The sequence below is a fragment of the Pinus tabuliformis genome, chromosome 5_2 (genome assembly GCF_031772625.1).
Source record: "Pinus tabuliformis cultivar Carrire ecotype Pingquan chromosome 5_2, CPIR1, whole genome shotgun sequence".
NCBI lineage: Eukaryota > Viridiplantae > Streptophyta > Pinopsida > Pinales > Pinaceae > Pinus > Pinus tabuliformis.
In genome coordinates, this window is record NC_142306.1 from 157,791,992 (window position 1) to 157,864,080 (window position 72,089).

General features: G+C 37.6%; 1 pseudogene across 1 annotated transcript; it reads right to left on the bottom strand.

The window, feature by feature from the left end:
* Nucleotides 1–10,728: 10,728 nt before the first annotated feature.
* LOC149158004 (uncharacterized) lies at nucleotides 10,729–44,549 on the bottom strand (annotated as a pseudogene). Its single transcript, XR_016261226.1, has 3 exons — nucleotides 44,465–44,549; nucleotides 12,309–14,718; nucleotides 10,729–12,196 (listed from the first exon to the last, which is right to left on the bottom strand). The product of XR_016261226.1 is annotated as an uncharacterized LOC149158004 (transcript).
* Between the last annotated feature and the right edge of the window lie 27,540 nt (nucleotides 44,550–72,089).

Here is a 72,089-nt window from a genome sequence, read left to right on the forward strand (position 1 = left end):
CTCGCAAGTCCTCTCTCCCCCTTTCTCTCCTACCTTCCTCTCTCTTCCCCCATCTCTCTCTCTCCCTCTCTGCCTCCTAATCCTCTTAGTGTCTCCCTCCTTCTCTCCTTCTACCCCTCCATCTTTGTTTCTCCCTCTCCCTCTCTTACCCTTCTCTACCTCTCTGACTCCTCTCCCTCTCTCTCGCTTCATTCCTTCTCTACCCTCTCCTTGAGTTTACCTCCAGCTCTCCCTTATTACTCCCCCTATCTCTCCACCTGTATCACTTTATGTCTTTGTTCTTCCCTCCCATATATATCTAGAGGTAATATATATCATGATATATTAATATATATTATAATATAACAACTTTAATATTGTATTAATCCAAAGTTATTAAATTTAATAATATTAATATTATAATATATTAATATGAATATTAAATTTTATAATAATAATAATAGTAGTAGTATTCTTTTAATATTAATATTAGGGTTAATAATGTTGTTTTGCATGGTATTAATAATAATTTGGCCCATAGGCTTCACCTGAATAAAACCTCTTTTTTTAGTGTTAGTAAGTATAAATAGGTTTATGGAGTAAATACAAAAAATGTTTTATTTATTGACCATACCTATGGTTTATTTATACTTTTATTTATTTATCATATTTCTTTTGTTTACCATGGTATTTGGCCCATAGGCTTGGTATATAATTAGATGTTGGTTTATAATCCTATGTGATATATTTTTATTTATTTACCATATCTCTTTATGCCTCTTTTATATGTATTTATTTACCATCCCTCTTTTATAAATATGGTATTTGGCCCATGGTATTAATAATTATTTATCCCATGGTATTTGGCCCATAGCCTTCACCTAAATAAAACCTCTTTTTTGAGTTTTCGTAGATATAAAGAGGTTTATGGAGTAGATATAAAAAGAGGTTTTATTTATTTACCATACTTCTAGTTTATTTATATTTTTATTTATTTACCATAGCTCTTTTTTTAATTTTCTTAAACCTCTTTATATTTTAAATTTATATTGTGTTTATACATAATAATAATTAGATTGATTTTTAAATAGGGGACATTAAATTAAAAATGTTAAATGTTAAACATTAGATGTTGATTTCTAATCTTGTTTGATATATTTTTATTTATTTAACATATCTCTTTATACCTCTTTTATATTTAGTATTTGGCACATACGTTTCGCCTAAATAAAACCTATTTTTTGAGTTTTCGTAAATATAAATAGGTTTATGGAGTAAACATAAAAATATGTTTTATTTATTTACCATATCTCTAGTTTATTTATATTTTTATTTATTTACCATGCCTCTTGTTTATTTATATTTTTATTTCTTTACCATACCTCTTTTTTGAGTGTTCATAAACCTCTTTTATTTTAAATTTATATAATGATTTTTAAATAGAGTCCACATTAGATTAAAAATATTAAATGTTAAACGTTAGGTTTAGGTTTAGGTTTACTTTACATTTACAATTAAGTTTTTACATGACATCTACCCCATACTCGATTGTAGAGCGTCGCGCAAACATTTACAATTACGTTTTTATGTGAGATCTACCCCATACTGGGATGTAGAGCGCGCAATTAAGATAATTATTTTTTTATTCAAGCTTTTGTGATCCATAATCTGGTCATGATGATGAACCACACTTGTTGGTTCGAATCGGTCCGCCAAAAAATTCTCTTATGTGATTTCTACCGAAAGACTTTGCTTAAATTAATTATTCTTAACCATGTTTAGATTTAATTAATAAGCACATAAAAACTTTAATACTTACAATAAACTTACCATATAACAATATTTTAATCATGGATATTCACGTCAGTTTTATCATAGATATTATTAGTTGTAAATTGGTTTTGTTAGAATACCATGGGCCAATACCACAACTTTCTTAACCATGTTTAGCTTTAATTAATAAGCACATAAAAACTTTAATACTTACAATAAATTTACCATATGACAATATTTTTAACCATGGATATTCACGTCAACTTTATCATAGATATTATTAGTTGTAAATTGGCTTTGTTAGAATACCATGGGCCAATACCACGGCTTATCAATACCACATGTCGAAAAACCATGTCTCACTTCACAATCAAAATATTTTATTTGAATTTAATTTATAATACTTTTTAAATTAAATTTAAGAACAAAAAAATTATAATTATTTTTGAGATATATATAAACCCTTTATCACATTAATATATATAAGATATAAATAGTAGCTATAAATTATAATTGGTTTTACCATAGAAATTAAAATAATATTTTTTTAACCACGTTTAAATTTCATTAATAAACACATGAAAACTTAACACTTACAATATAAAAAGACTTTTAAGCATGGATATTTGCCCCCACTTTACCAGAGATATTATTAACTGTTACAATATCATGGCTTATCAATACTATGTGCTCAAAAATATGTTATAACTAGCATTTGCACCTTATGTTGCAAAGGAAACGCCGTAAGGCATAGAGTGGTGAAGAATGGCATAGAGTGGGGAAGAATAAGGACATGTATAGAGTGGGGAAGAATAACATAGAGTGGGGAAGGATAGGGACATGTGAATGGACATTGTTGAAAGCAAGGGTGGATGATAATGAGTTACAATTGTAATAGTTAGTTATGTGTATTCTAAAAATGGATATTTTGTAAATAATAATAGTTTGTGAAAGAATAGCGACATGTAAATGGACATTGTTGAAAGAAAGGGTGGATGATAATGAGTTAGAGTTGAAAGTATTAGTTATGTGTATTTTGAATATGGATATTTTGTAAATAATAGTAGTGTGTGGAAAAATAGCAACATGTGAATGGACATTGTTGAAAGGTAGGGTGGATGATAATGAGTTATACTTGAAATGATTAGTTATGTGTATTCGAATATTGCTATTTGGTAAATAATAGTAATGTCATGTAGAGGTTATCTATTAACCATGTAGTTGTTTTTGTTTATGTGAACATGTTTTTGTACATTATTATTATTATTATTTTTGTTTGTCTTCCGAGATGTAATTTTTCCATATGCTACCTATTTATGGTGTTATTAGAAAATAATATTTTATTGTAATGGAAGAGGTGAAAGAAACGATACGACATTGTGAACAACATCATAGTCGTCGTTCCATATTTGAAAATGCATGAAAAATTGTTGGAGCCATCATGATAATAATAAAAATTCTAGCATGATTTTGAAAAAATTTAGCTAAATTTTTTGAAAAAGTGGATTATAGTTGTAAGTTTTAGAATTTTGAGTGCATTAATTTTGCATAGAAAATGATAGAAATTACAACATGATTTTGAAAAAATCCAGCTAATTTTTTTGAAAATGTCAACTACAGCGGTCAAGCTTCAATATTTTGGGTACCCACGCATTCAGTATTTTGGGTACTCTAGCCTTAGTCCATTGAAGGCCATCTTCTCAGCTCTGAATAAATCTCGCTACACTGATCTTCAAATTTGAACCTCTGAGAAACGACTTCGGATTTGTTGTTTTAATGTGAAGCCTGCTCTGATACCATGTAGAAATTAGGTTGTATATTTGCAATTTCTCATAAAGTTTTAATCAAAATCACAAGACACAAACCTACTCTACTGCTTTGAGGACATTAATTTAAAATTTATAGCAAAAATCTCAGACATACAAGAAGAAATAACACACATGCAACAAGTATTTTTATCTGGGGAAATAAATTTGCTAAAAAACCCAATGCTTGCTTGCATTAATCAAATGAATAGAGATGTATTACAATTGCTTTGCACAACTGATCTCACCCTGCAAGTGCACAATTTATTTCATTCTTCATTGAAGCCATCTAACCCAGACTAGGTCACATTTTGCCTCGTCTTGAGCTCATACTTCCTTGTGTTGTTCCTTGAGGAATTAAGCCCCATTATTTAGGAAATTCCTCTAATTAAATTGTGCAATTCCTTAGGTTGATAATTTGACTGCATGCAACACCTGTACACTCAAGACTAGTCTACTACTGATGTTACATTGCCTTGGAATCTCCACCTCAACTAGGTAACTCGAATTCTCTGGATGCACTAGATATTTTGGGATGATTGATCAGTTACTGGATGATCATTAAGTTTGACTGAAGTCCCACTGCTTAACTTGACCCTCCACTAGTTCGTCCAACAGTTGGAACTAGTTTAATTGGAAATGAGATAAATGGCCTTGATTGCTACAAATTAGAAATCACACATGAAAAATTGAACTCTAACTCCTCCAACTCGAATTTAGTGAGTAAACTAGGTGACATAAGCCATGTCACACAATTTAACATCATTCAAGTTGTTTGTTGATGTGGAAATTCAAATTTTATCAATTTAATCAAGGAAAAATCAAATTGAGAATTTCTTGTTGCAATTTTCAACACCTAATTGTTATAGTACATTGAGAACAATGTTTGGTGAGGCCAATCTTTAGTGTGTAGGTAGTTGAGTAGTACAACTAAGGGCATGATTGAACCAAGCACTACTATTGAACCACACATGTATATCAAACGACTATAACACCTAACACTCCTTTTCCCTCATAACCAATAACTTTCTCCAGTGAGCTCACCATAGTTGTGATAAAGAGATAAAAGAGGAGAATTATTTTTCTCACATGGCTCCAAAGAAACACCCAAGAGTTACTTCACCAATTAAACTTCTAGAAAACTCAATCATGACTGATGAAGAAATAGAAGACGTGCAACATCAAGTATTCAATTTAGATATTCAAATTAAGAAAATAATTGACACTATGTTAAGAAAGGTTGAATTGTCACAAATACAAGAATCAATTAAATAGGATATGGAAAAAACGAAAACAAAAAAACAAAAAAAATGGTGGAATGATTGAAGCAAAAGATGGATGAAAATAAGGAAATGGAGAAAAAGATGGAAAATTGGAACATAAGATCATACAAGCCCTCTATGAAAGGCTCCCTAAAATTGATAATGTTTGAAGTGATTCATGAAAATAAAGGTAATATCCATGTTGTTAAAGTTTCTAAAAATAAGCATTTGTCAAAAAGATTTAACTCTAAATAGTGGAGTTACTTATGGATTGTCTCCAAACAGTATGAAATTTCTCGAGGTTGAATTAAAGAAGTTTGAAGGAACAAATATCTTTACCTAGGTGAAACAAATAAATAAATATTTTGAATTGCATAATATTATAGATGATAAACAAACGATTCACATAACAACTTTGAATTTTGAAATATAACGCTATCAATGGTCTAAATGGGTAGTTAAAAGAAAGCCTTTTTTTATTCTTATACTTTGGGTTTATTTACAATAGACTTAGAAGCACAATATGGAAAAGTTTGGGAACAAGACTACTTTAGTCAATTGACAAGAATCAAGTACTTAGGTGATATCGAAAATTAAAATTCAAAATTTTGAGTATTGGCCACAAGGATGGATAACATAAGTGATGAACATTTGTTGGAAGCTTACATGGCTGGATTAAAATAAGACATTAAACATGAGATTTTCCTAGAACATCATGAAAATATTATGGAAGCTATGCAATTGAATAGTCATATTCAAGCCAAGAATAACGCTACAAACAAGTCTACTGGTGGGACCATATGCATGAAGCAAAGATTGTTTGAGATTCATAAGACAACCCTAACTCAACCTACTTGAATATCACAGAAGAAAATAAAGGAAATAAGAGCAAAATGTATAGCCTTTGGTTGTAACAGCAAAGGATCAAAAGAGCATAAATGCCAAGAAACAAAAGTGTTCACCTTGAAAACTAATGATAGAGAGAAAATGGAAACATCTACACAATGAAATGAAAAAGAACTTGTCAACTTAAAAAAGCAGACATAGAAGTTGAAATTGTGCACAATATTGTTTTATCCATGTGTGAAATATCTATGCATGCATTGGAAAGTTTGTCATCACCTCAAACCTTGAAGATTGTAGGTTACATTGAGAAGCAAAAGGTCATGGCGCCTATTCACTAAGGAAGTAACTATCACTTCATTGAAAAAATATTAGCAAAGTGTCTCAATAGCTTGGTATATCCAAGCTATTAAGTATGGGAAAAATGCCACCACATTAAACTAAGTATGGGAGAATATAATTTGGTAAGCCCAATGTATGCCATTTCCATTGGAGGTGTAGATGTTCTATGGATTCCATGGTTGTGAACATTAGGTAAAATTTCTACAAACTACAATGAATTATTCATGAGATTTGAATTGAGAGGAATTCAATATGAATGACAAAGAGTTAAAATCCAGACCTTCTCAAGCCATCAACTATCATAAAATAGAAAGGGTAGCAAGGGAGTTGTGGTTAAACTTTATTTTATGAAAGTTAAATGAAATGCCAAAGTAGTCTCGTCATTCCATACAAATATTTTTTTTCTTCGAGAGAGATGTAAGTGGGTTTGTAATGTGTGCATAATTTTTAACAAATTTTTAATAATATCTTTCAAGTCCCAAAAATCCCCTAAGACTCTTGATGTTCTTGAGAAAATGTCATTTTGTAATGGATTGGATCTTTTGAGGATCCACTTTAACTCCTTCCTTTGAAACGATATGACCTAAATACTCTACTTCTTGTTTCCCACAAGGACATTTGGATATTTTTACATACATTTAATTGTTCTTGAGAATTTGTAGAACTTTATCCACATGGTTAATGTGGTCGTCCTATTATTTTCTATAGATAAGTATATCATCAAAGAAAACCAACACAATTTTTTCAAGAAGGGGTCAAAAAAAATTGATCATAAGGCTTTGAAAAGTAGAAGCATTAGTCAACCCTAAAGGCATGACCAAGAACTCACAGTATTGTTTGTGTTCTAGAAGTTATTTTTGGAATGGTTTCTTTTCTTAATTTGATATAGTGGTATCTTTTTTTAAGATCAAGTGCATGTCTTCTATACCAGTATTGGAAATGCCTAAGTTTTGTAAAACACTCACAAAAAAACATGATGCATCAGGACAATAAATTAGAGAAATATTGACACAAAAGGAAGACTATTGGTTTTTGAAAGCAAACAATTCAAGGGAAAAGACTTGGTGAAATCAACGTGTAGTAGAAATAGAAGCAATTTTACATGCAATAAAAAATGATGACAGTGTCTCATTAGGAGAACATTAAAGTCAAGACAAACCATGATATCCTAAAGTACTTTTTGGAGCAAATATTGTCATTAGAAGAGTAGCAAAAGCACAAGGGTTTGATTTTGAAATAATATACAGAAAATGGAAGGACAATGTAGTAGCAAATGTTCTTTATAAAATAAAAGAAACCTCAAGTTCATATTCTAATACACATTCTATCCATAAGTGGCTAGCAAAAGCTCACCATAAATGGAAAACTGACAACAGTTCTAAACAAAAAACACAATGAATAAAGGGATGAACTATATGGAGCATTGTGAGTGGAGGGGAGATATACTTTAGTATACAAGGGTAGAATGTTTTCATACCCTTAATCATAGTTGAGGCAACAAATATTAAGAGAATTACATGATCCAAGATCCAAGACATGCAGGGTTTCTTAAAACATATCAAAAGATCATTTTTTTTAATGAATAAAGAAAGATATTCAAAAACTTGTAAAAAAATAAAGGGGAGACAATAAAATCTCCAAGGCTACTTTTGCCATTACACATACTTAATCAAAGATGGAAGAGATATCAATAGACTACATTTCAAGGTTACCAAAATTTAAAGGCAAGGGCGTCATTTTTGTGCTTGTTGATAGACTCACAACATATGCACATTTTTGGAATTCAAAGTACATATATAACAAGCCAAGCAACGAAAGTGTTCATGAAAGAAGTTCATAAACTTCATGGTTTTCCGAAAGTAATAGTAAGTGAAAGAGACCCAAAATTCATTAACTTTTTAAAAGGATTATGAAAAATTAGTGGAATAACACTAGATATGAGTTCAAAGTTTTATTCACAAACAAAGGGTCAAATAAAAATAGTTAACACATGTTTAGAGAGTTATCTACGATGTTATGATTTAGATAAGAAAACTCAATGGATGAAGTAGTTGCTTTTGGCAGAATGGTCATATAATTCCACCTATCACACATCTACTAAAATGTCCCCATTTGAGGTCATTTATAGATATACATCTCCTAGTATCTCATACTTTTTGCAAGATAAGTCCAAAGTACATGCAATAGAGTTACAAATGGAAAAGACTAGAAACTTTAACAATTCTCAAGTAAAACCTTCAAATAGCGCAAAACAAGAAGCAAATCAACATGTAAATGAAGAACAATTTGAGAAAATTGATTGGGTATTTTTGAGACTACAACCTTACAAACAATTTATATTCAAGCAAAAGAAGAAAAAAAAACATAGCTACAAAATTTAATGGAAATCTACAAGATTATTCATAGGATTGGACAAGTGGCATATCAGTTAGATTTGTGTTCCCACATTCATAGGATGTATATTGTCTAAAAAAAGGTTTTGAGATAAACTATGCTAGTGCAAACAAAACTTCTAAAATTGTATGAAGAATGAAAATTGATCTTAGATTAGAAAAAGTTATAGATCAGCATTCTATATCACTTTAGAATAGAATTGAAAAGCTAAAATCAGTGGAAGAACATGCATTTTGAAAAGGCTAAATGGAAAATGAACGGTTCATGAAGACACAATCTCAATTACAAACTTTAAAGGCAAAACATTTTTAAAAGATGAGGGCTATATTAAAACTCTAATAAAGATTTATTATTACTTTATTTATTATGATTAAGTTGAAGACACAATCTCAATTACAAACTCTAAAGGCAAAACATTTTTAAAAGATGAGGACGGTTAAAACTCTAATAAGCATTTATTATTACTTTATTTATTAGGACTAAATTGACCTACTAATAGGTTACATCATGTGGGGCTGTCTCCAATTCTCCTATTTATAATAAAAGAGATTCATTTCTCCTTATTTCGTATTCTCCTATTTATAATAAAAGAGATAGAGATTCATTTATATAAATATCATATTTGTCTTTGCATTAAATTTATTGTAAAAAAAAGATTTCCCATTTGATATTTTCAAAATATTTAGAAAATCAAAATTTGAATTTCCATCTCTTTAAAATATTTAAAAAATAAAAAATATATATATTCTGATATTTTTAAAATATTTAGAAAATCAAAAAAATATATGAATCTTGTCTTATGCCTTCAACAACAAGAACAAAAAAAATTGATTTTAGACAATAAAGTAAACCGGATTCACTTGTATAAAGATCATATTTGACTTTGCATAGAGATCATAAAAGAGATGAGATTCATTTGTAAAGACATCATATTTTTATAATAAAAGAGATGAGATTCATTTGTAAAGACATCATATTTGTCTGTGCATGTCTGTGCATTAAATTCATTGTAAAGTAAAAGATTTCTTTACATCAAAATTTGACTTTTGATATTTTTTAAATATTTAGAAAATCAAAATTTGACTTTTTGATTTTTTTTAAATATTTAAGAAATAAAAAATTAAAAAATTAAAAATATATATCTTTTGATCATTTTTAAAATATTTGGAAAATCAAGAAAATATATGAATCTTATCTTACGCCTTCAACAAAGAATTGATTTTGGACAATAAGATTGTCAAATGATTATGGAGATTATCGGTCGCGTGAACAATATCATGCAACCAGGCAGGTGGTTTAAGCTCTTAAGGAAGGAAGAGATGTAATTTTTTCCTTGCCCTATGAAGCTAGAAATGTTGTGAAATATAATCTCCTAGGCCAAAGTGGGCATTAACAGTGTAGTGAGAGATGGAAGGCGTGTCATCCTCATTGAAGTTCCTTAATAAGGACCAACTATTAATTAGTAAATCTGTTCCATGAATAAATGGTCAAATGTTAAAATAGCTTAGCTTTACTTTCTGCATATGCACAAAGCATTTCAAGAGTATTCCCTGCTAGAATTTTATGCCCGAGTAGGCTCAAGATCTGTCCAAAGAGAGCCTACAGTGTGATCCTAATATTGCTCATAAAAATCACAAATTGTCAAAACAGGTTCAAAAATCTCATCAAAATCACATTAATATCCCCATGATATAACATCCAAAGAAAAGGATAACTTTTGAAAAAGAGAAATCACAACTCTCCCAGCATATGGCATTCATCTTGTAACAAAGGGAATTAAGCTGTCAAACATGAGCCATTAAATAATATCAGGAGCTTTTGCCCACGAGTATATATAACAGAGGATCAGGACCAATTTGGAAGCGACTTCTAGCCACTATGAGTCACAAGACTGAAAGAATGCATTTTGAAATAGCTTGCCCATCCTTAACTTCTAAAACAGACTAGCTATGAAAATCTATAGTCCTGCTTTAGAAAGACATCATTTTCAGAGTGGAGTTTTCTGTAAACATGATTTGTTAAAAAGGAAATGGAGTTAAAAACAGAAATTGACCTTTTAACTTATCAAAGATCAGGATTAAGACCAGATCCCCATTCTAAATTCACCCTTCATCCAAATTATTACCATCAATTGAGTCACCAGAGATTGAATTCAGACCAGATCCCCATTCTAAATTCATCCTTCATCCAATTTATTACCACCAATTGAGTCACCAGAGATCAATTTCAGAGTTGAGTTCTCTGTAGGCATGATGAAAAAAGAAATGGAGTTAGAAATCGACCTTTTAACTCATCAAAAATCAGAATTAAGACCATTTCCCCATCGTAAATTCACCCTTCATCGAATTTATTACCACCAAAAATCTGAAGCTTGAACCCCTTTTTACAAAGTATATTAATAAGCAATTTCAAAGCAAGGAGCTCAGCATAACTGTCAAATTCCTCTCCCAATCTGGCCTTGACCCTGAAAAAGTGGGTGTCTTAAAAAAAAATTATGCCACTTGCTTTATATTTATATTTGGGAGGAGATCCTTGGCTTGCTCCGTCAAAATCGTGAAAAGGCTGCCTCTCAGGCATTGCTTTGGGAAGAGTTATATAACTAGCAAATATAAATCTGTGCTGGGATGCACACTGGAAAGGTGGGATGAATCTCCCTTCAAAAGCGTCAACGTTCCTTGCAAACCAAATTCCCAACTATCAAGAGTAAAGCTTTGAACTCTTTTAAATCTGGCTTCTACTGCCACTGTGTAAAACTTACTACTTTAGTTTCACCTTGCCCAGCACCTCCTACCCGTATCAGGCTATCCATTCCAGCCCACAATGGGGAAGAATATGGGCAAGATGATCTCCTATAGCTTCCTCATCCAGCTTGTATAAAGTACATCGACTTGGCCCATGTCCAATCCTCTTCTGTACCATGTAGTACTTACACAGAGTAGGGCCTTGTTCTATATGGCCAGCCACATGAAGATCCTTGCTTCATGCTTTTAGTGGGGACTTGATTTTCCAAAGTGGTTTCCACTGCCATTAGATTCCATCAGGCCGATCTGTTAACAAACATTGCATTGCATTGAAACCGAGTCTGGGGGTAGAGAATCACCAGACCAGCTCATCCTTGTCTCCTTGAGTCGAACATGACTCACTTTTAGTCCACCTATGTTAGACTCCCACTGCTCCCCTTCATTCCCTCCTAGCTCTAGAAAGTTTGCCCTGCTCCTCTTCATTCGCCTCCAGCTCTAGAGGTTTGCCTTTTTCCACTTTTGCTACCAAAAGGTAGTGTTTTATGGAGAGGCAGCCTGAGCTAGATAGAAGTAAAATTTCCCTCACAGGTTGTAGATCAGATGAAGGCATAATTTTTCTTTTAAAATCCTCTTCATTTGTCAGCAATGCTCCAAGTTCAATGTATTGGATCCACATAGTGATCAAGAATTAGAAAGAACTATCCAGCTTTGTCCATAGAACCATAAATAATGTAAATTTGAATGTACAGAACATAAATGCAAACCATACATGAGCAATATTCCATGTTAGGATGTGGTTCAGTACAGGTAATGCAATTTGTCCCAAAATATATTACTAACTCACTACAGAGGATTCAGTCAGATAATTTAGATGAGAAAGCAAAATTAAATTGCATCAACACAGTTAAAAATCAGAATCTCATATTTTGCGTATTTGCAGACAAATATACATCAGTGAGGAACTGTTGACTGCTCTTATCTCACATTTCTTACTTTCACAGTCCGTGGAGCAACATAAAAGACGGATGGATGATCTGTAAAGCTCGAAATGTTGTTCCTGCACCAATCAACCCCTTCTAAGTAAGGTAAGGTTTCATGGACTAAAGAACAATGCCAATGAACGTTTCTATCTAACCACTGTATCGAATAAAGAAAAGAATCAACCAAACCTGAAGTGTAAACTGTAACAATGGGCACTGCAGAAAGCTACAGAACAAGTCAATGTCTAGATGCATCTTAATACTGGACAAGTTTCCAGGGTAATTCAATTTAACCTTCCAGCCATCAACCATAGGAGTATGATTGCGTTAATGCCCTATTCTTATTTTTCCAGTCTCTGGGGAATGGGTGCATTCATCGGATAGCCGTCCCTCTTTAGATTTTCTGTTTGAGCTGCCACGTTATGTGCATCCGCTGATTCTGAATCTGGAGAAATCGTAATATGAGTTTCCGCTGAAAGAAAGTTAGACAAAGGAAATGTCGACCCTTCCCGCACAAGGGGCATACCCTGTGGAGGAAGAGAGTTTTCAATGGAATAATTCATTGGACTCAAAACTGGCGACACTGAAGCTTGAGCATTCAAGTTTGGTGACATGTCTGATTTGACCCAAGAGGGTGAATTCAAAGCTGGTGATCCTGGTTCGTGACCCAACGGAGCCAAATTCGGTGAAGCATCTCTCAGGTCTTGTGAATCTTGGCCAAGATATTTTTTAGAATAGAGTTTATCCTCACAGACCTCATAGAAATTTCCAGTGCGAACCTCCTGACAGAGAGAACAAACACCGCAGAAAAGCCACTGCATTAGATCTGTCACATTAGGCTGCCCACAACAGCAGCCATTTCCAGGTAAGCCAAACCTCTTCCGCATCTGAATCCTCCAAAACCCACCGTCCAGAAGCCCAAACACGCAAAGAATGATCCCAGTGATACCAAGACCTTCCTGGATATTCTCATTATCAATATTGACAGCAGCCAAGGTGAAGATCCAATAAGGGGCCATGCACAACAAAATGAAGGTCACTAAAAACGCAGAACCCGTCCCTCTTTAGATTTTCTGTTTGAGCTGCCACATTATGTGCATCCGCTAATTCTGAATCTGGAGAAATCGTAATATGAGTTTCTGCTGACAGAAAGTTAGACAAAGGAAATGTCGACCCTTCCCGCACAAGGGGCATACCCTGTGGAGGAAGAGAGTTTTCAATGGAATAATGCACTGGACTCAAAACTGGCGACACTAAAGCTTGAGCATTCAAGTTTGGTGACATGTCTGATTTGACCCAAGAGGGTGAATTCAAAGCTGGTGATCCTGGTTCATGACCCAACGGAGCCAAACTCGGTGAAGCATCTCTCAGGTCTTGTGAATCTTGGCCAAGATATTTTTTAGAATAGAGTTTATCCTCACAGACCTCATAGAAATTTCCAGTGCGAACCTCCTGACAGAGAGAACAAACACCGTAGAAAAGCCACTGCATTAGATTTGTCACATTAGGCTGCACACAACAGCAGCCATTTCCAGATAAGCCAAACCTCTTCCGCATCTGAATCCTCCAAAACTCACCGTACAGAAGCCCAAACACGCAAAGAATGATCCCAATGATACCAAGACCTTCCCGAATATTCTCATTATCAATATTGACAGCAGCCAAGGTGAAGATCCAATAAGGGGCCATGCACAACAAAATGAAGGTCACTATGTGCACATACATGTTCCCAAACCCCAGTCTATCCATATTCCACCCAAAAACGCAGAACCCACAAAATGTTGAAAAAATGCAACAGAAGGATCACTCCAGCAGTCAAATAGACCTCCCTGCCATTCCGGTTTAGGTTCCATTCTTTTACTACCTCTTCTAAGAAGAGAGTATTTCTTCTCAAGCTGCACGTATGTAGATTTGTTTTTCACAGAGTTATCATCTATCCTAATAACATCTGCCTCTGCATCTGCATCAGTGATACTTATAACCGTAGTCTCCAAATCACCTTCGGCTTCGTAATCTTTCCCAAGAGGACTCAGGATAAGATAAAGACCAGCTGCAATAGGGGCGCCTATTGCAACAGAAACGCACAAACCCACTCCAATAGCCGGACGCTGTGATCTCTTATAGCCCCAATTCAGACCATAGAGCACATACTATGCAAAACAATTTATTTGCAGAAGTAGCACAACTACCATCATGTGTGCCCACTCATGAGGTTTGTAAGTCTCATTTTTACAGTAGACCTTTCTAAGATTGACAATGTCCTCTGGTTTCCATCTAATGAGAAGTAAAATATGATAACAATGTTGTGGGTGTAGATAAAGGCACATCATGGTAAAAAGCGCATTTAGAATTTGATTATTGACCTCAAACCAGGCATGCCTCTCACTCTTTTTAGGCACGATCCTGTTAAGAAAGCCAACCAAAACCAAAAAAAGAATAGCTCCAGATACTGCCACAGCAATACCCCATATTAACAGTGCCAAATTCTTCGGATTTCGCAACCATACTTTCACTGCCTCCTTCAAAAATACCCACCCGATTTCGCCAACAAAAGGGACTTTAACGCCATCCTTGAGGCGACGAAAAGGCTTCGCCGGCGCTGGAGTTCATTGCCATAAACTCCACTAAGAATTCAAATGGACTCTCTCTGGAACTCCTCCATAAAAAGCGCACAGATGTCAAGCGGAGAGCATTGTTCATTGGCCTAATAACGCTTTTTAAGGTTTTTTAATGTTTTAAAACATTTTTTTTTATTAAATTAGACCGCCGATTTTTGTTCAATCGTCTAACAAAAGATCTAACGACTACGATTAGGACAGAAAGGCATTTGGGGGAGTCCATTTCAGAGGGAAACGCCTTACGGCGTAAATATATATATTTTTTAATTTAATTTTATGATATTTTTTGGTGAACTTGGTCAAATGATATAAAAATAAAATATATAATATATAATTATAATTAATGATTAAACAAGTCTAGATCTATTTTAATTCTGGATCTATCAAGTTCTGATACGCATAAACATTTTTTTAAATTTTTCATTCAAAAAGAGATTTACACCTCCAAAAATTTAATCTTTTTCAATACTTGATAGATCTGAAATTAAGATGGATCTACCAATATATATATAATTTTATTTTTAATTAAGATATATTAAAAATAAAATTTTGAGTTTTTAAATAAATTTTACTTTTACTACATGACCGATTTAACTACTAATTATGATTTTAAATTAAAATATGTCTAATTAATAATCAAATTCCCACCGATTCAATTTTAAGTTGAAATGTGTTGGAAATAAAGTTTTGATTTTCTAATATAAATTTCACTTCTACCAAGTCAATCGTCAATTTAACAACTAATTGTGATTTAACTTAAAATGTACTCGAGATAAAATTTCTAAGCACTCTCACTTCAAAATCTTGAAAATAGATTCGAGGCAGTAAAATCGATTGAACATTTGGTTTTAAAGAAGTCTCCCTTAAAAGTTTTTAAAATAGATATAATTAAACACTCTAAAAAGTTTCATTCGAAAAGTTATGAAAATAAGTTTTTTTGGCCAAAAAGTTCCATTCGAAAAGTTACGAAAATAAGTTTTTACTTAATCATTCGGAAGTTGTGAAAATAGGTTTGATTTACCATATTCAATTTTTAAGTACATTGTTATTATATTCCTTAAATATATTGTATCACATTTTTAAAACTATATAGATAATTAATTATATGATTAAATATATAGTTTTAAGTTTTTCAATAATTTTTTATATTTTATTCTATATGATATTTTAATAGGTATGAATTATTTATATTTTATTTAATATGATATTTTAATATGTATGAATTATTTTGGATGTTTTTTGTATTTAGGTTTTATGTTACAGGGCTTCAGCCATGAGTCTAAAGTTTTTTTTCTCTATTTTCGTTCATGTGGCCTTTGATATAAGCACACTTTACTTTGATTTGTCCCCTCCTCCCCTTTACTAATTTTTTTCTCGTCAAGTTTTTGTTTTTCATCCTACCCTAGTTAATCACACACGACCTCTAATACACCCCCTTTCTACCTTAACCCAAGAAGGTGGTTATTGTGTTGACCCGACTCTCAATGTTATGTTATGGAAATGGGGTCTAAAATTTCAACCTTTTACGAACTCTTCAAAACCCAAAACAGACGACTCCGACGATATAAAATTCTACCTCAATCGGGTTCTGAAATCAAAAGTTATGGCTTCTAAAATATTTATTTAACAAACTCTACCACTTCACCTTACCTTGCCACGTGGAGCCCACATGGAACACTACCCCATTTCCATATTGTTGCAGCAACACTAAATTACAGCCTTGTGGCATGCCACATCACCCTTTACATATGTGGCTTGTGCCACGACTTGACACATAGGGGCTACATATGGTGAATGGGTCCACCATACCCCATATCAAGGCGCCAACCATAATATAATAAGGTTCTCATATTTAATTTAACGTGGGTCTCGCCCCCACTCAATCCAACGGAGGAGGTGTACACTACAAATCAACGAAGGAGGTGCAATTTATACCCCCCTCTCTGCCACATCATAGGGAAGGGGTCTGCATTCCTGGTTTTGGAACACGATTTCACCGTTTTCATCGAACGACCTCCTTCTTCATGACGTCACACTTACAGATCCGTCGACGGAGGTTTAGTGTGAATACCACCTGCCCTCCCTCCCCACTAACATCAAGGGGGGTGTCCGCATTTCATATGCACCATCCGAACAATGGCACATCACAGTCATTGATCTACGCCAATGCCTAGGGTCCCAGCCCCTAGTCCTGAATCTTGGCCCACTGACCTCCCAACTATCTCAGTCTCTCAAATACCCATCGAGTCCTGATTTTTCGAACTCTCGACCTGGGATGATGTCATTGCAATGACATGGCCTCCTCTGGGGGTGCCACGTGTCATCAATTTTTGGCTATTTGGGCCTACCAAAAGACCAAATTTGGTTGTTAAGTGTCATGCCTACTTGGCACCACATCATTCCCCCATGTAACTTAGGTCCCACTATGGGCTTTGGCCCTATTCTGACTTTCTTCCACGCCCCGACCTTCCTGGCCTAGCTGACTAACTCAATCCCCAACCTACTCGACCACAACTCATAATTGGGCGCAACTCCATGTGAACACTAGCTTTGAGGTCGACTAGCCTGACTCCTAACTACGGCCCCACCCGACTACTCAGCTTGTACTATGTTAGTCATGCTCACACTCATCCTAAGTTTGGCATTTCGATCGACTTTCCTAACCCCAAAACCTAGCAGGTCCCACAGGTGAATTCATCCTATTATGCGAGCCTTTTACACTTGGAAAATTTTTAATTCTCTTGCAATTTGTTCTCAGGTCGATGCCTTCTTAACTCGACTACTAATTGAATATTGACTTGCCTTCAATGAGATTGAGGATGAATATCTAATATCTTTCAATTTCCTTTTCAACGTACTATGGCCATGGAAGCCATGAATCAAGGTGTTTAAAACATCATCTAAACATCGTTTGAATACACAAACATATTACTCCCAAAATTCGTTGTGATGAATATAGAACTATGGTCATTAACTCTTGTTGGGCCTCCAACTTGTCATGATTTTGCTGATGAAACCATCCCTTTTCGCATCATTCCATTCACCCATTGTCATTATTTTTAACCACATTTCTTCATGAATGCGCCAAATTCCCGCATACATGTTTACATGGTTTATTATTATTATTTTCATTATTTTTAATGAATTAAGAAGAATTTTGTATGGTTTTACTAATGACAGTTTAGCAAGTTCAAGTTGTTGCAGGTTTGTCAAGTTTCCATAGCTATCTCCATGGTTGAGGTAGTAGCACCACTCTAGAAGGAAATCCAACACTTGGAATTGGTTTCTATAAGCTCCAATATGGATTTGTATTGGTTAAATTCCACCCAGCTCGCACGTGTGGACCTCCAACATCAAATCAAGGGAAAAGCGCATCAGTTTTGACCAATCAACTTCAAACACATTTTCTGAGAAAATTAAAGCGAATTTCAAGAAGAAAAAAAACAAAAACAAAAAACAAAACAAAAACAAAAAACCAAAACAAAAAAACAAAACAAAAAACAAAAAACAAAAAACAAAAAACAAAAAACAAAAAACAAAAAACAAAAAACAAAAAACAAAAAACAAAAAACAAAAAACAAAAAACAAAAAAACAAAACAAAAACAAAAAAAACAAAACAAAAACAAAAACAAAAACAAAACAAAACAAAAACAAAAAAACATGGGTTTTGTTCCGCACGGGCCCAATTAGGTTGTCAATGAACAATTTTCTCAAATTCGTTACCATTTGAGAGATTTTCAAAGTTCTTTGGAGCCTTATTTTGCAAATTACGTGGATATACGGTTTTTCAATTTTTCATTTAATGCACAATCAACAAAAAGGCCTAAACGAGTTGTTCTTTAGAAAATTCGTGGCATAGAGATAAGTTTGATCAAATCTAGGTTGATATTTGATCCAAAAATCCATGAAATTTTATTTGATTTGATCTCATGACCAAAACTCAAGCAAGAAAATTATGAGTTTGTTAATTGTCTCAAAATTCTATAAATTGCAGTCTCTTTGATGAGAGGAGGGATGATCAGAGATGTCAAAGATGATCAGAGATGTCAAGGATGATCTTAATTTGTAATTGTTGTTGCTTATTGAAGGAGAAGAACTCTATTTTTTTCATTGAATGTAATTTTTTTAATATGGCACAACTCTGAATGAAATTGGTGATTTAAATCTCTTCTCTTGATCTGAGTTTTCAACACCTTGCAGTCCTCAAGAGCGCCCCCTGGAGATCTGTGAGAATAGTATAGATGCTTTCCATTTCTTTCATATTCTCATGAATGGTTTGTTTTACATAGATTAATTGTTTATGCTTATCATAGATTAAAAAATCATGCTTTCCATAGATTAAATGTTTATGCTTTCTTAGATTAAAATGTTCATGATTCCATAGATTAAAGTTTGTAAGTTTTAGAACAAAATCTCCATGCTTTCATAGTGTAAAATGTCATGTTTTCTTAGATCACTAATCTTTATGTTTTTTTTAGTTTAACATTAATTTTCTTTCCAAAAGCTTAGTACTTTCATTAAAGAATCTAATTTCCTTTTGTAGTTTCCAATTCATTTCAGTGATGAATAAATATTGAAAACTAATCTCCTAGCACATACGGTGTAGTGTACTTCACAAGCTCACGTACTCAGATTGACATATAAATGCAAGTAATTTAACAGTCAATTAAATTGCCCAACAACTCTCCCATGAAACACACTGAGAACATGCCTCTAAGTGGACTTCTCAAAGTCACAAAGAAATCAACTAGCTTCCCAACCACAACATAATTGAATTTCTTTCCATGCAACATAGCTTGCATACACAAAGCGAAGAAAGGAATTAATAGCAATACATGCTAGCAAAACATATTCGTCAATTCAGGGAAATAAACAAAGAGATTCACCATCTCCTCATGACTGAGATTCAATTCTCAAGCATATGCAAAAATTCAATCACTCCTCATAAATATATACAGGTAATTGACATCCCTCATCCACACAAGAAACACATTCCTCATTAACAGCATAAGCATGCAACCAGTACGATAAACTTGTACATATCATTCAAATATAAGAAGCACAAGTAAATACTTATCTTATGCAGCCAAATAAACTAGCAACTAAGATTAGGACTTCAACTCTCCACCCAACCTTAGACGAGTTGCAGTTAATCTTTCTTACAGTTGTCAACCTCGATCAAAATTCCAGTGCTTGAGGAGGAGTGCTTAGAGGGGTAAAATTAACACCTCAACTGAAACCGGGTCTTCAAAGGCTACACCACCTTTACCCACGAGCTATTCAAAAATAAAATACAATCATCAGGGAACCACTCCCTAGGCCTTCTCAACAGCTTCCAGTTGTTACACCTTTGAGATTTTATTTCAATCAATATCAATTTAGAGGTTATTTACAACACAGGAAGTCATAGGTTAATCACCAAGAGAAGAATTCCTTTAAAGCATGGGAAGGTTCATCAACAAACAAGCTACCATGGGATTATGGAGATAACCCTTCTAGGTAGTTCTTCAATGAGTGCAAGCACTAGTTTCCCATCCCAAAGCCACACCTAGGGTTTCATTAGCCACAGAAGTGCTTAAGTGTCTACCTCCTGGCAAGTAGGTTCATCAGTTCGCAAACTTCCTAGTGGGTTCATCAGTCCTTAGGCAATCCACTCTTAGTTGTTTCCTCAACCTCAATGAAAGCCACTGCTCTATAAGCTCTTTTATCTCAGCTAGCAAGCCACTCACCGTGGTTTCATCTTCTACGCTGCTATAGAGCAAACTCTCTCTATCATAGCAAATTTCTCTCCATTTTCTTTTCACCATCCTTTCCTTAAATAATTATCTTCCATGTTTTCTAATTCCATTGTTTTCCCCTTTTGGTTGCATGTAGTCATGGCTTTTCTCGATGTGTGGATATACTTACCTCTTTTGTTTGTGCAGATGCAATGCTCCCTTCATTAATTCCTCCCATTAAAAGGCTACATCCATTGTTTCTGGATTTCGTGGGCACATGCTTTTCATTACCTTTGTTTGCCAGCGCAGCCATATTTCATTTAATTTTGATTCTCTCTCTACATATTTTTCCAGAGAATTACGGATGGTTCCCAGCCATTTCTTTTTTGGCTGAATTTATTGTGCCACATGTTCATTCAAAGCACACCGTCCAAAATTAATATCAACTAGGTTTCCTCAAGCAAATTTTCCTTTTCCAAACTTTGGAACTAGTGCCCAATTTCTCAGTGATTTTTAATTTAACAAAATAGAGATAATTTTTACAATAAGAGGAAATTTTCCAGGGCTGTCACAAACCCCTTCCTTTTGGAGGAACATTGTCCTCGGTGTAATATAATTGAACATAAAACGAAACAGGGTTTAAGCCAAAAAACAAAATATATCTAGAGCTTTATATACACATCCCTGTACAATTGTATTTATGTTTTCTTTATTCAGCAAACAAAAAGGGATATGTTGCTCGCATCTGATCAACAATTTCCCATGTCGCTTCCTTGGGCCCAAAGTGCCTCCACTGCACCTTGATTTGTTCTATTACTCTATTCTGGAGAGTGAGTTGCCTCTGGTCTAAGATGCGTAGAGGTTCTAGCTGGAATTATTCCTTTGGTTCTACCTATAGCACATACCAATCAATCACATGATTAGCATCATGTACGTATATTTTAAGCAAGGACACATGGAAAACATCATGAACTTTTACTCAGGTGGAGGAAAGGCCAGTCTATAGGCTATTGGCCCTATTATTTCAAGCACTTTAAATGGCCCACAAAATTGTGGTGACACCTTTGCACATGACTCAATTTTCAAGGAGCTTTTCTTGGGCCTAACTTGCAAGTATACATGCTCCCAACTTCAACCACTTTATGTGTTCTATGTTGATATGAATATCTCTTCTGTCTATCTTGTTCGACCTTTAAATTCCTTCTAATAGTTTATGTTTCCTTCTCCATTTCTTTTAACATATCAGGCACAATGAGGATCCTATTCACTGGATCATTCTAGTTGATAAGAGTATTGCAGTTCCTCCCATAGGGAGCTCTGAATGGGTTCATTTTCAATGATTCTCGGTTACCATTATTATAAGAAAACTCCACAAGTGGAAGGTATTCTTCCCACTTCCTTGGTTGGTGCATTTTATACCTCCTAAGCATATCTTCTACTATTCTATTTGTCCTCTTTTTCTACCCATCCATTTGTGGATGGTATGTTGTGCTAAATGTCAACTTTGTCCCTAGGTCGAGAATTAGCTCTTTCCAAAATTTTAAAGTAAATTTGGCTTCTCTATCTGAGACAATTCTCTTGGGTACTCCATACAACCTCACAACTTATTTTATGAAAAATTCTTCCACCTCCCTTGTTGTGTAAGTGGACTTTATGGCCACAAAGTCAGCCACCTTACTCAATTTGTCAATCACCCCCATGATTGCACTCTTTTGCTTGGAAGTCCTTGGAAAACCCGTTATAAAGTCCATGGAAATTACCTCCCACTTCCATTCTAGAATGGGAATAGGCTATAGTAATCGAGTTGGGTGCTTGCACTTGGCCTTCACTTGCTGGAATTCTATGCATTTAGAAATAAAATCGGCCACTTCTTTCTTTAGATCAGGCTAGTAATAAAACTTTTTGATGGTTGCTAGTGTCTTTTGATAGCCTAGGTGGCTAGAATATGGATTTGCATGGAATTATTCTGATAAGAGATTCTTCATATTTCTCTCGTTGGGCACATAGATTCTATTTTTAAATCTTACTAGTCCATCTTTACAGAGTGTGCAATCGTTGTCTTGCACCCCTCCATATTCTTGTTGCAATTTTTCCTTCAATTGTTGATATTTTTTGTCTTATTGTCTATCCGCTTCAATCCTTTCCTTGAGATTAGACCCATATAAATTACGGTTGATATATGGCACATATGCACCTTTCTATTGAGTGCATCAGCCACTCGGTTCTCTTTACACTTAATGTACTTAATCTTTAAATTGAAATCATTGATTATGGTCATACATATAGCTTTCCTAGCATTTAGTTTAGGCTAGTCAAACAAATACTTAAGCCCTCCATGATCAATCATTAAAATGAATATCTTGTCAAGGAGGTAATGCCTCCACATATGTAATGCATGAATGATGGCAACCAACTCTAGGTCAAGAGTTACATAGTTTTTCTCATGCTCATTTAGCTTTCTCAATTCATAGCACACCGCTTGAACTTCTTGAATCAAGACTCCACTAAGTGCTTCTTTACAAGAATCTATACAAACCATAAAAGCTTTTTTTGGGCCCGTTATTGTTAGTATTGGTGTATTAGTGAGCAATTACTCCAGATGATCAAATCTTGCAACGCGTTTAGTTATCCATTCAAACTTCTTCCCCTTCTTTTGTAATGTAGTGGTTAGATAACCAATATTGGAGAATTTCTTAACGAACCTTCTGTAATAGCCTGTCAGCACCATAAAATATCTAATTTCAAACACATTCTTTGGTGTTGGCCACTCCATGATGGCCTTAACCTTCTCTAGGTCAATGACTACCCCCTCCTTTGAGACAATGTGTTCCAAATAATGGACTTGTGACTAGAAGAAGTCACATTTACTAAGATTTTCATATAGATTAAGCTCTCTTAGAAACTATAACACTACTGATAATTGCTCCCCATGATCTTCCTTGGTCTTTGAATGGACCAATATATCGTCAACAAAGACCACTACAAACTTATCCAAATAAGTACGTAGCACGTTATTCTTCAAGCACATAAAAGTTGCAGGGGCATTAGTAAGCCCAAAGGGCACTACCACAAACTCATAATGTCCACACCTCGTCCTAAAAAGTGTTTTATGGATGCCTTCATCATTAGTGTGCACTTAATGATATCCTGATCTCAAATAAATCTTGGATAAGATTGTTTCTCCTCGCAACTGATTAAATAGATCATCAATTATTGGCAAGGGATACATGTTCTTAATGGTTACCTTATTCAGTTGTATATAATGAATGCACAACTTGAGTGTTCCATCCTTCTTCTTCATGAATAAGACTCATGCACCCCATGGTGACACACTTGGCCTTATGTAACATTTTTCCAACATCTCCTTGAGTTGTAGCTTCAACTAAATTAATTCAGGTGTACTCATTCTATATGGAGCATTGGATGTTGGAGCTAGCCCTAAGAGTAGTTCAATAAAAATATCCATTTCTCTATGGGGAGGCAAACTGAGAATTTTTTTTCTGGAAATACATCTTGAAATTGTTTCAAGATTGGGTGCTCTAACAAACTATTATTGTTGCAATTTCTCATACTACTATTGATTTGAAACATGAATAGTATGCATCCCTTTCGGAAACTCCTCTTGGCATGCACAACAATGATTAGCCTTACTAATATGGGCTTTAATTTTCCCTTCAATAGTCTTCGTTCCTCGATCTCATCAAGGAATTATATCCCTTTTTCATAATAGACCACTTAGGTGCGATGTAGGAACAACCAATCCATTCCCAACAACGCATCATATTCCCCTAGAGGCATTACATTAAGATAGGCAGTCATTGGTATGCCACTCGTCTCTAATGGGCACGCTCTTACACAATGCTCCATTTTGCTTTTCATTCTTGTGACCAATTGGACCAACCACAATTCGTCATGCGCTTCTTTGGCCTATCGACATTGTTCAACAACTGTTGGGCTAATATAACTATAATTTGATCTCGGGTCAATTAAGATAGATACAATTTGATCGTAAACCATGCCTTCTATCTTGATTATGGATGCCTGGTGGTCAAATTGTCTATTATCAAACATTGTGTAGATTCTGAGCACACTTTGGGCCACCTCCTGAACTGTCTTGTCCTCCCGTACATTATACAGTTTCAATCCATCACTTTTATGCTATGGGAAATACCTTCTCATGTGATTCTCCCTACAAGTCCAACATTTATATGGTCCTCCAGCATAGCTTTTGGCCTCTTGGTCAGTTCAGCCTTTATTAAAAGAGTTATGTTTTTGTTGGGGTTGGCCTTGGTTAGTTGGAGTTGCACTTTCCCTTTTATTTGTATCTTGGAGCCTCCACTCCTTATTATGCCCATTTTATATGTTTTTAAGACCATCTCTCACCTTCCAATCACTCTTGAACTTTGTCCTAAACCTATATTGCTCGTAATAGTCTTTAACTTTTTGACAGTGTCCTTTAGGGTTTGTGGCTCATCAAATTTGATTATGTCTTTAAATGACTATGGTAGCCCAGTAATAAACCTTTGAATTTTTTCCTTCTCCTCCTTGAGGAAAGGCACATACCATAGCATCTCCAGGAATTGAGTGATATAATCTTCAACAGTCATCTACCCCATTTTGAGTTCATAGAACTCCTTGGCTTTGTTGTGAAAATACCTTTCGAATAGGTATTTGTCTCTAAAGTATTCCTTGAATTATTTCCATGACAACTCCTCTTCCTTTATGCCTTTCACATTCTGTAAATCTTCCCACCATATGTCAGCCTTTCCTTTCAGGCTAAAGGTAGCCACCTTTGCTTTCATATTCCTAGAGTAGTCATGAACTCTAAAGAACTTTTTCATCCCAAGCAGGCATGATTTAACATTTTCTCCTTTCTTCACCTCACCATCAAATTTAGGGGGTTTGGCCTTCTTGAATTATTTTGGTACATACTCCTTCCTTTTGTCTTGTGATGATGATGATGGTGTCTATGACCATTACTAGATCGTTGTTGTAACACCCTCCTCCCACATTTACCCAAGTTAACCGGTCCGTTGGGGTAAACATGCGACGAGAGGCTAATATGATATAATTCAACCCCCCATGTACAGTTAAGGAAGTGGAACTGACACAACATAACCAATCTGACCTTTTCCACATGTCACAGAACCTACAGAAGCCAACCAACCCTTCCAGGTGATCAACCCCTGAGACAACTTGACATGTCACTACCCTAGAGCCTTAGTCACTCCCATGACATGGGCATGCATGCGAATGGGGCCCTCTGGTCGCTCTCACAGCAAGGGCATGCATGCAAATGGGGCCCTCTGGTCGCTCTCATAGCAAGGGCATGTGAGCAACTGGGGTCTTTTTCAGCTAGTTTCGAGCCAACGACCCCGAATTTTGTGCCACTTTTTCAGGGCTAGGTCTCAGGCCACTGCCCAGAAATTCATGGAACTTCCTGAAATGAAAAGTAACATCAAAACAATGATACAAATGCAAATACTTGAAGAATGACTTGACTGGACCCCTACTAGCCATGACAAGAATTTCATCAAACATGTCACAAATATGCATTCTACAAGTCATAATAACATATCTGAGCATATGGGTCTCATACTTATCTGAGAATCGCTAAGAAACATTGATTCCTTATCACATTAGTTTCATTATCATCTATTAGGTCATATATTCATTGTCCATTCATTTACAAATCAAAACATGATGAGATCCATACATCATCATTATCATAAAACATGCTCATAACCAACATATAACCAACAGAAATAGCAAGGATATAACAGCCATAAAAACCACATATAAACAAGTATATTTACCCATCAAATACAAGAGGAAAGAATCTTTTATTAACATATGCAAAATGCAACCAAGTTTGGGACTTCCATGAACCACCCGACCATAGACTAGGTTGAACCAAATCTCTCTTCCATCCAGTAACCCTCGTGCCATATTCCAAGCATGAATGTGGGATCTCATGGAACACATATAATAAAACCAAACCAAAGCTTCAAGAGGCCAAACCACCTTAACCCTCAACCAGTGATTCCACCTCACAGTTGGACATCACTAACCATCACCAGATTGGTCTCTATCCAAGATTTTCAGGGCTCCAGAGCGTTTGTTCCAACCAGGGTTCCAGGACTAGTAACTCAACCCATAGTTGTCATCGGGCTTCCAGAGTGTTTGTCCAACTAGGGCTTCTAGGACTAGTAACTCAACCCAACAAGGGCTTCTAGAGAATTTTTCCAACCAAGGCTTCCAATACTAGTAACTCAACCCACGTTGTTATAGGGCTTCCAGAGCGTTTGTCCAACCAAGGCTTCCAGGAACTAGTAAATCAACCCACAACCAAAGGAACATAAGAACCAACTAGAAAATAAAAGGAAAGCAACCCACAACACCATGGCTATCTAGGAAATGGAAAGGAGAAGCAATCCACCGTCAATCCAGGCATTCCTCCATGCCAATGACAGATCATAACCAAGAAACCACATGTATATGTCATGCATGCCAAAACTAGCAAGGAAACCATACATGCAACTCAGTACCTACAAAAAAAACCCATTGTATTTTTTGATCCCGATGTCCTCTTGTGCTTCCCTACTCTTCCATTGCCTTCTTGCTCCAAAACTCCAAGTATTCCACACTCCTCCAAGAGTGCTCCAAGAAAACTCTTTGTTCAAGAGTATGAGAGAGAGAGAATAGAGAGAGAGCTCCAAAACTGAACTAAAAAAAGTCTGCAAACTGATCCTCAGAAGCCTTTTTATTAATGAGGCCTCTATTTTCTTCAATTTTCCATTATTTTCCTTCATTTCCTCCTCACATGAAACCCGTGACCTTTCACCTTCCTTCTCTCCTAATTTCCATTATTTTCATAAATAAAATGCCAATTAATGCCTCATGACTCTCCAAAACCTTTGTCAATGCCTTTGCCAATTTCCACAATCGTTAATTAATCATAAGTGATCCCCATAACTATGTTTTTTCCTAACATTCAACTTGGAATACGTGTCCCATCACCATGGTATTATTTTTCCTTTATTAACTTTGTTACATGGAATTTTCACCAGGGTTGTTACAGTTGCCTATGGTGGTTTGTCCTCTTTTCTTGGGTATCCAATTGAGTAAACCCTCTTATGGTGTCCTCACTTGATAACCTATTCATTTTCTTATATTTGCTCTCATCTACTCCGTTACTCTTTTCTTCTTGTTTTATGGAACTATGCCTGCCTCTATGGCTAGCTCCTAACTCATACTGCTTTTGCCTCTATAAGCCTGAGAGGCTTTGCAATATGGTTGCATTCACTTTTTCTTGCCTCTCATGTGCTCTGAAAATATTTTCATTGTCAACCTTGCAGCTCCTTATTTCATCCCTTAAGCTTCTGGGTGTATCCATCCAGTCAAGAGATCCTACCTCTCTTCTCTGATCAATTCTCCTTTCCTCTTCATGAGCATGTTGTGACAAGTTAGAACTATACTGCACCATTTTGGTCCTCATTTATCTTGGATCTTTTTATCTTGTTATGTGTTGTCATACACACATGTAATTGTTAGATTAAACAAAATTCAGATATATAACCAAATCATCACCTTGGCTTGTTATTAAGAGTTTGTTGGTGTAAGGCTAGGTGAAACAATACACTTCAAGTTAGTACATCAATATTAATAGAAGCATATCAAATCATTAGTACTATGCTATGTGCATATATCATAATGAAAATGCATCAATAAAATCAATCATCACCACAATCAATTTCTAACATTTATCACACTACTCAAAGGCCTCATTTGATCTCCAAAGGTCCATTGTTGAACCTTTTCTCTTATACCACTCTGTAACACACCCGCTTTCCACCCTAACCCAAGGAAGTGATTACTGTGTTGACCCAACTCCCAATTATTTGTTGTGGAAATGGGGTCTAAGATTTTGACATTTTTTGAACTCTTCAAAACTCAAAACAAACAACACCATCCTGTTTGCCTCATTGAGATGATTTTGGTGGTATAAAATTTTACCTCAATTGGGTTCCAGAATCAAAAGTTATGGCTTCTCAAAGATTTATTTAGCAAACTCTGCCACCTCACCTTACCTTGCCACATGGACCCCACGTGGCATACTTCCCCATTTCCATATTATTGTAGTGGCCCTAAATTACAACCTTGTGGTATGTCGTTATTGCATGCCACATCACCCTTTACCCATGTGGCTTGTGCCACAACTCGATGTTATCCAAACAATCCCTTCTACGGATAGAAGCGATCCCTCTAGCCCAATGTGTGGGTCTAGTAACAACCGTGACAAAACAAGCAAACTTCCCTAACCTAAATCAGAATGACAAATGAGAAAGGGAGATGGCCTACCTCTCTCTTATGCGCTTGACCTTTGATGATGATCCCGATCCCTTAGCTCCCAGGCTCGCTCCTCGCTATTCCTTGCGTCCAAATACCTGCAAGAGAGATCAAAAGACAACAACAAGAGAGATCATAGCATATGCATTCCAATATAAGTTATACAACAAATCAAGGAGTATTGTACTAAGAAAACCATCATAGACAAGCTTATGGGAAGTAAAACATGCTTTGTATTAATGATTAAATCAAAGATACAAAGCATGGTTCCAAGTCCAAGCCAAACTTAACAAGCATGTTTTACTTCCCAAAGGACTTGGAACCAGTTTTTATGGGAAGTAAAACATGCTTTGTATTAATGATTAAATCAAAGAGGACTTGGAACCAGTGCCTTGATGTTGAAGGCCTCCTTTAGGATGGTTCCAAGTCCAAGCCAAACTTAACAAGATCTCCTTTCCTCTCTCACCAAAATGACAACATCCAAGCACAATTGAGCAGAAGAATGGCAACCAACAATGACCAACCCATTGAGGAAAGTGAAGAACAGATTTATAGTGAGGGAGAGGGAGTGAGAGATCCACCAAAGGGGGAAGAAGGTCCTTATCCCAAAGGTGAGATCCCTAAAGGTAGGATCAAGGGCTCTAAATGGGAGTAGTCGACCATATCTTCATCTAACAACTAGCATATCATCGTTCTTGAGGCTTCTAGTAAGAGAAGCTTTTGCTCCATTTTTGTAGAAACTACCTGAAGAGGACTAGCGCAGATTTTCCTATCAAAAGTCACGCTGCTAGTGCTAGTCACTACTTAGACAAAAGGTTACCAGCATAGATTTACCTACTAAAAGTAGTATTGGTCTTGTAAATTAGGGCTCTTCACAAGTTTTTCCAGAATTTCTTCAAGACATTAGTTCTCCATCTCTTCAGGGATGTATTGAGCATATAATTCATGGTGAATGAGTTTACACGGATTTTGACTGTTTACGACATTTGTGACGGAAGTGGTACAAAGGACAACACTTCGGATACAGAGTTGGGAATGTGATAAAATATTGTGTAACAGATGCCCCCTAAAGCATGGAAGCAGAACAAGAAGTGATGGTTGAAGTTATTTATCAGTTAAGGCAAGGAACTTGGAAGACCACTATCAGGAGACCTGCAATCAAACATGATACAATATATGATATCTTTGATATATACATATGCCTGATAATACATTTGAATAGGCATCAAAATATAATACATGAAACCACGATATGGATGCAGCCATCTGTCTGAAAAGGATCATGTCTATGGATCCACAGCATGGACGCAACCATCTGTATGAAAAGGATCATGTCTAAGGATCCACGGCATGGATGTTGCCATCCATATGAAAAGGATCATGTATACAATCATGAATACTTAATAACTCCTTGCAAACTGGATTTTAACAGATGAGATCCAAGATCTTCATCTATATCTCGATCGAAGTACGAATCTAACCATGTGAATAGATGTGCTGACGTCGAACATGGTAGAAACCACCTGATTACCGGTCAATAATGTAAACCCTTAACAGACGTGATAGAAACCACCACTAATGACGATGGCCCTCAACGTAAACTAGTACAATCTACAAGTATGAATATGTGAGCTGAATTCGAACACTTACCGGATCATTCGATCGAAGGCCAATGATGTAAGCCTGTCATCAAACATGAATAATTTTCCATTGAGGCATGAAAAATCCAAGGTACTTAAAGGGTGTTTCTAAATCAACTTCCTGGATAATGAGCTGAAGTCAATAGGAAGTGATTCGTTGAAGGAGGGCCATAATGTTTCCCACATCATCGACACGAAACATAGGATATCTCAAAATGATAACAATGATTCAGGATTTTTGCTGAGAGGGTCACATAGGTATAAGAGGTTTGACTTTTGCAGATAAGACTTCTCTTGAACATATCGGCGACATGACTCCGGAGTTCGGCAGCACTTGACTCAAAATGGAATCAGAGGTCATGATGACAACAGGGGTGATCGAATCAGAGGCAAATGGATTTCCCAAACCTAGGAAGGAAAGTGGTGAAGAGAGGATATCCCAAACCCGACACAAGATGCAGATGAGTGTCATGTTCAAGAGCGACATGTTGCCTTTACACAAAATACAGGACATGTTTACTTCCATTTTCCCCCACTATCGCTAACGAGTACCTCTTTATTTTTAATCACAATCTTGAAGAGGATACCATATGCTTGTCGTATAAGTTCATCCTTTGGATGAATCCATCCTAGTAAGTTTAATGAGTCTAAGGAAGGAGAAACCCGGTCTCTCCATGGTGACAAGTCCTGCGTCATTTAAGTTTTACGAGTCCGACGAAAGGGTAACTCAACATCTTTTTCATGTTTAGACAGTTTGAAAAAGAGGCAAAAAGTAAACTCCAAAGGTCCCTTTTTGTAAATAGTATCTTGAATCTGAAATAGGTAGAAAATGATAACCAAGAGAACCTCTTAGCCACGTATGACCAAGGATTCATTTTTCGTACATAAGTCTATCTCAGTCCAGAAAAGGGTTAAACTTATACTGATTAGACGTATTTTCATTTACTTTTACGAGTTCGAAAAGACAAGTGCTCAACAATCTTTTCATATTTTTGGAGTCTGAAAAGCATTGAAAGAGGACTCCACTTAGAGGAACGAGTGGTATAAAATGATAACAACTGGTTTCGGTCACGATGGAACTGCTCAAAATATGTAAAGTTCAAAAGGCTGGTTAATATGACCACTCATCGCATATGTTCCTCATGCAAGGGTAAAACAACCAAGTGAAAGTGTATGATCGGCCAAAGACATGGTGATGATGGAATGAAAAACCAAGGCTCATCTGGAAAAAATAGGTTGATAAAAATGGCAATCACAAGAGGTAAGTGAGAATGGTTTTACTTTTACACAAGCTTGAAACATGGGAAACAATGCTTGAGTATACTTGAATATGGTTTCATTTTTTCACAAGCTTGAAACATGAGAAAAAATTATGCTTGGATTTGGTTTCATTTTTACACAAGCTTGAAACAAAGATAAACTATGCATGGGATTGGTTTCATTTTTACACAAGCTTGAAACGGAGACAAAACTATGCTTGAGATAAGTTTGCATGCCCTCAGCATAATGACTCAATTCAAGGTACATGCCCCCAAATCTTCATTTCATTCACCTAAGTAGACTATTGGTTACTGATATGTGGATGGAATGAAGGTTCACTTATGAGATCAAGTGAAAGACTCAACTGGGATATTACGAGATCTAATCAAAGACTCAAATTGGAAGGGGATTTGTTTCATTTTCTAAATGAGCTTGACACAAGAAAAGAACCATGCTCATGACACCTTGTTTCATTTTTTAAGGAGCTTGACACAAGAAAAGGAATTGTGCTTTGACAACTTGTTTCATTTTTTAACGAGCTTGACACAAGAAAAGAACCATGCTCATATGGAACTATTTCCTTTTTTAACGAGGTTGACATAGTAAAAGAACTATCCTCATGGGGACCTATTTCATTTTTTAATGAGGTTGACATAGTAAAATAAATATCCTCATATGGACCCATTTCAATTTTAACGAGGTTGACATAGTAAAATAACTATCCTCATGGGGACCTATTTCATTTTTTAACAAGGTTGACACAGCAAAAGAACTATCCTCATAGGGACCTATTTCATTTTTTAACGAGGTTGACATAGTAAAAGAACTATACTCATGGGCTTGATCATGAACTATAAGAGACCATGGCTTCCAAGAGGTTCCCATCAGATGGGAGAACAACACTCTGTAAGGGATAAATGTTAAGGGATTTAATGGAAATATCATGTTCCAATGTCCCTAGTACATGATGCACTATATCACTGACTAGATCATCAGTTGACGCGGGCATGGAATAGGTGGCCACATAATTAACCTATGGCGGGGAAGATACCACTTGCGTGTAAGGACCATTTAGGGAAGATGGTTGATTGGGAGTTGAATTAGGACCAACGAATGACAACTGATCAATGGTCACAATTCTTCCTTCATGCGGGAAACACAACACATGAAAGAGAGAAGAGACAAGAGATCCCATGACATAAACATAGTCACGGCCAAGGAGTAGATTAAAATCTAAAGGGCCTTGGAAAACCATCACATCGAGATAGATGGTTTTTCCTCCCAAAGTAATGGGCAACTTAGGAAGGATCCCTAACGGTTGATTGGTTCCTCTGTTAAAAGCTAACAAATTCTGGGTAACGAGCACAAGCTACGGAGAACCTAAAGCTTGCCTAGAAGTGGAGGACATAATACTAACATACACACCTTCATCTATAACTATGCTAGGTACAACCATATTATAAGCCTGCATCGTGATCTAGAAGGGCACATAAGAAGGAAGACGATATCTTTCTAGTTGAATCCAACCAAAGGAAATGACCATACTACTTGGAGGGGGTGCCATGGGAATGGGAGAACTACCCTCTTGTGTTACAGGAACATGAGGATTGCCTCCCTGTATAGTGGGAATAGGAGGATCGCCCCCTTGTACCATGGGAACAAGAGGATTTCCCCCTAATTCTTTGGAATCTGAAGAAACCAGAAGAACTTGAGTGGTATGAACTTCACTCTCTACATGATAAACACAATCAACTAAAGGTGGAATCAAGTCAACCATTTTCTCAACCAATGTTTGGTCGGGAACAGACTCATGGGATTCACTTTTAGAGAGAGTGGGATTGACTAGGGATGAACTCTGATTAATCACTTGATCAACTAGTGGAGGATCAGGGGAAAGCTTCTGATAACCAGTCGGAAGATGAGGTTGAGAAGCGGTAAGGTTATCCAACACTTTAGAGGATTTATCCATAAAAGGACTAAGGTGAATAGGATGATTCCCTTCACATAACCTACAGGGAAATTTGACTTTTCCCTTTTTCGCATGGGTTTTATTGTCAGTAGTTGAAGGTTTATCACCAACATGATTAGAGGTTGATGACAAAGGTCAATGTGAACCTGTGGACCACACTTATAATATCTTGGGAATACCAAGACATTCTCGAAGAAGGTGGTCACCCTTACAAATCTTGCAAGGGAATTTCACTTTATGAGGTTGATTGGAAGGTTTCTCAACATCAATTGCATCAGTAGCATTGATTGCTTGGTTGCCCCCTTGCTTATTTTTCTTCTTCTTAATCTTCCTTTTCTTCTTCTTCTTATCCACCTGGTTACTAACTTTCATGTTTTCACCAGATGAAGAAGAAGAAGAGGAAGAAGACCGAATAGGCGAAGAAGGAAAAGGGTCAACTTTAAGATTAACCAGAGGTGTGTATGGTTCAGGTGGAAGAGAGCCAGAATGAGGAGCAGTTTGAACATTCAGAACTATAGGGGTCGAAAATAACCAAACTGGCAAACCAATGGTAAATCTAGGAAGGGACAACGTTGCCATATAAGGAGCACCAATATTTCCAAAAGAAGGAAAAGGACTAGGATTCCCGTCAGGGGGGTTTCCTTGATTGGTAGACTCAAGAACTTTTTCCATTAGTATCAACCTAATATTTACTAAGGATTATTTCCACAGGAAGGATGTTTTTCCGCGGTCAATTAATTGATTTTAGAAATTAACAAAACAAAATTAAAAAAGGGGTAAAACTAGGCAAAAGGTTTCACCAAGTATCCGTGAACTGCAGAATACCTCACAACGAACCAAGAAGTACAGCAGGCAATCTCCCTGAATGTTGTGTTCAGTGTATCACGTTTACAAGGCAGCTGACATGGTTTCCTATGGATGGATAACAACGTATAGGGGGCTCCCAATATATACACAACGGTACATTGGAGTGATCCAAAACGGAGTTTTGATAGACTCCTAAGTCTAAGTGTTCCTCATGAGGAAAATGAGAGTCCAAGGAAGTTCCTGGAACTAGCCCCATTGCACAGATCGTCTCATTATGAATCTACTGCAATTTGAATGGGCCAAAAATGACTTAGGACGCAGAAGTTACCATAAAATGAAGCTGCCTATATCCCTTGGAAAAAGGAGCAAAATCCCTTAAAAAGGGATCCTAAAAACCCTCTAAGTCTTCAAAATCCTCATAAATATTCATAACTAGCGCAAAAGGAGAAGTTTTATACTTGAAGGATAACACTATCGAAACCCAAAAACATGAAGAAAACCATGAAATCGAGCTTATTGGAGGCTTGAATAGTGTTTGCACAGGAGCAGTCGGATCTGGCCGATCAATAGTCCAGATCTGATCGGCATATCGCATCGGTGGTGATAGGCGGAGGCAATCGGAGGCATAACGTGCAATGGGACTGGGCCAATGCGATACCGCGATCGCTGATATCGGCAGATCGCAATCGGCGTTGGCATAAACCATACTGTATGGGAAGGCCTCGGGCTTGTGTGATCTGCGATTGCGACTTGTCACATCGCAATATCACATCGACGCATTACAGAGGGGCGGTTATATGTTATATGTTATATATGCGATAGCGATGGCCGGACCTGACGGCAATATGAACTGGATTTAATACATTTTGAAATCCGTCAAACGACGATTTTCTTTGTATTTTCGTTTTTCATTGGATAAACGAAATACGAAGGAAAAGTGCTCAACCTGATGAAATTGGACCCGAAAGGGTTCTGAAATGAAAACACATAATATTTGAAATCTGTCATAAACCATTTTTTTTGCGATATTTGCACAGTTTAACGTATTTTTAAAATACAAAGGAACAAGGCCGAAGCGACTTGCGATAGCGATTGAGGACAGACCCGATAGGGAAATAGACTAGATTTAAGGACATTTGAAGTCCGGATGAACAGTGTTTTTCTGCAGATTTTCCCATGTTTTACAACGTTCTCTGTGTAAACAGGAAACGACTGTTTCTGAAGGATTTAAAGTGCCGGTGGCTCCTTCCGTTGTGGAATAGGTGGCATCCATCCCTGAGGGCGTTTAGCAATGATTGCTAATGCTCAAAGAAGGGATTTGAGCGAACTATGGCAGGAAGGCAAAGAGCCTGAAAGGGAAAACAAACAGACAGTGTCGATTTGGCTTAAAAGCCACAAAACGACAGAGACTGGGTTGTTGATGGCTGTTGTGTTGTTGTTGGTTGCTGTTGTTGATTATTGGGGGTTTTGTTGCTGAAAGTGAAGCCAAAGTAGGAAGCTGAGGCAAAAGAGGCAGTGTAGAAGCAAAAGAGCAGCCAAGGGAGTCACTTGGAAGCCAAGTGAAAAGCCAAGAAGGCTGTGAACTGATAGAGGGCAGAAAGAAGCCAGAGACAAAGAGCCAGAGACAAAGAGCCAGAGCCAGAGCCAGAGCCGAAGAGCCAGAGTCAGAGCCAAAGAGCCAGAACCAAGAGCCAGGGGATAACATGGTGTCTGAACCCACTATTTTGGTGTAAAAAAACAGGAGTTGAGCCAAGAGCTTGTAAAAAGGACTTATCCCATAATCCCAGAGAGCCTAGTTGAATTAACTAGAGCTCACGAAGACGTAGCCCAAGAGTTGTGGGTGAACTCCTAATTAAATTGTTGTTCTGTGTGTTTTTTTTTATTGTTGCATTAGTATTTATTGTATGTATTTACATAACAGCATACGCAGCAGATTTTAAAGCACATAAACAACCAACAATAAATATAAGCATACACCTATAATTTCAAGCATTTCTTAATTCCGCATTGGTTAATCAATAAGACTTGGGAAAATTTAAAGCTTTGGAAGTGGGAGAGGTTCTTGTAAGTTAGACAAGAATCCTAAGTGCCCCATTTTCAGATCAGGTGGTATCAGAGCTCAAGTTTGATTAACCACACCTTTAAGAAGGTTATATCAGAATGCTTGATTGATAGAGCAGAGATTGCTTCTCTTAAAGGTGTTTGGACAGTCAAGGATTGATGGTCTGATTGATTGTATGCTTGTTTGTAGACTGACTATTTTCTAAGTTTGCAGAGGTGAAGGGAAAGCTATTGATAGCTCAGTCGAGGAAGGACAAGAAGGAGAAGGGCTGAAGGCATTCTTCTATCCCAGGGGACCTCAAAGCAGTCCTTGAAGCACTAGAGGTTTGTTGCAAAAGGTTGCTTGAATAAAGCTCTTTTCTATTCTTGTTTGAAGTTTTTTGCTCATTGGCATAATGACAACTTCTTCAAGTGAGTCCTCAAATTCTCCTTTCTTCACAAAAGTCTTTGATGAAGACATGAAGAAAGACTTGTTCATCATGATGGATATGGTGAGAGAAATGTATGAGGATGGAAGGAAGAGCAGCATACTTAGAGAGCAGTTGAATTCCGTGGAGGAAGAGAAGCAGATGCTTTCTGACAAATTGCAGAAAATGGAGAGGCAACTTCATATTGCAAATATGAACCTGAAGAGGATGCATGAGTTGGAGTCACAGCTCTTTGTTTCCCAAGAAGCCTTAGTCAAGTATCAGCTTGAAGAAGAGGTAAGCCATTCCAGTTTGTCTTCAAATTCTTCTGAGAATGCTTGTATTGGTTATTTTGAAAAACATACTAAAGGCATAGGTTCCAAGCTAATGTCCAAGATGGGCTATGGAGGAAAGGGCTTGGGAAAGCTTGCACAAGGTATTTTTGAACCAATAATGGTTGAGGAAAGGCCTAAATATTTGGGTCTTGGCTATGGACAACCTTATGGACAGAGTTCGAAAGCTGCCATGAAGGCCATTGAAACAGTCCCAAGAAGGAGTTTCGTTTCATGTCCTCTACCTCAGAAGTGTGAAGGTTGTATCCAAGAGGAATGCAGTGGCTTGAAACATCATTTGCGGGATGCAGGTGTTCAGAAGCACACACTTGAACCAGAGAGTTGTGGAAACTCTGATGACCTTGAAGAGATTGATAGTGTTCCAAAGGGAGCTACTTCTTCACTCAATTCACCTCCTCATGAAGGCAATAAAGGTGAAAGAGGCAAGTATAAATCTAGTTTTAAACACATTCTTTTTTATTTTGCAAAGCATGGTAAATTTCCACATAAGCATGGGGAAAGAGTTGCATGTTCCTTTTGTGGTTTGGATAACCATGATGTTTCTAGATGTTGGAAGAGAATGGCCACATACAGGAAACTTTTGAAGGAAAAGAAGCAAGAAGCCAAAGGTCCATTGGACAAGGAAAATCATGCTATCAAGAGGATGCACATGCAGTGCACTTACTGCCATAAGCAAGGACATCTTGCTACAAAATGTTGGACACTGAATCTAGCAATGCTTCCACCAAAGCTGAAGAAAGTGGAAAGAGAAGATGGCAGAAATGGAAAGGAAGATTCCATGAGTGATATGTCTCAAAATGATTCACATGTTGATGCTGATGTGCAGACAAAGGTAGTACCTTTGAAAGGGATTGGTAAGAAACAGTTAGATTTCTTATCCGATTAAGATTGCATGTCTATTAATGCATCTATTTGCATTTCTTTGCTAATGGAATGCAAGTTGCAGGTCTACCAAGATGGTGAATGGAAAAAGGTTGAGTAGGAGGCTCACTTTGTTGCTGCAACATTATATTTCATTTCAGCTTCAAAAGTACAGTGTGCTTAAGTGAAATTTGAAGGATGAAATGCATGCATAAGCATGATGTGCATGAACACAGGGATGTTGATGATTTCCTTATATTTAAACATGTATGTGTAATTAAATTACAGGGTTGATTGCTTTGACATGCATGTGATGCAATGTCGACTTGGGAGCAGTTAACTTGGTCTCCTAGATGGAGATAGTGATGAAGTGTTTCATCTTTTGAAAAAGAGTCCAAATGATCTTTTTCTACATGCTTGACTTGAAGGGTCATTTGTTTTAAAAGCATGTTTTGTGGGCTTGTTATCTAGTCCATCATTTGTATGTAGATGTAAGACATGGAGGTGTTCACAAGATGTGAAATCTGTTCCTTTGTTGGAGCAGAAGTTCAGGCCATCCAATTGTTGTTGTCTGTGTTTCTATTTTTGTTAACAATTGTTGTTGACAAATTGACAAACAGGTACAAATGAAAGTTTTGTGGAGCAGATATACTTCACATTTGTTTGAGCCACCTTGGATCAATGATTAAGGCAGAGAAGCTCAAACTACCTTCTATAACCTTTTCAGTAGGAGTTCTACAGAAAGGCAAGGAGGAAGACAGTTTTTCCCAGAAAGACCAGCCCATCCAAGAAGGGAAGTGGTCAGAAACTTTGGATCAGAGGCACTATGAAAAGGCAAGTGTAGGGAGGTGTTGTGCTGTACAACAACCCCCCATTTCTAAAAAATCTTTACATAATTTTTTTAATAAGAAATGGGTCCCTTTTTAAATAAACTTAGTTAGATTTGTGAATTAATGAATAAAAATGGTATTGACCTCATTGCAAGAAAAATCTCTATTAAAATGCCTGAGGTAAATAAATCATTTTATAAAGCCTTTGATAAATGTCCCTTTTAAATATTATAAGAAATTTTACATTGCAATAAAGAGATCGGAGATCACATATCACAACAACAAGGGAACATTCGCAAATAAAAACCTCATCCAATCCTCTGATCCGATAAAGAAATCGCAATCGGAAATCAGAGAAATCAAATGCCAAAGGTACACACACAAAAGGCCTCATCAAATCTTCCGATCCGATATCGCAATCGGCAATCGACGATATCAAATGACAAAGGGATAAAGCGTAAGCCAAACCCCGATTTGCGATCAATCAATTGGGCGCGCATCTCAAAAGGTAAACATACGATAAAATGGTTTGCATGCATAATACTCCGCTCCATTATAATATTACTTTTCGGCAATCAGAGATATTCATTGCAAGTCACTAAGCCTCTCCCTTTGAAACTCCCGATTGCGATTTGCGATTTATCGCCGATCGCCGATCAAGGAAATCCGAAACACGCTTGAAATAATCATTCTGTATATGATTGACGAGATGGGTATTTATGGTATAAATTCACCACGATTGGCGGTTCAAATGACTATTAAATTTCGCAGTTAAGAATAAATCCTTCAAAAATATTTCATTCGTGGTAAATTCTTAACTACATTTGATTTATCGTATGTCAATCACCATAATTTTGTTCATTGTCATATTGGCTTTCAACAGCGAAATCTATGTGTTATGATTTGCAATTGTCTATGTAGAGTCTCTCTGAATCCGTAAATCCAAAGAAAATGGGGAAGAAATCAAAGAAGCCCACAGCAACTCCTGCAGCCAAAGAACTAGGACCGAGCAAGAAAGGACTAATATCAGATACAACATGTCTCGGTCTGGGAAATACTAGCTGGGAAAGCATTTATAATTTGATAGAAGTAGAGGAGCCCAAAGAATTATCAGAGGAAGCCACAGCCAATTCAACCAACAAGTCAGAGGGAACTCTCAAAGAATTGGCTTGTTCTTATCTTCACAGAATAGTAGCGCGGGCCAAAGTTTTTCCATACACTGATGTGGTGAGATGGGTTGTTGAGAAAATCCCAACTGCAGATAGAACATTTTCCACAGCCGATGGAAGGATATTCGGGTCATTCAAGCCTAAAGATCTCAGGAAAATGTACCATCTACTGGAGCCCAAGAAGCGCTACAACAAGGCATTCCTGGAAGCATTTACAAAGGAAAACGACTTGGAATCGGACCCGATCAAGCAATGGAGGCATTTCCTAGAAAAACATAAGCATGATTCATCGGGTAAGTATTATGTCGACTCACTAGCTTCTCCTTATTGCTATGTTGGGGCTATGATGTGTAGACTGTGGGGACAACATGATTCTGCCAAATTTTCTATAGAGATGGTCCCGTTAATGGAAGCAGCAATTAATGGTTATGTTATGGATTGGGCAAATATTTTGTCTGATAGACTAGCCACTGAGATATTAGAATACAAAAGAAAAGCATATACAACTTCCCAGATCATTCCCCCTTTCTACTACAGTGCATATATTATGGACATTATTTGTTTTAATTCTGAATTCCCGATACTCAGATGGAAGTGGACTTCCCAAGATCCCAACCCAATTCATATTTATCACAAGCAGTTGTGGAAGGCACACTATAAAAATCACCTGTACAGAATTTGCAATGGTTTTGTTTCACCTGTATATTATTCTATTTTCAATAAGCCTGCTCCCAGGATATCCCAGGATGCAGCAACTGATCTGACAGTAGTAGGCAGCTGGTTCGGAGAGGAGAAATTTACCTATGTGAGGCTTTTCGGCAGTCTCACTAATCCTCATGTTCTTCCTCTATATGTCCCTGATAAATTGTTAGCCCGAGAATTGGCATATCAGATAACAGTTTCAGGAACATCAAGAACCCTTAAGGATTCCAAGAAACAAATGTGGCCTATATTCCCCCTACGATGTGGCGTTTTTACCTTGCATGATTACAAGCATGCAGAGAAAGAAGCAGAGAAGATTCAGATGCTGAATCTTGCCACCATTCCGAATAGGCAATATGACCCAAGGAAGGTTGCCTATAACGTCACCTCTCAAGCTAAACTTGCTAAATTCGATCATGAAGCAGATGTTTTTGATGATTTATTTGCTTCAGCCAAAATATTTTTTCAGGTTAAAGGATTGGCTAGGATCAAATATGGAGAAGAAGGGTTAGAAACATTCAATAGGCTCAGAGCCCAGAGGTTGCAAACTCTGCCTTTGGACCTATTGGCTACAGCCCCGACAAATCAGCCACAAAGTCAAAGTGAACAAAAAATTTCCGACAAGATTCCTATAGTGGAGAAGATTCCAGAGAAAGAAAAATTGCCTAAACAGGAGCAGGGAGAAGGAAAAAGTAGTGGACTCATTGACACAAGTCTTTATGTTGATCCTAAACTGATCAAAGAATGGCAGCAATTTGATTCTATTATTAGCAATACTGAGAGCCTTCAAGGATTTAGCACACCTGAGGTGACAATTGGTCAGAAGTCAGTAAGCAATACAATTTTGACTGAAGGAACTAGCGGCCCACCCATAACTCACAAGGATGTAGAAATAATTCCCGAGAATCCAACCAATGAAATTGTTTTACATGTAGAAGAAATACCACCCTTCGATGTCTTCTACAGCGCTAAGCATAGGGCTGTGATCAAAAGACAAAGGAAAAAGAGGAAAATTGATCAATCTCCTCTTTTAACTTCACAAATGGAGATAACAAACATGGTATGGAGAGAAGAAGTTGACCCTTCTGAAGATCTCACTAAACTTTCTCAGTATGCCGGAGTATACACAACAGCTACAATGGACAAAGCATCGGAGGTAAGAAACTTACTTAAAGAAAAGGACCAAGCAATTGTTTTGCTGGAAACACGGGTACAAGAGAAGCAACAGAAGATAGAGCAGTTGGAACAACAGTTAGCAGCCCAGAGACAGTCAAATGATCAATTGAACGAGAAATTGCTCAAAGAAAAACAAAGGATTGATCAACATGCAATTCAGAAGCAACAAGAGCTATCCCAAGCATTGAGCAAGCTGCAATCATTAAATGAACAGTTGAGCAAATCAAAAGAAGAACAGATTGCTCAACTATCACTGCAAATAGAAAGATTCAAAGAATATCCCCAAGTGGGAGAATTCAGATCGGAAGCTCTCCAAATTACCAAAGCATTGTCTAATCAGTTGAGCTTATTATGTCATAATATCTCTCTCGTTCTTCCCCTATGTGAAATTTTGTCATCTATGATTGATAAGTCAGTTGATGCGAGACAGAAATTGGAGGAAGCAGATGAAAGATTAACAGAGTTTCTCTGTTGGTAAAAAACCAAAGAAGGAAAAGCTGCAAATCTACCTCAAATTCTGGAATCGCATAAAGAAATCCTACTCCTTGAATGGCAATCTCAACTAATGGAAGCAGAAAGGGCGACATCATGATGCAGATCCACAACAAGTAATCTGGTTGAATTGATTAATGATACTCTTTATTTATCAAATTTAATTTTAGAGTGTTCTGCAGGGAAACTTCCATCGGTGAAAGCATTAGAACAGACATGGAAACAGGAGCTGGAGCAGAGGGAAAGATTAATTGCAGGCATTCAAACTTTGACATGGGAAACCCTTTGGTTCTTCCTTGTTAAACCACATAGTCAGTGAACAGCGATGAAATGCCTCGCCGATGCAATCGGTTATATGATTCCCAAAATTTCTAATGCCACCTACACAGCTCAGTTACACTCACGAATAAGTCAACCACTAGGACTTCAACCAATGCTTGCCATTTGTCAACTCAAGTCACAAGATAAGCAACCAATACAGTGAATCATTCTGACCGACTACAACCTGCCTATTTCAAGAAAATCTTCACATATTTGTGATTTGGTTATGCTAGCACATAGCATTTTTATTTCATAGTTTGTTAGTTTAAGATAGTATTTATAGACCCTTTCATGTTTTTAGAAAGGGTCCTCAAATTTTTGTATTAAGACTTGGATTGGAAGTTGCACTACTGTACTTCTAATATATTTATAAAATCTGGCCCTGAATTCTGAGTTTTGATGAAGAATACTTTTATGTGATATGCACTATTGCTTCTTGTGAAAGTGTTTCCAAGTTGAAAAGCGGGATCTGAATGCGATTTATATCGGAGGAGACTCAAACACATATGGTACTATTATCTATGTTTTTGTTTCATGCTTTTATGTGAACCAACATTTATTTAATTTTGCTATTATTGATATATGTATATGCTCTTACAACAATTCTTTCACTTATCACTATTGAATGTTTAAGAGTTGTTATTTTTCATATGTATGTGTATCAGTAATATATAAATATTAGTGTGATAACGTTTTAATCATTACTTTGTTCAACTACTTGAACAAAGTAATTATCATATGAATAAATATTTTTGTTTATAAGTAGAGTCATCTATATGCCTACTTGTCAATAAGAATCATCAAAAATTGCACTAAGAGAAAGACTTCCCGGGATAAATTAGTTATTTATATTGTTGCATATTAGAATAAATCATCCATCATTCCCATTAGATATTAGAAAATCGATCACTTATCCATCCCATTTATAAATCATTGGAAACTGGTCCCATTATATCCAGTCAGAGCCACCACACCAAACGGAAAAGGAGTTGCTTTTAAGGTCCGGACCGGGTGGTTTTCCCCGATGTTGATGCAGCGATTTTTGAGGCATCAACATTTTTGGCGCTAGAAGGAGGGCATGAACTGTGAATGGCGAGCAAATCCAAATCTATAATCCATTCTGAGAGTAAATCTCCCTCCACCTCACCTCCGACTTCTCCCTTGCATGCTAAAACTCTAGTGTTCAAGCGAGAAGTTGAGGAAACAACAACCACTGCTCAACCCCAAAACATCTCAGATAAATCAACTCTAGAATCTCCTGAAGTACAGTCTCTAATCCACAAACTTCAAGGATTCTCGATATCACCACAGAAATCTGAGTCATCTCAAGGCAGTGTGACTTCGCAATTCATTCCTTCTCACCCCCTCACCAGACTTCAGAGCAAAAAGCTTGGTATTGAACCTACTGAGTTACCTTTACCTAAAAGGAAAAGAGCAAGGAAGACTACTGAAGGATCTGATAGTGAAACTTTCTCATCATCATCATCCATTTCATCTTCTCCATTGAGAATTCAACCATCCACTCCTCCACTCCAGATTGTCGTTCAACAGGGAATTGCAACTTCAACATTTATTTCCCAGCCATCTCAAACTTCAATATCTGTTTCCCAACCATCTGGAACTTCATCTGCGCTATCATCTATTAGTAGCTCGACAATGGCACAAAACCCATGGAGAAGTCCTGGTGCAGTCGCCATGCCTGCACCTTTAAACACATTGCCAGCTCATCCTAAAAAATGGTTACTAAAATTTAATCCAGATGCAAGCATACAGGAAGACAAACACATAAACAATTTTATGTTTGCAGTCAACTTAAAAGGAGTTACTGAGGAAGATGTGGTTGTTAGACTTTTCCCTTATACCCTACAAGGATCAGCTGGGTCTTGGTACTTTTCCCTACCATCAGGATCCATTACTAGTTGGAATATTTTTCAAGAACAGTTCTTAACTAAATACGGTGATGACAGATCTGTAGCAACATTAATCAATGATCTTTCAAATCTTAAAGCAAAATCTAGAGAACCTATTAAAGAGTTCAATTCACGATTTAATAAACTCTTAAATAAGATTCCTACTGCCTCTAAACCTACTGAACAAGTTAGAAGTGAATGGTATATAACAACTTTACCTTCAAACATAGCTATCTTTGTAGATAGAGCTGGAAAACCTACTCTAGCAGAAAATATGAAAGAGGCAATTGCTGTGGAAAAACGTATCATCGCCTTAGAAAAGAAAGCTGCTCTTGAAGATAGAAAATCTAAAAAAGTCTCCTTCAAAGATGATTCAAAGAAGAAAATGGCTAAAGATCCATACGATATGGAAGGTCTCCAAAAAGTTCTAAAGACTATGTCAAATGAAATGATAGAAATCAAGAAACAAGTAGCTGAGACTTCAACTAAAAAGCCATTTAGAAACTTTAAGAAACCAGAATCAAAACCCCCTAATGCTATATCCAATGCAGATTCAGACCCCGAAGACGATGAAGAAGAAGATACAGTCTTATCATCTGAAGAACCAGAAGAAGAGGTAATAGTAGAATGTCATGGGATGTGGGACTTCATTTTGCCCAATTCTGATACTGAAAATGAACAGGAAGCTTTCCCAGTAAGTACCAGGAGTAAAGGCACTCCAGAACCTGTTCAAGTAACTCAGAAGAAAAAGAACACGGGTACTACTACTAAGGAAAAAACTCCCACAATGAAGTCTACAGTCACTCCTACTCCAAATCAGACATTAGCTTCCAATCCACCTTCAACATCTAAAACATTAGCACTTACAGACTCTATGGATTACAACATCATTGAAGACATGAAGAAAACGAAAGCAAATATCACTATGTTTGAGCTTAGTAAACTTAAGCATCAACAAAAATTGTTGCTCAAGGAATTGAATGCAGTACCTTCTTTTCTGCTTCCAAATGTTGTATTGTCCAAAGCTGCTAATGAGTTAGGTAAACCACCACCTGGTAGAGTAGAAGCTACTGATTCTGTTCTAATCGGAGATAGATCAAATTCCCATACTCCTCCTTTTCTCTTGACCTACGAGATTTATAATAGAAATCTGCACAATTGCTTGATAGACTCAGGGGCTTCATCGAATATAATGTCGGCCTCGGTTTGTTCTAAACTGAATATTGAGCCCCAAAAGTCTGTTGTGCATATTGTCCAGTTGGATAGAACTAAGGTCCAAGTATTAGGAGAAATCAACTCAGTTACCATCAGGTTATCAGCTGATCCAAGAGTGGTTCAGAGAATTGACATATTAATTGCTGATATTCTTGAGTTCTATGGTTTGATTTTAAGTAGAGACTGGTCTAAGAAACTTCATGGTTACATTTCTACCGATTGGTCTCACATGTGGCTGCCCTATAAAGGAAATCCAAATCAGATTAAGATTGATCAGGAGAAGCATATGACTCATACTGTAACAGAGTTTGAACAAGAAAACCAGCCTATAGCATTCAACAATAACATTCTTGGTAACTACTCATCTGAATCATTCTTTGGTAATTTTACTGCTCAATCATCACCTTTCTCGGTTAATAATTTCACATCTCAAATTGAAAATTTTTCCCAAACAGATACATCAAGGTGTGTTAAAATTGCTGAGGAAATTGTAAATAAAACTGTAGATAAACCTTTATTTTGGTCATTATATTTTGATGGGTCTAAATCTAATGAAGGTGCAGGAGCAAGATGTATTTTAGTTAGGAGAAAATACAATGCTATCATGTAGATTAGAATTTGAGTGCACAAACAATACTGCTGAATACGAAGCCTTGATTCAAGGACTTTACAAAGCAATTGGTCTTAAGGTACAATATTTGAAAGTGTTTGGTGACTCTGAAATTGTTATAAAACAAGTCAGAAATACTATACATTGTCTTTCTAGTCACCTTAAACATTATCAATCCTTGGTACAAGACCTTGTATCTCATTTTCTAGCATTTAATATTTCTCCCATTCCTAGATCTCAGAATGCAGCAGCAGATTTACTAGCCAATGTTGCTTCTAAGCTCCTTCCATCTGAAGATTACAGTCCCGATAGATTTTCAGTAGAGTTAATTTTCAGACCATCGATTCCTGATAATGTCACTAACTGGCGAGTATTCAATCATGATGATGACATTTTAAATTTCTTAACTTCTGATAAGTCCTATGATGATCAAATTATTGATGAAAGTGAGCATGATCTTCAAATGAAGGAAAAATTTGAAGAAAATTCAATACCTAAACCAGTGGTCAAACTTGAAGATCTTTATGACATCAAAGATAGGTTTAAACAGGTTACTAATTCAAAGCTCCAAAGTTCTACTTTGAGATTTGAATTAATAAACCTTGGTACAGAGGACAAGCCACAAAACATCAATTTGGGATTAGGACTTACCTCAGAAGAAAGAATTGCATTTATCAGATTATTGAATAAGTATAAAAATGTCTTCGCTTGGAATTATGATGATTTGAAAACATATGATACTTCTATCATACAGCATACAATTCCAATGATATCTGAAGAAAAGCCAGTACAACAGAAATTAAGGAAAATTCATCCCAACCTCGAAAGTCAAATAAAAGCTGAGTTAAACAAACTCTTGAAGGCTAAGATAATTTTCCCTGTTAGACATTCAAATTGGGTGTCCAACTTGGTGCCAGTAAGAAAGAAAAATGGTGACATTAGAATTTGTATTGATTTCAGAAATCTTAACAAAGCAAGTCAAAAGGATAATTTTCCTCTACCAACAATGGAGCAAACTCTCCATTCAGTAGTTGGTTCTGAACTAATGTCTTTCTTAGATGGTTTTTTAGGGTATAACCAAATTTTGGTGCACCCCGATGACAGACTTAAGACTACTTTCAGAACTAAGTGGGGAACTTATGCCTATCAAAAAATGCCTTTCGGATTAATCAATGTTGGAGCTACATTCCAAAGAGCGATGGACATAGCATTCAAAGGTCTAATCAATAAATCAGTAGTTGTCTATTTGGATGACATTATTGTCTTCTCTAAGAAAAGATCAAGTCATTTACATGATTTGAAACAAATCTTTGAACGCTGTAAAAGGTATGGCATTTCACTCAATCCTAAGAAGTCATTTTTTGCTCTTGACCAAGGTAAACTCTTGGGATTCATTGTTTCAAAAGATGGTATTTATATTGATCCAGATAGAATCAAAAATATTTCTGATATTCCATTTCCACATAATAAAAAATTAATGCAATAATTTTTAGGTCAAATTAATTTTGTAAAAAGATTTGTTCCAGATTTTTCACAAATTGTTTTACCATTACAAACCATGATCAAGAAAAACTCAGTGTTTAAATGGGGGCCTATAGAAAGAGAGGCATTTGATTCAATCAAGCAGTCAATCATAAATGCTCATGCTTTAAGCACTCCCAATTTTTCGAATCATTTCATTTTATATACTCTTGCATCTGATTCATCTTACGCAGCAGTGCTAACACAAATCAATGATCAAAACTTGGAAGCACCAATTTCATTTTATAGTTCAAATCTTCAAGGTGTTGAACTTAATTACTCCGAAGTTGAAAAGCAAGCCTTTGTTGTATACAAAGCCATCAAACACTTTAGGCCCTTTCTCTTAAAGGCTCACACAAAAGTTATAGTACATTTTTCAGTAGTAAGACAGTTACTAGTTCAAAGGGAATTGGGAGAAAAAAGGGCAAACTGGGTCACAACATTACAAGAATATGATTTGGACATTAGACCAGCAAAGATTGTCAAAGGCCAAGGTTTTTGCAGGTTGTTAGTAGGAGCTTCTAATATTTAGGAACATGAAGGTACAAACAATATCGAAGAAATCAATGAGTTAAGTACCATTAATCCTGAATCCCAATATGCAGATTTGATATTCTATTTGAAAAATGGATATGCTCCTTCTAATCTTTCCTATAAAAATAAACGTGCAATAAGACTGAAAGCAAAAAACTTCATGATTGTTGATGATGTGTTGTTTAAACGGAATTATGATTCAATTTTGTTAAGATGCTTAGAAAAACCTGAAGCGCAAAAGGTCTTGCAGGAACTACATGATGGTCCAGCAGGAGGACATTTTGGAGCTGATACAACAGCTCACAAAATTATTCATGATGAGTATTATTGGCCCACCCTATTTAAAGACACTCATGAATATGTAAGGAAATGCAGAGTATGTGAAACTACCAGTGGAAGACAAAGGAAGCCAGCTTTTCCTCTGCAACCAGTCAACATTGAACAACCCTTTGAACAATGGGGATTGGATATCATTGGAGAAATTATTCCACATTCATCCAAACAGCACAGGTATATCCTTACAGCTACTGATTACTTTACTAAGTGGGTAGAAGCAATTCCTTTGAAGACAGCAAACTCTGAGGCGATCATTGAATTCATAGATCAGTTCATCATTACTAGGTTTGGTGTCCCAAACACTCTTATTTTTGATAATGCATCTTATTTCTCTGGTAATTCTATACTTGAATTTGCTATCAAAAGAGGATTCAAATTGAAATATTCTGCAAACTACTACCCTCAGGGTAATGGTTTAGCAGAATCTACCAATAAAAATCTTATCAAAATCATTAAGAGAACTATTGATCAGAATCATAAGAATTGGCACAAGTCTTTGATATTTGCATTATGGGCAAACCGTATAACACAGAAGGCCTCAATAGGCACTTCTCCATTTAATCTAGTGTATGGAAAGGAGGTTGTCATACCAACAAACTTAGTACTTCCATCACTAGCCTTAGTGCAATTTATTGAAGAAAATCCCTCATCTTCTATTCAATTGAGACATAATCAGATTCTGAAACTAGAGGAAGAAAGGGAGAAAGCCCAAATTACACATGCCAAGCATCAACAAATTATTAAGTCTTCTTTTGATACAACTTCAAGCGGCTCAAAACATTTACAAGTTGGTGATCTTGTTTTGAAATGGGACAAAGCCCACGAGGATAAAGGAAAACACACTAAATTTCAGAAAATGTGGCTCAGACCATTTCAGATCAGCGAGAAGATAGGCCCATCAACATTCATATTGCAAGATCTATTAGGAAAGAGAGATTCTCTTCCTGTCAATGGGCTTATTTTGAAAAAATTCTTCAATTGAGGAGGTAACCCCTTCTCACTTTGTAAATATTCAATTTTCAGCTATATTTGTGTGAATAATTAGTTTATTTTCTTTCTTAGAAAATAAAGTTGTAAATGGATTTCTATTGGTCTTTACTATTTTGAAAAGGTTACTTAAAAGAAAATAGTCTTAATATTTACTTTCAATAGATGGAAGCCTTGAAGGAAAAAGAAAGTTCTAGGAAATTAGGTATAAGTAAACTTTGAAAACCCTTTTTATTTTTGTGAAATCTTCTCAAAACTTGAAAATATTGTAAATCATTCTAAGTTTTAGAAGCCTAAAAAGGTTATCAATACAAAGCAAAGACTGATCCAATCTTAGCATCTTCAACTCTTGAAATTGTCATCCATGTTCTCTTAAGGAGAAAATTATTCACCCCATCCATCAAAGTTTATGATTTTTCAGAGTGTAATTCTAAAATATATTTGATATAAAAGATAAGAGGTCTCATCACGAGCCTGCTTACCATAATCATAGGCGACTAGTTCAACTGACATTACCAACACTGCATACCAAAACAGGGTAATGGCTTATAATTATAAGACAAGGGGTCTCATCACGAGCCAACTTGTTCAGTTAAATTACAACCAGTGAATGGCATTGTCAATAGCTGGCCACCAAACCAGGACAATGGCTTTTTATCTTACAAAATAAAGAAATAAGGAAAAAAGAAAATGCAATACAAAAAATGTGGAAACATATCTTTTGGATTCATTCTTTTAAATTATACTCTGAAATGGATGGGATAATGAATGATCAAATGGTTAAAAGGTAACCCTACCGAGACTATAGACGTTTGCTGGCAGCAGTGGCTCTACCTGTGACAAAGGAGTCATTATACAAGCTAAGTTGGAGAAGTCTCTTGTTTTATCATTATCAACCAATTAAGGTTTGCTTAAACTTAGAATGTATTTAATTTTGAGATGAGAAAGAGATAGCAAAGATAGTTTTCATTATATTCAGAGTTTATGATTACCTAGTTATATTAGATTTTCTCTATCCACTAAGGTTTTCAAATTAAGAAGGTTAAAATATTATATTATTTTCTCAGAGATAACTATTTCTCCCAGTGAATCGCCAATTGTTGTGTTGTACAACAACCCCCCATTTTTAAAAAATCTTTACATAATTTTTTTAATAAGAAATGGGTCCCTTTTTAAATAAACTTAGTTAGATTTTTGAATTAATGAATAAAAATGGTATTGACCTCATTGCAAGAAAAATCTCTATTAAAAGGCCTTAGGTAAATAAATCATTTTATAAAGCCTTTGATAAAAGTGTCCCTTTTAAATATTATAAGAAATTTTACATTGCGATAAAGTGATCGGAGATCGCATATCGCAACAACAAAGGAACATTCACAAACAAAGACCTCATCCAATCCTCCGATCTGATAAAGAAATCACAATCGGCAATCGGAGAAATCAAATGCCAAAGGTACACACACAAAAGGCCTCATCAAATCTTTCGATCTGATATCACAATTGGCAATCGGCAATACCAAATGACAAAGGGATAAAGCGTAAGCCAAACCCTGATATGTGATCAATCAATTGGGCGCGCATCTCAAAAGGTAAACATACGATAAAACAATTTGCATGCATAATACTCCGCTCCATTATAATATTACTTTTCGATAATCGGATATTCATTGCAAGTCACTAAGCCTCTCCCTTTGAAACTCCTGATTGCGATTTTTTATTTATCGCCGATCGAGGAAATCCGAAACATGCTTGAAATAATCATTCTGTATACGATCGACGAGATGGGTATTTATGGTATTAATTCACCACGATTGGCAGTTCGAACGGCTATTAAATTTGACAGTTAAGAATAAATCCTTCAAAAAGATTTCATTCGTGGTAAATTCTTAACTGCATTTGATTTATCGTATGTCAATCACCATAATTTTGTTCATTGTCATATTGGCTTTCAACGGTGAAATCTTTGTGTTACGGTTTGCAATTGTCTGTGTAGAGTCTCTCTGAATCCGTAAATCCAGAGAAAATGGGGAAGAAATCAAAGAAGCCCACAGCAACTCTTGCAGCCAAAGAACCAGGACCGAAGCAGAGGAGCCCGAAGAATTATCAGAGGAAGCCACAGCCGATTCAACCAACAAGTCAAAGGGAACTCTCAAAGAATTGGCTTGTTCTTATCTTCACAGAATAGCAGCACGGGCCAAAGTTTTGCCATACACTGATGTGGTGAGATGGGTTGTTGAGAAAATCCCAACTGCAGATAGAACATTTTCCACAGTCGATGGAAGGATATTCGGGTCATTCAAGCCTGAAGATCTTAGGAAAATGTACCATCTACCGGAGCCCAAGAAGCACTACAACAAGGCATTCCTGGAAGCATTTGCAAAGGAAAACGACTTGGAATCGGACCCGATCAAGCAATGGAGGCATTTCCCGGAAAAACATAAGCATGATTCATCGGGTAAGTATTTTGTCGACTCACTAGCTTCTCCTTATTGCTATGCTGGGGCTATGATGTGTAGACTGTGGGGACAACATGATTCTGCCAAATTTTCTATAGAGATGGTCCCGTTAATGGAAGCAGCGATTAATGGTTATGTTATGGATTGGGCAAATATTTTATCTGATAGACTAGCCACTAAGATATTAGAATACAGAAGAAAAGCATATACAACTTCCCGGATCATTCTCCCTTTCTACTACAGTGCATATATTATGGACATTATTTGTTTTAATTCTGAATTCCCGATACTCGGATGGAAGTGGACTTACCAAGATCCCAACCTGATTCATATTTATCACAAGCAGTTGTGGAAGGTGTTAGTGTCGGTCATGATGCCCTCCATCGGTGATCAAAAGCTCTTTGCATTATGCATAGGTAGGTGTCTCATCAATGTCAGTTTTGCATTCCGTTAGGCATGCCATAAAACTGATGGAGGAGCTGGTCCTTGTTCCCTTCTTGGCTTTGCTGGATCAGGTCATATCAGTTAATGAGCTTGTGTCACATTTGTTTTGCTTTGTCTTGAAGTCCAAAGTCTTAGGTCTAGGGTTTCGGTCAAAAGTCTTTGCAATGTCATGAGTCAAAAGTCCATGAGTCCCCAGCAAGCCAGAAGGAGGTATGTAAATATGTTTCATTGATATTTTCATCAGGTACAGCTCATTTATACCTTGGATTTAAAAACCCTGTTTTTAAAGCCAAGGTCATGTCAATTTTGCAAAAAATAAGGAAATTTCAAAAATTCTTCAAAATGTCGGCAATAGCCCTGGTCTTCTCGCCAGAGTCCATCAGATGGTCTACCTGCAAAAAGAACGGAGTTAAAGCATTCAAAGAGCCAAATTCAGGACAAAGAAAACTCAAATCAGTGTTAAAAGTGAATGCCAAAACAAAACATTAGAAAGTGGGTTTGGTAAGTAAATTTGTTTCAAATTGGGCCTATAAAGAGTCAAATTCCCTCTAAAACACCCTCATTGTGCATCTAAGAGCTTGCAAGGCAAAGAGATAGGGCGAAGAGGCGAACGAAGGCGAAGTGCAGAGAAATTGGTCGTTTTTCAGGTGCGCGACTTGTCAGGGATTGTGCGCGACCTGTTGGGCGGTGCGCGACCTGTCAGGCGCCTCTCCGCAGTGCAAAAACATAACGGGCGCGACCTGTCAGCCCGTGCGCGACCTGTCAAAGCCTGTGCGCGACCCGTCAACCTGTCACTCACAAAACCGCTTCAAAATTTGCTCAATCGCCCTCGTGCTTGCCAAATCAATCGAGGTAGGGTCTTTTAACGTGTTGGATGCTTGAATCAAGGATGTTGGGCTTGTGCTTATATATATTTTTGCTACCAAGAATGTAAAGAGAAATGGATTTTAGTTATTGCTTGTTCATGTAGGCATAGTGCTAGGGTTGGTGTTTTTTCAAGGTTTTTATTCCCATTTATATTCCCTCCATTTTTTCCCATTGATTTCGCAATTGTCATTATACATCTCTATCATATGTCATTTGCAAAGAAATTAAAATTTTCCCATCTCCAAATGTCAAACCCTATCCCTCCCTAAACATATTCCCAAAACCCTAATACCCTCCATTGTGATATAAAAACACACACAGCAAAAGAACAAATTTCTATGCAAGAAAAACAAAATGATGTGCAAAAAGAGAAAGGCAATATGGTTGTGCATAGTCATTACAAAACAGAGAACATATTGCTGTGTATATTCAAAGCAAAAACAAAGACAATGCAGCTGTGTATATTTATCAAAAAGACATATTGCTTTGAGTATTCATTACAAAAATAATGTTGCTGTGTCTCCCAAAACTAAACCTTGTTTTCCCTTTTCCCTTCTATCCCCTAATATCCTTGTTTCAATACAACTCTTTTCCCTTTTGAAGTTGTCAATGAAATCCCTTTTCCCCTTTTGACAAAAATGTAAATAAAGCCCTCCTTCCCCTATGACAAATGTAAAAGAATCCCTTGTTTCCCTTAGCATCAAATGTACATGAATCCCTTGAAAAACAAAGTATGCCTCATAATGTACAGTCAAAGGACAAAATCAAAGAGCAAGTTGTTGATGCTAGTGATCTATGCTGCCCCATACCCCTGTTATACATGCTGTCCCTTACCCCCTGTTGAGCATGTATATCCTTTCCCTTGGTTATTATCATCCATGTTTCCCTAATAAAAACATTTCTTTGCAAATGATTTCCCGGTGATTAAGATGAGATTGTATGTTTGACAGTTTGTGAATTGTCCCTTAGAAATTCCCTATTTTTATATGTTTCCCTTTCCTTATGAAAAATCCCCTCCCCTAACATTTCCTTCATGATTTTGTTCCCCTTGAAAACAGCATACAACTCAGTATTTTTGCAGGCAAGGGCAGCAGTCTACTTTATCTATTTTCTCCACTTTGCTCAAATGCACCATGTCAACCACTGAAACCTATCAGCAAGGTGATGACCGGTCTTCTTCCACAGAGGTTGAGGTACAGCGGAGGCCTCGTAGGGGTGGCAAAGGTGGTCATCATAAAAGAGAGGAGCCCACCTCTTTGGCAGAGTTGCAGGCCTGTCCTATGGCAGTGAATTGTTTCCGTTATATGTCATGTTTTCAGTTCTGTGGGAGGCTTGCCCAGATTCAGCACCACGGGGAGTTGGCCCGCTTATTTGTTTTGCACCTTCATGATGGGCAGGTCACTCTTGCAGGGGTGAATTTTGTGCTATCTCCGGAGGTGATTTCAGAGGCTACCGGGATACCAAATGTGGGTGAGGTGTGGCCCAAGCGCAAAATGCTGGATTATGTTTATTTTGAGCCATATGTCAGGCCAGCATTCATGAGCCACTTGTCGGGGTTCTTTCCTTTTAGATTCCTCCGGGGGGAGTATGCTCCGATCATGCGGCTTATCATGCATTACTTCACATGTGAGGGGAGATTTTCACAGGTCTTCTCTTATTACGTTCGCCTGTTGATGCACTTTACCCGAGTGAGGATGATGAACATCCCGGTTTTCTTCTTCCAGGACATTCAGAGGATGGTGTCCGCGTTTCAGAGGCGGTCCCCAGCTCAGCAGTATAGGAGTTTGTGCCATCATGGTCTCATCCAGCTCATTGTTTCCCATCAGTTGAGTCAGCAGGGCATTCCATGGGCAGACTTCATTTCTCATGAGTTCTTTACAGTGCCACCACAGCCAGAGCCAGAGCCAGAGGCCATTTATGAGGAGGGAGGTCCGTCACACCAGCCTGAGATCACTGTTCCGAGACATGTTGCTTCCTCACCTCAGCTCACTTATCAGAAAGGCCCGAGGGCCTTGTTTGCAGCAGCTCGGCGAGTACTATCTCCACAGCAGGTGGAAGGGGTCTCGCCATCATCATCTACAGGTCAACGAGTGTTATCTCCACACCAGGTGGAAGGGGCCTCGCGTTCTCCATCAGCTGTACGGGAGGGCAAACAGCCCATGACAGAGGAGGAGAGAGCCGGTGACACACAGGTTGACATCATTGATCTTGATGCTCGCTCCCCCACTTCAGATTTGCATGAGATCATCCGACAGAGAGAGGCGGAAAATCGCTTGTTACAGCAGAAGCTCGACATGGCCCAATGGACAATAAACTATCTCGAGCAGCGCAACAAGCAACTTGAGGATGAGAAAGAGTTGGATGAGCTGTGGAGGATTCGAAGTGACCGAGTCATCAACCATAGGAGGCCCGGTGACTTGCTGCCCAAGGAGAGGGAATCCATGCTTATCCGTGTGAATGCACACTTGGAGAGGCTGTTGGAGAAGGCCAACCAGGACAAGAGACTGCTACGGAACATGAAGAATCATTACTGGGCGAGGATGCATGTTTGCAAAGCAAAGATGAAGATATTCCAGAGGAGGTTGTCCGAGGCCCGCAAGAGGAAGAAGAAGACCAACCCGCTCCGTATCTTGGCTGAGGCCTCTCTCACTCACCATGATACTCATTAGCATCCTCCTAGCAGCAAACCCAAGAAATTTTGAGAGTTTTGAAGCATTTTTGGCATTTTTGGGAATTTTACAGGTTTTGGCTATTTGACGGGTCTCACCCCGCGCGCGACCCTACATGGGGGCAACTCAGAACGGGGAAAACTTTGCATTTTCGGAATTTTCATGCAAAAATACACTTGCCTATGGATGGGTTTCAGATTTTATGGAGATTTGGGCTTCCAAAAGCTCAAAATACATGCAAATTTTGACTTTCTGCCCCTATTTTGAGTTGCAGAAAGCTGTCTTGGGAGAAATGACGTTTGAGGGGTCAAATAAACTCCAAATTCAAAAATTCTGGTGGGGTTGGAAAGTAGACTCGTAGACCTTTCCAATGAGCTATCTTGCACCTGATTTGGACACCGGGAAGGCCCTCAAACAGAGCTGTGAATGTGCGCGACCTATCAGAGTGATGTGCGCGACCTGTCAGGGAAATTTGCCTGTTTTGACCAGTTCGGCCAGCAAAACACTGTTTTCATCTTGGTTGACTTTTGAGGCATGTAAATGATGGATTTTTGAGTAATTTTCATGGCACTTAGATACTTTTACTCTCCTTCATCACTTCTAGAAGATTCTTTGATGTAAATGGTAAATATTTAATGCATGGATAGGTTTCCTAAGTTTTAGAGGCAAGTTGTTTTGACTGCCTATTATCTAGTGCTCAGTTTAGAATTAGTTGAAACAGCTCCTAGGAAGTTGAGCTCGACCCCTAGAGGTGGGGAAAGGAGTTAGATCATATATATTATGCCTTCTCTTGCTCATTTTCAAGGTTGGACTCTTGAGGGAGAAGCTCCTATTGTATATTTTACTTGTATCTCTGCAATTTGAGGAAAAGGAAGACCAGGGTTTTGCAGACATCATTGGGATTCTTGTGGACTCTTGTGTTGATGGTGTGTTCTCTTATTGTAATTGTAAGTGTGTTTATGTGTTCCATCTCTTTCTTTACTGCAGCTTATTAAACAAATGAAGTGATAAAGTTTGAATTCATGCTTGCCATGCTCAGCTTTCAAATTTGTTTAATGTTTATGTTTTCCACTGTCTAGAGAGGATTCAAAGTCATTGTTTGCCCTTTTTAGCTTCTCTTTTTTCTTCCTTGATCATCCATCTCAGCTAAAGGCATCAGCACAAACTCCTACCTTGCCCCAAAGACCCACTTGCAAAACCTGAGCTCAATCCCCGCACCCTGAATTGCACTCCGTCCAATTGCCACCAAAAAACCCAAAAAACCCCCAAATCAACCTTTAAATCAGTTTACTAGCCTAATATCAGTGTTACCTTGATTGGTCATCTCTTCCTATTGAAAATTTACCGAGATTGACCGGAGAGAGCCTTCTCCTGCCCCGTAGGGCTAGCTACGAGGCTGAATGGTTTCATGTAGCTTTGAGATTTGCCTTTTCAGCCTGAGGTGAAATTTCAAGTGCTAACAGAAGGCACACTATAAAAATCACCTGTACAGAATTTGCAATGGTTTTGTTTCACTTGTATATTATTCTATTTTCAATAAGCTTACTCCCAGGATATCCCAGGATGCAGCAACTGATCTGACAGCAATAGGCAGCTGGTTCGGAGAGGAGAAATTTACCTATGTGAGGCTTTTCGACAGTCTCAATAATCCTCATGTTCTTCCTCTATATGTCCCTGATAAATTGTTAGCTCGAGAATTGGCATATCAGATAACAGTTTCAGGAACATCAAGAACCCTTAAGGATTCCAAGAAACAAATGTGGCCTATATTCCCCCTACGATGTGGCATTTTTACCTTGCATGATTACAAGCATGCAGAGAAAGAAGCAGAGAAGATTCAGATGCTGAATCTTGCCACCATTCCGAATAGGCAATATGACCCAAGGAAGGTTGCCTATAACGTCACCTCTCAAGCTAAACTTGCCAAATTCGATCATGAAGCAGATGTTTTTGATGATTTATTTGCTTCAGCCGAAATATTTTTTTAGGTTAAAGGATTGGCTAGGATCAAATATGGAGAAGAAGGGTTAGAAACATTCAATAGGTTCAGAGCCCAGAGGTTGCAAACTCTGCCTTTGGACCTATTGGCTACAGCCCCGACAGATCAGCCATAGAGTCAAAGTGAACAAAAAACTGCCGACAAGACTCCTGTAGTGGAGAAGATTCCTGAGAAAGAAAAATTGCCTGAATAGGAGTAGGGAGAAGGAAAAAGTAGTGAACTCATTGACACAAGCCTTTATGTTGATCCTAAATTGATCAAAGAATGGCAACAATTTGATTCTATTATTAGCAATACTGAGAGCCTTCAAGGATTCAGCACACCTGAGGTGACAACTAGTCAGAAGTCAGTAAGCAATACAGTTCTGATTGAAGGAACTAGCGGCCCACCCATAACTCACAAGGAAGTAGAAATAATTCCTGAGAATCCAACCGGTTAAATTGTTTTACATGTAGAAGAAATACCACCCTTGAATGTCTTCTACAGCCCTAAGCATAGGGCTGTGATCAAAAGACAAAGGAAAAAGAGGAAAATTGATCAATCTCCTCTTTTGACTTCACAAATGGAGATAACAAACGTGGTATGGAGAGAAGAAGTTAACCCTTCTGAAGATCTCACTAAACTTTCTCAGTATGCTGGAGCATACACAACAGCTACAATGGACAAAGCATCGAAGGTAAGCAACTTGCTTAAAGAAAAGGACCAAGCAATTGTTTTGCTGGAAACACAGGTACAAGAGAAGCAGCAGAAGATAGAGCAGTTGGAACAACAGTTAGCAGCCCAGAGACAGTCAAATGATCAATTGAACGAGCAATTGCTCAAAGAAAAACAAAGGATTGATCAACATGCAATTCAGAAGCAACAAGAGCTATCCCAAGCATTGAGCAAGCTACGATCATTAAATGAACAGTTGAGCAAATCAAAAGAAGAACAGATCGCTCAACTATCACTACAAATAGAAATATTCAAAGAATATCCCCAAGTGGGAGAATTCAGATCAGAAGCTCTCCAAATTACCAAAGCATTGTCTAATCAGTTGAGCTTATTATGTCATAATATCTCTCTCGTTCTTCCCCTATGTGAAATTTCGTCATCTATGATTGATAAGTCAGTTGATGCGAGACAGAAATTGGAGCAAGCAGATGAAAGATTAACAGAGTTTCTCTCTTGGCAAGAAACCAAAGAAGGAAAAGCTGCAAATCTACCCCAAATTTTGGAATTGCATAAAGAAATCCTATTCCTTGAATGGCAATCTCAACTAATGAAAGTAGAAAGGGCGACATCAAGATGCAGATCGGCAACAAGTAATCTGGTTGAATTGATTAATGATACTCTTTATTTATCAAATTTAATTTCAGAGTGTTCTCCAGGGAAACTTCCATCGGTGAAAGCATTAGAACAGACATGGAAACAGGAGCTAGAGCAGAGGGAAAGATTAATCGCAGGTATTCAAACTTTGACATGGGAAACTATTTGGTTCTTCCTTGTTAAAACACATAGTCAGCGAACAGCGATGAAATGCCTCGCCGATGCAATCGGTTATATGATTCCCAAAATTTCTGATGCCACCTACACAGCTCAGTTACACTCACGAATGAGTCAGCCACCAGAACTTCAACCAATTCTTGCCATTTGTCAGCTCAAGTCACAAGATAAGCAGCCAATACAGTGAATCATTCTGACCAACTACAGCCTGCCTATTTCGAGAAGATCTTCACATATTTGTGATTTGGTTATACCAGCACATAGCATTTTTATTTCATAGTTTGTTAGTTTAAGATAGTATTTATAGACCCTTTCATGAACCCAAAAACATGAATAAAACCATGAAATCGAGCTTATTAGAGGCTTGAACAGTGTTTGCACAGGAGCCGTCGGATCTGGCCAATCAATGGTCCAGATCCGATCGGCATATCACATTGGCGGTGACAGGCGGAGGCAATCAGAGGCATAACGTGCGATGGGACCGGGCCGATGCGATACCGCGATCGCCAATATCGGCGGATTGCAATCGGTGTTGGCATAAACCATACTATATGGGAAGGCCTCGGGCTTGTGCGATCTGCGATTGCGACTTGTCGCATCACAATATCGCATCGGTGCATTACAGAGGGGCGGTTATATGTTATATGTTATATGTTATATATGCGATAGCAATGGCTAGACTCGACGGCAATATGAACTGGATTTAATACATTTTGAAATCTGTCAAACGATGATTTTCTTTGTATTTTCGTTTTTCATTGGATAAACGAAATACGAAGGAAAAGTGCCCGACCCGATGAAACTGGACCCGAAAGGGTTCCGAAATGAAAACACATAATATTTGAAATCCTTCATAAGCCATTTTTTTGCGATATTTGCATAGTTTAACGTATTTTTAAAATACAAAGGAACAAGGCCGAAGCGACTTGCAATAGCGACTAAGGATAGATCCGATATGGAAATAGACCAGATTTAAGGACTTTTGAAGTCCGGATGAACAATGTTTTTCTGTGGATTTTCCCGTGTTTTACAGCGTTCTCTGTGTAAACAGGAAACCATTATTTCTAAAGGATTTAAAGCGCCGGTGGCTCCTTCTGTTGTGGAATAGGTGGCATCCATCCCTGAGGGCGTTTAGCAATGATTACTAATGCTCAAAGAAGGGATTTGAGCGGACTGTGGTAGGAAGACAAAGAGCCCGAAAGGGAAAACAAACAGACAGCGCCGATTTGGCTTAAAAGCCACAGAACGACAGAGGTTGGGTTGTTGATGGCTGCTGAGTTGTTGTTGGTTGCTGTTGTTGATTATTGGGGGTTTTATTGCTTAGAGTGAAGCCAAAGCAGGAAGCTGAGGAAAAAGAGGCAGCGTAGAAGCAAAAGAGCAGCCAAGGGAGTCACTTGGAAGCCAAGTGAAAAGCCAAGAAGGTTGTGAATTGATAGAGGGCAGAAAGAAGCCAGAGACGAAGAGCCAGAGTCAGAGCCAAAGAGCGAGAACCAAGAGCCAAGAGCCAGAGTCAAGAGCCAAGCTTCCAGAGCCAGGGGATAACATGGTGTCTGAACCCACTGTTTCGGTGTAAAACAATAGGAGTTGAGCCAAGATCTTGTAGAAAGGACTTATCCCATAATCCCAAAGATCCTAGTTGAATTAACTAGAGCTCATGGAGACGTAGCCCAAGAGTTGTGGGTGAACTCCTAATTAAATTGATGTTCTGTGTGTTTTGTTTATTGTTGAATTAGTATTTATTGTATGTATTTATATATCAGCATGCACAGCAGATTTTAAAGCACATAAACAACCAACAATAAATATAAGCATACACCTATAATTTCAAGCATTTCTTAATTCCGCATTGGTTAATCAATAAGACTTGGGAAAATTTAAAGCTTTGGAAGTGGGAGAGGTTCTTGTAAGTTAGACAAGAAGCATAAGTGCCCCATTTTCAGATCAGGTGGTATCAGAGCTCAAGTTTGATTAACCACACCTTTAAGAAGGTTATATCAAAATGCTTGATTGACAGAGCAGAGATTGCTTGTCTAAAAGGTGTTTGGACAGTCAAGGATTGATTGACTGATTGATTGTATGCTTGTTTACAGACTGACTATTTTCTGATTTTGCAGAGGTGAAGGGAAAGCTATTGATAGCTCAGTCGAGGAAGGACAAGAAGGAGAAGGGCTGAAGGCATTCTTCTATCCCAAGGGACCTCAAAGCAATCCTTGAAGCACTAGAGGTTTGTTGCAAACGGTTGCTTGAATAAAGCTCTTTGCTATTCTTGTTTGATGTTTTTTGTTCATTGGCATAATGACAACTTCTTCAAGTGAGTCCTCAAATTCTCCTTTCTTCACAAAAGTCTTTGATGGATACATGAAGCAAGACTTGTTCATCATGATGGATATGGTGAGAGAAATGTATGAGGATGGAAGGAAGAGTGGCATACTTAGAGAGCAGTTGAATTCCGTGGAGGAAGAGACGCAGTTGTTTTCTGACAAATTGCAGAAAATGGAGAGGCAACTTCATATTGCAAATATGAACCTGAAGATGATGCATGAGTTGGAGTCACAACTCTTTGTTGTCGAAGTAGCCTTAGTCAAGTATCAGCTTGAAGAAGAGGTAAGCCATTCCGGTTTGTCTTCAAATTATTCTGAGAATGCTTGTATTGGTTCTTTTGAAAAACATACTAAAGGCATAGGTTCCAAGCTAATTTCCAAGATGGGCTATGAAGGAAAGGGCTTGGGAAAGCATGCACAAGGTATTGTTGAACCAATAATGGTTGAGGAAAGGCCTAAATATTTGGGTCTTGGTTATGGATAGCCTTATGGACAGAGTTCCAAAGCTGCCATGAAGGCCATTGAAACAGTCCCAAGAAGGAGTTTCATTTCATGTCCTCTACCTTAGAAGTGTGAAGGTTGTATCCAAGAGGAATGCAATGGCTTGAAACATCATTTGCGGGATGCAGGTGTTCAGAAGCACACACTTGAACCAGAGAGTTGTGGAAACTCCGATGACCTTGAAGAGATTGATAGTGTTCCAAAGGGAGCTACTTCTTCACTCAATTCACCTCCTCATGAAGGAAATAAAGGTGAAAGAGGCAGGTATAAATCTGGTTTTAAAGACATTCCTTCTGATTTTGCAAAGCATGGTAAATTTCCACATAAGCATGGGGAAAGAGTTGCATGTTCCTTTTGTGGTTTGGATAACCATGATGTTTCTAGATGTTGGAAGAGAATGGCCACATACAAGAAACTTTTGAAGGAAAAGAAGCAAGAAGCCAAGGGTCCATTGGAAAAGGCAAATCATGTTATCAAGAGGATGCACATGCAGTGCACTTACTGCCATAAGCAAGGACATCTTGCTGCAAAATGTTGGACACTGAATCCAGCAATGCTTCCACCAAAGCTGAAGAAAGTGGAAAGAGAAGATGGAAGAAATGGAAAGGAAGATTCCATGAGTGATATGTCTCAAAATGATTCACATGTTGATGCTGATGTGCAGACAAAGGTAGTACCTTTGAAAGGGATTCGTAAGAAACAGTTATATTTCTTATCTGATTAATATTGCATGTCTATTAATGCATCTATTTGCATTTCTTTGCCAATGGAATGCAAGTTGTAGGTCTACCAAGATGGTGAATGGAAAAAGGTTGAGTAGGAGGCTCACTTTGTTGCTGCAACATTATATTTCATTTCAGCTTCGAAAGTACAGTGTGCTTAAGTAAAAGTTGAAGGATGAAATGCATGCATAAGCATGATGTGCATGAACACAGGGATGTTGATGATTTCCTTATATTTAAACATGTATGTGTAATTAACTTGCAGGGTTGATTGCTTTGACATGCATGTGATGCAATGTTGACTTGGGAGAAGTTAACTTGGTCTCCTAGATGGAGATAGTGATGAAGTGTTTCATCTTTTGAAAAAGAGTCCAAATGATCTTTTTCTACATGCTTGACTTGAAGGGTCATTTGTTTTAAAAGCATGTTTTGTGGGCTTGTTATCTAGTCCATCATTTGTATGCAGATGTAAGACATGGAGGTGTTCACAAGATGTGAAATATGTTCCTTTGTTGGAGCAGAAGTTCAGGCCATCCAATTGTTGTTGTCTGTGTTTCTGTTTTTGTTAACAGTTGTTGTTGACAGCTTGTCAAACAGGTACAAATGAAAGTTTTGTGGAGCAGATATACTTCACATTTGCTTGAGCCACCTTGGATCAATGATCAAGGCAGAGAAGCTCAAACTACCTTCTATAACCTTTTCAGCAAGAGTTTTGCAGGAAGGTAAGGAGGAAGACTGTTCTTCCTAGAAAGACCAGCCCATCTAAGAAGGGAAGTGGTCAGAACCTTTGGATCAGAGGCACTATGAAAAGGCAAGTGTAGGGAGGCTGAAAGAAGAGGGTGAGTCACTCTCATTTACTACTCAGATCAGTGTATCAGTCTTTTGGAGACCAAAAGTTCTTTTAGTGGGAAGGCATGATCCAAAACAAAGTTTGGATAGACTCTTAAGTCTAAGTGTTCCTCATTGAGGAAAATGAAAGTCCAAGAAAGTTCCTGGAACTAGCCCCATTGCATAGATCGTCTCATTCTGAATCTACTACAATTTGAATGGGCCAAAATTGACTTAGGATGCAAAAGTTACCATAAAATGAAGCTGCCTATATCCCTTGGAAAAAGGAGAAAAATCCCTCAAAAAGGGATCTTAAAAACCCTCTAAATCTTCAAAATCCTCATAAATATTCAAAACTAGCGCAAAAGGAGAAGTTTTAGACTTGAAGGATAACACTATTACAACCCAAAAACATGAAGAAAACCATGAAATCGAGCTTATCGAAGGCTTGAACAGTGTTTGCACAGGAGCCGTCGGATCTGGCCGATCAACAGTCCAGATCCGATCGGCATATCGCATCGGTGGTGACAGGCGGAGGCAATCGGAGGCATAACGTGCAATGGGACCGAGCCGATGCGACACTGCGATCGTTGATATCGACGGATCACAATCGGCGTTGGCATAAACCATACTATATGGGAAGGCCTCGGGCTTGTGCGATCTGCGATTGCGACTTGTCACATCGCAATATTGCATCGACGCATTACAGAGGGGCGGTTATATGTTATATGTTATATATGCGATAGCGATGACCGAACCCGACGGAAATATGAACTGGCTTTAATACATTTTGAAATCCGTCAAACGACGATTTTCTTTGTATTTTTGTTTTTCATTGGATAAACGAAATACGAAGGAAAAGTGCCCGACCCGATGAAATCGGACCCGAAAGGGTTCCGAAATGAAAACACATAATATTTGAAATCCGTCATAAGCCAATTTTTTTGCGATATTTGCACAGTTTAACGTATTTTTAAAATACAAAGGAACAAGGCCAAAGCGACTTGTGATTGCGATTTAGGACAGACTCGATAGGGAAATAGAATGGATTTAAGGACTTTTGAAGTCCAGATGAACATTGTTTTTCTCCGGATTTTCTCGTGTTTTACAGCGTTCTCTATGTCAACAGGCAACCACTCTTTCTAAAGGATTTAAAGCGCCGGTGGCTCCTTCCGTTGTGGAATAGGTGGCATCCATCCCTGAGGGTATTTATCAATGATTTCTAATGCACAGATAAGGGATTTGAGCGGACTATGGCAGGAAGGAAAAGAGCTCGAAAGGGAAAACAAAGAGACAGCGCCGATTTGGCTTAAAAGCCACAGAACGACAGAGGCTGGGTTTTTGATGGTTGTTGAGTTGTTGTTTTTTATTATTGGGGGTTTTGTTGCTGAAAGTGAAGCCAAATTAGGAAGTTGAGGCAAAAGAAGCAGTATAGAAGAAAAAGAGCAGTTAAAGGAGTCACTTGGAAGCCAAGTTAAAAGCCAAGAAGGCTGTGAACTGATAGAGGGCAAAAAGAAGCCAGAGACGAAGAGCCAGAGCTAGAGCCAGAGCCGAAGAGCCAGATTCAAAGCCAAAGAGCCAAAACCAAGAGCCAAGAGCCAGAGCTTCTAGAGCCAGGGGATAACATGGTGTCTGAACCCACTGTTTTGGTGTAAAACAACAGGAGTTGAGCCAAGAGCTTGTAAAAAGGACTTATCCCATAATCCCAGAGAGCCTAGTTGAATTAACTAGAGCTCACGGAGACGTAGCCCAAGAGTTGTGGGTGAAATCCTAATTAAATTGATGTTCTGTGTGTTTTGCTTATTGTTGCATTAGTATTTATTGTATGTATTTACATATCAATATACACAGCAGATTTTAAAGCACATAAACAACCAACAATAAATATAAGCATACACCAATAATTTCAAGCATTTCTTAATTCCGCATTGGTTAATCAATAAGACTTGGGAAAACTTAAAGCTTTGTAAGTGGGAGAGGTTCATGTAAGTTAGACAAGAAGCCTAAGTGCCCCATTTTCAGATCAGGTGGTATCAAAGCTCAAGTTTGATTAACCACACCTTTAAGAAGGTTATATCAAAATGCTTGATTGACAGAGCAGAGATTGCTTGTCTGAAAGGTGTTTGGACATTCAAGGATTGATTGTATGCTTGTTTGCAGACTGACTATTTTCTGAGTTTGCAGAGGTGAAGGGAAAGCTATTGATAGCTCAATCCGTGAAGGACAAGAAGGAGAAGGGCTGAAGGCATTCTTCTATCCCAAGGGACCTCAAAGCAGTCCTTGAAGCACAAGAGGTTTCTTGCAAAAGGTTGCTTGAATAAAGCTCTTTGCTATTCTTGTTTGAAGTTTTTTGTTCATTGGCATAATGACAACTTCTTCAAGTGAGTCCTCAAATTCTCCTTTCTTCACAAAAGTCTTTGATGGAGACATGAAGCAAGACTTGTTCATCATGATGGATATGGTGAGAGAAATGTATGAGGATGGAAGGAAGAGTAGCATACTTAGAGAGCAGTTGAATTCCATGGAGGAAGAGAAGCAGTTGCTTTCTGAAAAATTGCAGAAAATGGAGAGGCAACTTCATATTGCAAATATGAACCTGAAGAGGATGCATGAGTTGGAGTCACAACTCTTTGTTGCCCAAGAAGCCTTAGTCAAGTATTATCTTGAAGAAGAGGTAAGCCATTCCAGTTTGTCTTCAAATTCATCTGAGAATGCTTGTATTCGTTCTTTTGAAAAACATACTAAAGGCATAGATTCCAAGCTAATGTCCAAGATGGGCTATGAAGGAAAGGGCTTGGGAAAGCATGCACAAGGTATTGTTGAACCAATAATGGTTGAGGAAAGGCCTAAATATTTGGGTCTTGGCTATGGACAACCTTATGGACAGAGTTCCAAAGGTACCATGAAGTCCATTGAAACAATCCCAAGAAGGAGTTTCATTTCATGTCCTCTACCTCAGAAGTGTGAAGGTTGTATCCAAGAGGAATGCAATGGCTTGAAACATCATTTGCAGGATGCAGGTGTTCAGAAGCACACACTTGAACCAGAGAGTTGTGGAAACTCTGATGACCTTGAAGAGATTGATAGTGTTCCAAAGGGAGCTACTTCTTCACTCAATTCACCTCCTCATGAAGGCAATAAAGGTGAAAGAGGCAAGTATAAATCTGGTTTTAAACACATTCCTTTTGATTTTGCAAAGCATGGTAAATTTCCACATAAGCATGGGGAAAGAGTTGCATGTTCCTTTTGTGGTTTGGATAACCATGATGTTTCTAGATGTTGGAAGAGAATGGCCACATACAGGAAACTTTTGAAGGAAAAGAAGCAAGAAGCCAAGGGTCCATTGGACAAGGCAAATCATGCTATCAAGAGGATGCACATGCAGTGCACTTACTGCCACAAGCAAGGACATCTTGTTGCAAAATGTTGGATGCTGAATCCAACAATGCTTCCACCAAAGTTGAAGAAAGTGGAAAGAGAAGATGGCAGAAATGGAAAGGAAGATTCCATGAGTGATATGTCTCAAAGTGATTCACATGTTGATGCTGATGTGCAGACAAAGGTAGTACCTTTGAAAGGGATTCGTAAGAAACGGTTATATTTCTTATCCAATTAAGATTGCATGTCTATTAATGCATCTAGTTGCATTTCTTTGCTAATGGAATGCAAGTTGCAGGTCTACCAAGATGGTGAATGGAAAAAGGTTGAGTAGGAGGCTCACTTTGTTGCTGCAACATTATATTTCATTTCAGCTTCGAAAGTACAGTGTGCTTATGTGAAAGTTGAAGGATGAAATGCATGCATAAGCATGATGTGCATGAACACAGGGATGTTGATGATTTCCTTATATTTAAACATGTATGTGTAATTAACTTGCAGGGTTGATTGCTTTGACATGCATGTGATGCAATGTTGACTTGGGAGCAGTTAACTTGGTCTCCTAGATGGAGATAGTGATGAAGTGTTTCATCTTTTGAAAAAGAGTCCAAATGATCTTTTTCTACATGCTTGACTTGAAAGGTCATTTGTTTTAAAAGCATGTTTTGTGGGCTTGTTATCTAGTCCATCATTTGTATGCAGATGTAAGACATGGAGGTGTTCACAAGATGTGAAATCTTTTCTTTTGTTGGAGCAGAAGTTCAGGCCATCCAATTGTTGTTGTATGTGTTTTTGTTGTTGTTAACAGTTGTTGTTAACAGTTGTTGTTGACAGCTTGTCAAACAGGTACAAATGAAAGTTTTGTGGAGCAGATATACTTCACATTTGTTTGAGCCACCTTGGATCAATGATCAAGGCAAAGAAGCTCAAACTACCTTCTACAACCTTTTCAACAGGAGTTCTGCAGGAAGGCAAGGAGGAAGACAGTTCTTCCCAGAAAGACCAGCCCATCCAAGAAGGGAAGTGGTCAGAAACTTTGGATCAGAGGCACTATGAAAAGGCAAGTGTAGGGAGGCTGAAGAAGAGGGTGAGTCACTCTCATTTACTACTCAGATCAGTGTATCAGTCTTTTGGAGACCAAAAGTTCTTTTAGTGGGAAGGTGTGATCCAAAACGGAGTTTGGATAGACTCCTAAGTCTAAGTGTTCCTCACTGAGGAAAATGAAAGTCCAAGGAAGTTCCTGGAACTAGCCCCATTGCACAGATCGTCTCATTCTGAATCTACTGCAATTTGAATGGGCCAAAACTGACTTAGGATGCAAAAGTCACCATAAAATGAAGCTACCTATATCCCTTGGAAAAAGTAGAAAAATCCCTTAAAAAGGGATCCTAAAAACCCTCTAAGTCTTCAAAATCCTCATAAATCTTCAAAACTAGCGCAAAAGGAGAAGTTTTAGACTTGAAGGATAACACTATCAGAACCCAAAAACATGAAGAAAACCATGAAATCGAGCTTATCGGAGGCTTGAACAGTGTTTGCATAGGAGCCGTCAGATCTGGCCAATCAATGGTCCAGATCCAATCGGCATATCGCATCGGCGGTGACAGGCGGAGCCAATCGGAGGCATAACGTGCAATGGGACAGGGCCGATGTGATACCGTGATCGCTGATATTGGCGGACCGCAATCGGCGTTGGCATAAACCATACTATATGGGAAGGCCTTGGGCTTATGCGATCTACAATTGTGACTTTTCGCATCGCAATATCGCATCGGTGCATTACAGAGGGGCGGTTATATGTTATATGTTATATATGCGATAGCAATGGCCAGACCCGATGGCAATATGAACCAGATTTAATACATTTTGAAATCCGTCAAACAACGATTTTCTTTGTATTTTCGTTTTTCGTTGGATAAACAAAATATGAAGGAAAAGTGCCCGACTGATGAAACCGGACCCGAAAGGGTTTCGAAATGAAAACACATAATATTTGAAATCCTTCATAAGCCATTTTTTTTGCAATATTTGCACAGTTTAACGTATTTTTAAAATACAAAGAAACAAGGCCAAAGCAACTTGCGATAGCAATTGAGGATGGACCCGATAGGGAAATAGACCGGATTTAAGGACTTTAGAAGTCTAGATGAACAGTGTTTTTCTGCGGATTTTCCCGTGTTTTACAGCGTTCTCTGTGTAAACAGGAAACCATTGTTTCTGAATGATTTAAAGCGCCAGTGGCTCCTTCCGTTGTGGAATAGGTGGCATCCATCCCTGAGGGCATTTAGCAATGATTGCTAACGCTCAGAGAAGGGATTTGAGTGGACTGTGGCAGGAAGACAAAGAGCCCGAAAGGGAAAACAAACAAACAGTGCCGATTTGGCTTAAAAGCCACAGAACGATAGAGGCTGGGTTGTTGATGGCTGTTGAGTTGTTGTTGGTTGTTGTTGTTGATTATTGGGGGTTTTGTTGCTGAAAGTGAAGCCAAAGCAGGAAGCTGAGGCAAAAGAGGCAGCGTAGAAACAAAAGAGCAGCTAAGGGAGTCACTTGGAAACCAAGTGAAAATCCAAGAAGGTTGTGAACTGATACAGGGCAGAAAGAAGCCAAAGACGAAGAGCTAGAGCCAGAGCCAGAGCCAAAGATCCAGAGTCAGAGCCAAAGAGCTAGAACCAAGAGCCAAGAGCCAGAGCTTCTAGAGCCAGGGGATAACATGGTGTCTGAACCCACTGTTTCGGTGTAAAACAACAGGAGTTGAGCCAAGAGCTTGTAAAAAGGACTTATCCCATAATCCTAGAGAGCCTCGTTGAATTAACTAGAGCTCACGGAGAGGTAGCCCAAGAGTTGTGGGTGAACTCCTAATTAAATCGTTGTTCTGTGTGTTTTGTTTATTGCTGCATTAGTATTTATTGTATGTATTTACATATCAACATACACAGTAGATTTTAACGCACATAAACAGCCAACAATAAATATAAGCATACACCTATAATTTCAAGCATTTCTTAATTCCGCATTGGTTAATAAATAAGACTTGGGAAAATTTAAAGCTTTGGAAGTGGGAGAGGTTCTTGTAAGTTAGACAAGAAGCCTAAGTGCCCCATTTTCAGATCAGGGAGTGTGGTTTGTAGTAGTGTTGTCTAATGCGTAATTATTCGATGAGAGTGTTCCCATAGACTTACCATGCGTGGAGCACCTCCAATATGCCTGAAAGCACTGGAGAATGGTCCTATACACTTTCATACGTGGAACGAGATTTCACACTCGGGATACAACATTGGAAAAAAATGATAGCTCCTACGTTTAACAATGCCCTCACACGTCTCTAGCCTAGACCTCTAAATGTTTTCATTAAGTTCCAAATGCTCCTTACGTTAATTGAGGTAAATTTTAAGTTTATCTTTAATTACTTTTCAGTTTTAAGGCTCAAAACAATGTCACCTGAACACCTATGATGCAACTATCAGGAGAAAAGGATTCTTTCTGTTTCAATGAAAGCTAATCTAGAAAGGGAAGAGATTCAAACAATTATGCAACAATGAAGAATGCAACAAACAAAGCTTTCCTTACTAGGTCTTTCACTTTCACTTCCCAAATGCAATGCCAAAAAGTAAAAATGTTTTTCACTTTTCCCAAGATGCACTTATATGAATTATGCTTTTTTTTTTTTGCTTTAAATGATTTAATGCAACTAATGCACCATTTAGTTTTCAATTATTGAAAAATGTGATCTATTTCCAATAATTAATTCCAAAAAATAACTTTTCATGCAAGTGATCTAATGCAATTTTAACGAAAAGTAAATTTTTCGAAATGAAAACTAATTCAATGCAAAATCGATTCCTTTAATCAATGCAAAAGAGCAATCATTGTTTAATTAATAGAACAATCAATATTCTCAAGCACACAAGTAGTAAACAAAGATCTCAATCGACTCAAAACTTGAAAAAACTCAATCAAAATCTGATTTTTTACCACTTCAAGCAAGAGACAATCTTTTTCATTCCACAAAGAAATCAGAAGCATACAGATAGAGACTAATGCAGATAAAGTAGAGAAGAGACCTCAGAGACCAGGACACACTAGAGTTTTCAGTAGAGACCCTAAAAATTCTCACATTCAAGGACCAACGCTACTTTATATAGAAAAACTCGTGTTGACAGGGTTATCAGCGCCACTTTTCATAGCAAAACTCATGCTAGCAGCACTGCGTTTCATAGCAAAACCTGTGTTGATCGTCAATGCGGGTAAACAGTGGAAGACAAGGTTTTCAGCGTGACTGTACAGGGACTAACAGGGTTCTCATAGACAAGCTTATGGGAAGTAAAACATGCTTTGTATTAATGATTAAATCAAAGAGGGAAGCATACAACGGGTGCCTTGATGTTGAAGGCCTCGTTCAGGATGGTTCCAAGTCCAATCCAAACTTAACAAGATCTCCTTTCCTCTCTCACCAA